Source organism: Hemicordylus capensis, chromosome 1 (genome assembly GCF_027244095.1).
Source record: "Hemicordylus capensis ecotype Gifberg chromosome 1, rHemCap1.1.pri, whole genome shotgun sequence".
NCBI classification, from domain to species: Eukaryota; Metazoa; Chordata; class Lepidosauria; order Squamata; family Cordylidae; genus Hemicordylus; species Hemicordylus capensis.
The window spans coordinates 458108760-458175717 of record NC_069657.1 but is presented as its reverse complement, the minus strand read 5'-3'; the positions used below and the strand labels follow the sequence as shown (position 1 = coordinate 458175717).

Genomic DNA, 66958 nt, shown 5'->3' with positions numbered 1-66958 from the left:
AGCTGCTTGCTGAGGCTCTGCACCTTCTCCTCCAGCTGCTGCACCTTCTCCGTGTCCCTCTGCCCTGCGAGAGGGGAGGAGAGGGGGACGGGAAGAGGCATCCGGCTGGCAACCTCGCTCCGGCTGCCTGTCCACTCGCTCCTCGCGGTGTGGCCTCAACCCCTTGGCCTTTCGCCCCCCCCCCCGAGCTGCGGGCTGGCTCGGTTCTAGGCACTGGCGGCTGGTCCTCAGGTGCCTGCCGGGAGCCCCAGGAGGTGTGGCTGCTTCTGCTTTCTGGCAGCAGCCCAGAGAAGTGGCTCCTCTCTCTCTCCCGCCCTTGCCGTGCTGCCTGCAGGCTGGCCATTCATCAGGTAGAGCTGCATGGCTTCCTGCTCTACCTGACAAGTGGGCAGCTTACAGGCAGCATGGCTCCTGGGCAGGGCGGGAGAGAGCGAGCTGCCTCCTTCGTAAACCCCCCCCCGCTCATTAGGCCAAGCTGCTATTGTCAGAAGCAGAGGGGAGGACAATGGCAGGGGAGCCCCCTTTTGTCACTGCGAAAGAGACAAGAGCCCCCCTCCATCACAACCACTGGCAGAAGGAGGCCAGCAGTGGCCCTGTGTCCAGCTGCCATGGCAGCCCCCCTCCCCCCACCCCTGCATCTGATGTCAGACGTGGGTGGTTAGCCACGTCTGATGTCTGACCCGGGGGCGTGGTCTAGCTCCTGAATGGGGCCACGCAGCCCCATTTGGGAGCTAGATCAGGGCCGGCCAGAAGCGGCTCTCCCTGCATTTTAATGCAGGAAGAGTCGCTCCTGGCTGCACTGTGAACTCAGCGCTGGTCATTAAACTCCCACGCGGGGAGTTAACTCCCCATTAAACTCCTCTGCAGCCCCGTCCGGGAGCTAATCCACGCCCCCCCGCCGGTGTCTGATGTCAGATGCGAGGGGTGTGTCAGGACCCTGAGGTGCGGCCCCTGAGGGGTGGTGGCCCAGGTTCTTTGAACCCGGTCGCCCAACGCTGGCTACGCCCCTGATCGCAGCCCCCTTCCTCCTTGGCATCTGCTTGCCTTGCCCAGGCTTGTTAGAGGCAGGAGGTAGGCAAGCTGGCCCAGCAGGGGAGAAGGCCACACCTGGGAGGGGTGAGGGGCTGAGAGTGGCCGGGAGGTGTGTGGCCAAAGGACAAAGGGGCTGGGGACGGTGGAGGTGGAGATCCAAGAAGGTGGCGCCTCAGAGACTGTCGCCCCATGGACCCCGGGCAGCTGTCCATCTCCAAGGAGGCAGGGCCTTCCTTACCCTTCTCTGCCCCACGGCCCCTCTTCCTGCCTCAGCCCACGCCCTGCAGGGGATCCCAGGGGCCACAACAGGCACACCAGTGTCTGTCAAGTGGGCACCCTTTCTAGACTCCGTTCACCAGCCCTCCCCTTGTGGCAGGAGAGGGAAGGCAAGAGGGTGGGGCTGAAGCAGAAGGGGTGGGGCTCTGCGTGCTGCAGAGCGGCTGGGGAGGGGCCATATGCACGTCTCCCTGCACACGCTTTCTGGGGTACCTTCTCCACCAAGGCCATTCAGGGTGTTGCTGAAGCCAGACAGGTTGGGTCGGCCAGGCTGCGGCCGCGGCCGGCTGGTGGTGAGCGGCACGCCCCCTTCGGCACAGTCGTCCCCTGCATAGCCCGGGCAGCAGCGCCACTCCAAGTCCGACACCGTCTTGTAGGCGACTTTGTAGCGGGGACGCAGGAAGCTCCGATACCTGCTGGGGGGGGGAGGAGGAGGAGGAGGAGGAGCTGCTGGACGGCCAGGGAGGGGCAGAGCCCTTGGAGAGGAATTTGGCCGGCAGGAGGTGGGCGGCATTCCTCACAGGCTCGGATGGGCTCCAGGCAGACATCTGGAGTTCACCCACAGCTGAGCCAGCAGCATGAAGCGATTCAGCAGCCCTCTGAGCCTCCCTCTTGGGGGGGCTGCTCTCTCCCCGCAGCACCCCCAGCCCTGGGTTTCCGGTGCAGGATCCCCACTCAGCCCTGGAGAGCAGAGGAGGGGTTGGGTGGACCCTCTGGAGGGCGTCGGGAAGCCAGTGTTGGGGTGGGGGCCTAGTCCTCCCTCCCACAACCCCAACCTGCAGCCAGGCCAACCAGGTCAGGATGGAAGCCCCCTGAGCCCCGCATAAGCACCTGCCAGGGCCCTCTGCTCGCCATCTCGGGCCCTGCTGCTCATGGCCCCGCCACTCACAGAGATCCAGCTGGTGGCGGGGACTAGAGACAGGGCAAGTCACCTGCAGAGAAGGGGAGCATTTGCAGGCCGCAGGCGGGGGGGGGGCGCATCGTAGGGGCCAGGCTGGAGCAACCTTAAAAGGTGAAGTCAGGGCCACAGTGTGGAGGTACTGGGGAGGGGGATTCCACCCTCTCTGCTGCCCAAACTCTGCCCAACCCCTCAAATGCCATGGCAGGAAATGGCACTTCCAAGGCTACACAGTCGCTTTGGGGACCCCACGTCTGGGCAGTTTTTGGTAATTCCATGACACGGAATACCACCCAGCCAGGCCCCGGCAAGCTCAGAAGGAAGGGGCTGCCTGGAGCTCGGGAAAGGCGGGTCCTGCATCGCCTCTCGTGTGACTTCAGCTTCGCGCGCTGCGTGCCCCCTGCAGTCCCAGCGACCCCCACCAGGAGGCAGGCAGCCCCTTCCCAGGCTCCGGCAGTGCCCCGGCCAGGGGACTTCCCCCTCATGGGCTGGGCGCGTGCCAGGCAGGAGCCACAGGCATCCAGCCTCCCCTCCTGCCCAGGGAGGAGGCTGTGCCCCTGTGCCCTGGCCAGCCGGCCAGCCAGCGGCATGCCCCCTCCCAGCCCCTGCCTGGCTGGCGCTCACCCTCCACTGCTCCCTGGGGCCCCCCGGGCTCTGGATCCGGGCCCTCCGCTCTGCTTGCACTGCAGTTCTCAGGGTGCCCCCCCTCCCCGTTGCCCCACTGCTGCTGCTGCCAGCCCCCAGCCCCACACTCACGTGACGCGGGGGCACTGGAGCTGCCCCCAGACACACAGCTGGTAATCCGGCTTCACGTAGGTGTCCACGCCGTCCTCCACCACGCAGCTCACGCTGCGCGACACCACGTAGGCACACCAGTTCCTGCGGGGGGGGGGGCGGGGAGAGCGTGTGACCAGGAGGTGGCTGGCTGCCCTCAGCATAGCCCCCTGCCCGGGCCTTGCACTCAGAGGCGAGCTGAGCCCACTCCCCATATCCCAGGCTGGGGGGGTGGGGGTGGAAGGGAGCCTGTAGGTTCACTCAGTCCCAAGGCTCAGCCCTCTGAGAGTTTCTCTGAGCATGTGGAGAGTGCACTCTGCTGACACACCTCCCATACCTGCCAGCTGTCCATAGTGGGGGGGGGCAGCAAAGGAAGCCCAGCCGCCTCTGCTGCCCAGAACGCCAGTTGCTCCTCTCTCTCTCTCTCTCTCTCTCCCTGCAGGCTGGCCATTCCTCAGGTTAACCACATATCTCGGCCTGACAAATGGCCAGCCGTGCAGCTCTTGAGCAGGGTGGGATGGGACAGAGAGAGGAGCAAATGGAGGACCCCTTCCAGGGGGCAGGCGGGGGCTCCCTTCTTCAGAAAGGTAGCTGGTCCGGCAGCTCAGGCCAGGCCTGGGCACCGGTGGCAGGCAGCCCCTCTCAGCAAAAGAGGCTCCGGTTGTCATTGGCAGCCCCTCTGCCAGGAGGAAGGATGTGTCCCTTGGGCTGCTGCGGCTGCTGCTGAGTCTGGGCTCTGAGAGCATCCTGCAGGTCTCCCCCACCCGCCTTCCTTCCTGCCTTCCCTTCCCTTCCCAGATTATTGTCTGATTTTCTCAGCCCCAAAGCCCGGCTTTGCATCTCAATGGCCACTTGGAGGACCCATTCATCCCCTGCTCTGGAGCTGGGGGGCTGGGTCTTGCACAGAGGGGACCAGGCGGATTCCTGAGGGTGGGAGGGGGCCCAGGAGGAGCCCCCCGTTCCTATCTCCTAGTGCCTTCTGGGGGGCCTCCGTGGGTCTTGTCCCCAAAGCATCCTGCTGGGCAGGGAGGCGTGGCAGGTTCTCCCACGGTCTCCAGAAGCCAGCAGAACCTGTTTGCCAAGAGGTGGGGCAAAGGAGGGGGGCAGATGCCTGGGTTGGCAGCGGGAAGAGCCTCTCTGCACCCCCCTCCCCACAAGGCACTGCTTGGTCTCTGGGCGGCCGCTTTGGGCTCTCTTGCTCCCTCCCCTGAGAACACGAGAAGAGCCCCGCGGGATCAGGCCCAGGGCCCCTCCCATTTCCCACAGAGGCCCACCGACAGGCAAGACGGGCAGGCATTGCCCTCTCTCCTCCTCCTGCTGCTGCTGCCCCCCCCAAGCTGGGATCCGGAGGCTTCGCCTCGCCTCGCCTCGGAGGGCATCTCGTCTCTCTTCCTCCTCACCCCCTCAATGCGACTCACGGGCTGAACGAGGAAGGGAGCTGAGCGAACGAGAGCAGCGGAGAAGCTGCGAGTCTGGGTAGTAGGCAACACTGCCGGAGCAGCGAGGTGGAGCCCTCCCCATGGCCTCAGCGGGGCTGCACAGAGGAGGGGAGCGCCCACCCGCCTGCCTGGGAAGCCCCCTCCTCTCCCTCCCCGCCCCAGAGGCCACAGCTGGCTGCTGGCAGCCCCGGGGCTGAGGCGTCAGGGCCACCTCCCTCCCTGCCCGGCAGGGCCCTTGGCTGGGGGGTGTGTGTGTGAGTGACCTGGTCTGAGAGGCTGGGCCGGGAGCAGCTCGGCTCAAAGGTCGGCCGGTCCTCCTGTGGGGTCAATCATTGCTGGGTCCAGCCGCCAGGGAAATGCCCCTTCCAGGGCGGCAGCAGCAGCTCTCGCTCAGGGCAGGCCGGGTTGCCTGAGGAGCAGCAGCACCCCGTAGCCTCCTGAGCATGCCCAAAGTGCCTTCGGCCTGCACCACCCGACAAGCCAAGCAGCTCTCCTCCTACACTGAGCTGCAACTCAAGGGGGGGGGCACTTCGGGGGTGGGGGGTGGGGGGGCTTCTGCCCAGCCTGTGCCTCTGATTGGGGGCTGGGAGGCAGAGCCCTGCTCCGTGGGGCATTTCCATGGGGGCAGGCTGGAAGCCGCTGCTCCCAAGACGCTTCTGGTCTCCTTTCTGCCCAGCTGCTCCTGCCCAGCTTTCCGTGTGGGGGCCGATTCTTTGCCTTGGGGAGGGGGTGGGGGCTGCCGGATGGTTTCGGGGGGGGGGGCGCTCAGATCTCAGCAGCCACCGAGAAATCGGACCCTGCAGCCCAGGGGAGTCCCTCCCTGAGGAGGCGCCTGCCAGAGCGTTGCTGTGCGGAAACTCCCAGAGTGGGGCGGGGGGGGGAGAGCAAGAGTGGCCACGTGGGCAGCCTGGCCTGCTTGGGGCTGGGGGGCTCCTCTCCGGCCCCCCTTCTCACGGCACCCGGAGCCCCCTGCCCACCCAAGCGATGCTGCTCTGGTCAACCCCCTCCCCCCCCCCCCCATGGTGCAGCTCAGAGATGGGCTTGCATGGCACCCCCACCCCACCCCAGCCCGCCTCCCCTTCCCCAGGCCGGGTGGCCCTACAAACCCTTTGCTTCCACCTCCCCCACCTCCCTCCGATGGGCTCAGCAGTGGGTCAGCAGCCTCCACTCGGAGCACCAAACAGCACCCCCCCCCCGCTCCGGCTCAGAGAATCTACATCCTGCCCCCCATCTGTTGCTAGCCCCATAATGCACCAAGTGCCACAGCCCCACCCACCTCTGCATGATGCGGACCCCACCAGCGCTCCCCCAGCCCCGCCTTGGTTCCCGAGGAGGCCCTGCAGCCCCTTCCCCTGACAAAGAGGCGCACAGAGCCCCGGAGGAAGAGGGCGCCCCTGTCCTGCCACCCCAGAGCCCCCAAGGGTGGTGCTGGGCACAGGCTCAGGGGCAGCCCAGGCAGGGGCCCCTTCCAGCACAAGGGGGACCTGTTGCCATGACCCAGCATGGGGGCAGGGCCGGGCCAGGGCCCCGATCCCACATCCCAGGCTGGTCTCCTCTGCGCTGGCCGCCTCCCTCCTCCGCCTCTCTAGGTCCCGCTTCGGTGCCCAGCAGAGAGCCATGGCCGGCCCTACCCGCTGCCCGTCCCCCCCCAGCCTTGGGCTCCTGCACCCTCTTCCCCGCCTCCCCAGCTTCTGGGCTTCCTGGCCTGACCCCTCACTTATGGGGCTCCCTGACATGGAAACCCCCCCCCACGCCCTGCCCCTTTGGTGGCCCCCCCTCCTGGCACTGCTGCTGGCTGGCTTACCTGTGGCGGCTGGCCACCCGGGCGCCACCGTGGGGAGCCTGCGCGGTGCTGAGCTGGGCGAAGGGCAGGCCGGCCGCCGTGTACAGGCTGAACCTGGGCGGGTAGTTCATGCTGCCGGCCGGCCTGGCCAAGAGGCCCCACCAGACGCAGAGCCAGAGCGTGGCCCCAGGGCCGGCCATCCCAGGTGCTGCTTGCTCTGCCGCCCCGGAGGCCCCGGTCAGTCCCGCATGGCGGGGGCCAGAGGTGCTGGGAAGCCGGGCCCCGTCGTCACTGGCCGCCCTCCTCCTCCTCCTCCTCCTCCTCCTCGGGCCGAGAGGGCTCTGCTGCGCGGCTGCCTCACGCCCCGCACACTGACAGCCGCCTGCCTGGCTCGTCCCCCCCGACTTCCTGCCTGGCAGCCCTGGGCCCCCACCCCCGCCGGCTCCCCCCGCCGGCTCCCCCCATCCTGGGCTTCCCCTGCTCCCTGTCCTGCCACTGGCTGGCCCCGGCCCCGAGCAGAGCAGCCCGTCCCTCGCCTGCGCCTGCCTGCCTGCCTCCGTCTCTCGCCGGCCACTCCAGCTCCGGCCTGGCTGCCCCCTCCCCCAGCCGCACATCTGCTTCTCGTTACAGCTGGGACGGGAACTGTGGCGGGCGGGCGGGCGGGGAGCACAGAGGGATGGGCGGGCGAGGGGGCCGCCCACGGGAGGCTGCTGCTACCGAGCAAGGGCCCCGAGGCCAGGGGGCAGCCGGCCACACGGGGCAGGGGGCCATGGGCAAGCCCTGCCCCCGCCTCCAGGGGCAGCAGCGTCCCTGCAGCAGGCCTGGAGACCCAGCCGCTCCCAGGCTCGGCTCTGGGCAGGCCTGGTGGCCCTGGCGGGCTGCAGCTCCCCCCTCCCTGCTGCTGGCCACAGGCAGGCAGCCCTCCCGGTCACCGGCCACCGGCCAGGAGGCTTCCAGCAAGCGGCCAGACAGGCTGCTCGGCTCCCCGGGGGGGAGACACAGCTGAGACTGGAGGGGCCGGGGCCTGAGCGGCTGCTGGGCTGGGCTGGGCTGCTCCCTGTTCCCACGGCGGGGGCGGTGGGGGGCCATCTCTCTTCCCCAGCCAGCCTCAGCGGCTTCCTGGCCCGGCTATGGGCTCAGGCCTGCCAGGCCGCTCGCCCTCCCTAAGGAACCCAGAAGAGCCGCCCGGACAGACGGGCCTCCGTGCAGCAGACAAGCTGCTGGCCAGGAGGCCGTGCGGTGCTGGGGGGGGGGGACGACCCACAGGGGCCCTTGGGGGGAGGGAGGGGCTGAGGCAGGGCGGAGGGGATGCCTCACCCCGGATGCCGGCCTGGGTCCTCCCCTCCGCCTCACACACCATCATTCGAGGCTGTCCTTAGTAGTCGGGCCTTTTCCCGGCATTGCCCCCTCGCCTGGTGCGCCCTCCCTGCTGGGCTGGCTGGGCTCCCCCCGTGCCAGCTGCCCGGCTCCCCTGCCGTCCTCTCCCTGTCCAGAGAGCCCCACCTCCTCTCCCTCCGCTTGTGGGCTCAGACTGCCCTGAGGGCCACAGGGCCTCTTCCCAGTGCGCCCCACCCGCCCCACCCCACCCCACCCCTGCACCTCAACTCCCACCCTGAAGCACCCCTCTTGCTCAGAGCCCGGCCCCCTCCCCACAGACACCCCACCCCCCTCTCAGGGTCCCCAGTCCGGCCCAGTTCGTAGGGCCAGGCAAGCAGGGCCACTTCCCTGGGCCCCGCTCTCCCAATCCCCATTGAAAGTCCCTGGAAGCCTCCCCCCCCACTGCCCCCACCCTGGCGGAGTGTCCTCAGGCCCCACGCCCTGACAGCCCCCGCCACACACCCACAGAGGCCATGGGTTGCCAAGGGGCTGAAGCCCATGGCCCTCTGGCCTGGAAGCCCTCCCTCCCCGATCCCAAATGTGTCTGCTTGGCCAGGGGGAAGGGCCCTCGGCACATGCTCAGAGGAAGGCTTATCTGCTGCCACTTCACACGTACCAGGGCTGGAAGTTGCTTCTGGGCTCACGTTCAGTCCTGAAAAGGGGGTCTCCCGGGGGCCCCCTCCCTCGGCACAGCCTGGCACGCTGCCTTCATCCTGACACCTTCGAAGCAGAAATGGAGAAAAGCAGACCCGCTTGGGTCTGCACTTTGCTTGGGACGGGCTGCCAGCATGGCCCGGGGGGGGGCGAGGCCCTTCCGCCCTCCTCCGTCCTCTTTCAGCGGCTGCTTTCGGTGACCAGGCAGCTTCTGCACTGGGCTGCTCCACACCCTGCAGCCCCCCCCAAATGCCCCCCCCCCGACTGGGAGGGCGCCCTCCCACCTGCCCTGCCCTGCCAAGTACCAGCATGTTTGAGTCGGCAGCTGGAGCCCCTGGGCTGGGGGGACTGACGGGGGGGGGCTGGGGGGCATTTCACTTGGAAACCAGAGCGGGGGGGGGGGCTTGATGTGGGTGTGGACAGGGGCTGCCAGCTGAGCAGGCTCATGGCGTAGGAGCGCCAGCCCGGGCAGCCCTTGTGGGGCTGAGCCGGAGGATGTGCCTCCATCCGGCAGAGCAGCGGCAGCAGGGCTCACTGAGCTGCCTGCAGGCTGGCCATGCGTCAGGTAGAGCTTCATCATGCAACGGGGGGGGGGCAGGAGGGCGAGAAAGGCCCCTGGGTGGGCCTGTGGCCCCCAGCCAAACCTCCTTGGAGACAGGAGGAGGCTTGCGGGTGAGGGGCCTCGGCTCTGCTGGAGGGGAGGGAGGGAGCTTGCCGTTTGCGCCCGGGAAGGCTCCCGGCCTCCCTGAAGCCCCTGCCCCGCGTGGAGCTCCCAGCAGAAACCCCGGCAGTGCTGGCCGAAGGGGACTGCTGCCTGTTGGGTGGGGAGACCAGCCTGTTGTGTGCCACGCTGCTGGGAGGGCGGGGGGGGGCCCTTGGAAGGCATGCCTAGGCTCCCTCCCCCTCCCCGGCACTTCCGGCCGCAGCCCCCTGGTATGAACTGGTCCCGCAGCCTCTCCGACAGACTGAGGCAGGGTGGGGGGGTCCCCAGCCCCCCGGGGGCCCCCCTTGTCTGCTCATCCCCGTCCTGTGCCCCCAACGCCTGGCGCTCGCTGGCCTGTCTCTGCAAAAGCCATCAGTCAGTGCAGGCAGAGCAAGCAAAGGCCAGATACAGAGTGGGGGGGGAGCAGCGCCCCCCCTTCCTGGGGGTGGGGAGCAGAATAAAAGGCTGGCCAGAGACATCACCCTGGCTCTGCGCCACCCGCCGGCTGGGAACGGCTGACTGAGGGTGCCAGCCTCTCTTTCATCACGCAAGGCCAGAGATCCGACCAGAAGAGGTTTCTCTACTTGGGGGGGGGGGCGGGCGGGGGGGCGCTAAGCTGTGATTGATTTCCAGAAGAGGAGGTTGGGGTGGGCTCTGCCTCCTTGGAGGCCCCACTGCCCAGCCTAAGGGAGCCTGTTTCTCTCCACCACAGCAAGCCAGGCAGAAATTCAAGGGGTGTCGCCGGTTTCCCAATCAAGGCATCTCCTTGCTGAGGAAACAGCACCCTTTGAACGTCTGCCTGTCATGTAGCTACTAAGGAGACTTGCAGTGCTCTGCAAGGTAGTATGATTCCTGCCAGCGCCCCCTTCCCCAGAAGGAGGAGCCCGCAAGCAGCAGCAGAACCCCCCAGCCAAGAGGCAAGGAGGGCAGAGCCCAGGCTGGTTGCCCGCGGCCACTGCTTCCGGGCGGCTCTCCTGCTGGGCCTGCAGCCAGGAGAGCGAGGAGGCCGGGGTCCTGGGTCCTGCTCCGCAGCGCCCCCCTTGCGGCCTCCCTGCCCTCCTCCGGCTCTGTGTCTCTCCGGGGCCTCTCTGGTCTCTGGTCCGTCCTGCTCCCTTCGGGGCCGGGGGAGGGGACCCTGTGCCCCACACCTCCTCAACGGGGACACATCCCGAGGCCTCCTGCCCCCTGGCCTCAGGTGTGTGAGCGGGGAGGGGAGGGAGGGAATGTGCTCTTTACATGCTCAGAGGTTCAGCACTGTGAGCTGCAGCAGCCCGCGCCAGTGTGGACCCAGGGCTCAAGGGAGCAGGCCGGCCAGACACAGTGGTGGAGGAGAGGGGCTGGCCGGCCCCAGCATGCAAGAAGCCCGCCCACGGCTGCAGCCAGGAGAGGAGCTCTGTGGAGCCCTAAGGCCTGTGCAGGACCCCCATGCCTCACACACACACACACACACACCCCTGCTGCACGATGCCTCCCTCCGCCCACAGGATGTGCCCCCCCTCTCCCTCACTAGCCCTCCCGGCCACACATTCATCCTGTGTTGCTGGTGGGGGTGGAGTTCAGGGTCTTCTGGGTGGGAAAGGCAGGCTGTGGGAAGGGACATGCAGGTCTGGGGAGGGCAGAGCAGCCGCCCCCTTGCTTTGCACAAGCAACCACCGCCCCGGATCACCCCCCCCCCCATGGAGAAGGCAGCTCACAAGCCCAGCATGTTGTGGGACAATTTCTCCCCTCACCCCACCACACAACCCACCTACAAAACCGGAGGGCCCAGCACTCTCTCTGTGGTCTGCCCGGCAGATGGAGTCAGCAGTAGAATGCCAGCCCCCCCCCACCCCGCGGCCCCACAGCTGCCCTACATACGGCGTGCAAACCCTAGATGCAACGCTGGCCCCAAGCCCAGACTGCCTTGTGCCCCACAGTCTTTGGGGTGTCTCCCCCCCCATCAGCTCTTTGCACTGCCTCAAAGAGCTGATGTGGGGAGGGAGGAGGCGGGGGGGGGGGGCCTGGATGGGGGCACGAGTGAGATTTCTTAAATTATGCCCAGGGTGGAGAAAGCAGAAAGAGGGAAGCTGCTCTTCCTCTCTCAGGAGGCCCCAACCCGGATGGCCCCCGGAGGTTCCCCACACCTGGCTCTAGGCCTGGGGTCTCGGAAGAGCGGGTCGGCTTCGCCGCAGGAGATTGGAGGCATTTTAACTCCAGGGATGAGGGGCCCCATTGGCAGAGACATCACCACCTCCATCAGCAACACCTCCGGAGAAAGCAGAAGCCCCGGAGTGGGTTTTTCAAAAGCTGCTGGAAAGAGAGGACCCCCCCCCCGCACACACACACCCCTGGGAGAAAAACAAAGCCCTGTCTGTCCTGGTCCCTGAGAGCCCACAGGGAGGTCGGGTTAAATCCAGCCAATATGTGGACTGGCACACTCCCGTCAGGAGTGGATTCAGCGGGGAAGCCCTTTCTGTAAGACCTCCAGGATTTAGGGCGGAGGAAAGGACTTCCTCCAGTAGAGCACATTTAGTCAGTGGAATTCCCTGCCACAAGACACTGTGATGGCCATTCGCATAAAAGGGGCCTAGATACATCTGTGGAGAAGTCGGTCAACGGCTGCTTCAGTGTCTATAGGCCGCCTCTCAAGACCAGCTGAAGGGGAGCCATGGGGGCAGGAGAGGGGGCATGCTCTCCCCTCTCGCCTGTGGGCTCCCCAGAGGCACCCGGTGGGCCGCTGTGGGAGAAAGGGTGCTGGGCTGGCCTGGGTGGGCCTCCTTGGGCCTGACCCAGCAGCCAGACTCTTCTTCTGGCCTTAAGCTCCTGGGGGGCTTCTGCCCCAGGGCCAGCAGTGCAGCCGCCGGCCAGGGTCTGCCCTTGAGACATGGCCACGTTTTCTGTGGGCTGCCAAGATCTGTGCGCTCCAGGGAGTCAGTGAAACTGCAGGAGGCGGCGGGGGGGGGGGCAGGCTGTGTGGGCCAGGTGTGGCCACCTGGGGAAGCAGAATGCTGCTGGTCCAGCCGGGCCCACAACCCTGGCCAAGTCCTGACAAAGGGCCGTGAACGATGGCAAGGAGGGTGCCTGCCATTGTGTCCCCCCCCCGGCAAGATTTGCCCCCCTTGGCCAGGGCAGTGGGACTGGTGTGGGCCATAGCTCAGTGGCAGAGCCCCGGCTTGGCATGTAGGCAGTCCCAGGTTGGCAGCATCTCCGTCTAAGCCTGGGAAAGACTCCCGACTGGAAGTTGCTGCCGGTCAGTGTGCAGCCCGGCTCTGCTCCAGATCCCAACAGGAAGTTGATCCCCACCAGTGGGCGGCGTCTGTCTGGTTGGGGGTAGCCGCAGGAAGACCCCCCAGGAGCAGTGGCACCGGGTGATGGCATGGCCACCAGTGAGGCGGCTTCCTGCGAGTAAAGGCATGGCAGGCATGGCAGCAGCAAAGCAGGCGGTGTGAGCAAGCCCTGCTGGCCACCGTGGACCCCGCCTGCCTGTGCTGGGGCCCCTCCCGCCACCCCTCCCCCCCCCCGGCTCTGGCTGCTGCTGCCAGGTCTGCACCGGGGTCTGCATTTCGTCTGGTGTCTTTTGACAGAGGCAGGCCTTGCAAGGGGGGAGGGAGGGAGGGGTGGGGGTCCCAGCAATGTGTGCAGCGGCCACAGCCCTGCGCGCGGGGGGGGGGGGGCGGCCTGCTCCGGGGGGAGCTCAGAGCAGGGGGGCAAGGCAGGGTCTTACCGCTGCGGGCCGAGGGGGCAGCAAGGGGCCCCCCACCCCAGCCAAAGACAACATCCCCTTGGAGGAGCCTCAGTGGCAGAGCAGCTCATGTGGCCATTCGGGAGGGGCCGGCTGCCTTTCCCCGCCCCCCCCAGGCAAAGAGGAGCTTGATGCAGAACTGCCGCTTGCGGGTCCCAACCCCGGGCCGCCCCACACCGCTGCTCCAGTCTGGGAGGGGGAACAGGGCCAGGGAGCCCAGCCCACAGACTGAAAGGGAGCCCCCCCCCCGCCCGGCACGCCACGTTCTATTTTTAGCCGCCTCCAAATAGCTTGTTTTTCAGCCCAGGGCTGGGCGTGGGGCGCTGCCAAGTCCACTGGCTGAGGCTGCTGCTGTGGGGGGCTGGCGCGTGGGGGGGGGACAGTGAGGGGAGCAGCCCCTTCAACCAGCACTAGAGTTGGGGGGGGGGTGTTGCAGCTCATCCTAAACAGCCGGGGGGGGGGGGTGGAGGGGGCTGCCCAACTAGGCGCAGCGGCCTCTGCTTCCCGGCAGCAGCTATTGGAGGGTGGCTCCTCTCTCCCTGCCCCTCCCAAGAGCCTCGCTGCCTGCAGGCCAGCTATCCATCAGGTAGAGCTGCTGCACCATTCAGGTTAAGACAAAACCAGTGGCCAGCCAGCAGCAGGGCCAGAGGGAGAGAGAGGAGCAAGCTGAGCGGCTGCCTTGGGCGGCACCACAGCCCCCCCCCACCCCCCGCCGCTCGGGTTGGGGAGAGCCGGCCGCTTGCCAGTCTGGGCAAGCCAACGGGGGCCCCAGCAGCAGCAGCCCCTGCTCTGGGTCCTGCTGCTCAGCCACCTTGGAGGCCTGGAGACAAGAGGCAGCGGGAGGGCCGGGGGGGGGGCTGCTTGCCCCCTCCTGCGGAAGCCCTCAGCCGCCCCCTCCCTTGCCCACACACAGGGCCACACCGAGCCCCACGGTCCTGTGAAATCGGGGACATGGCCAGGGAAGAAGAACTTGCTGCGGGGGTGTGTGTGTGTGCGGGGGGCAGAGGCTCCAGGATCTGCCGGAATGTGGGGCCAGGAATGCACCCACCTTGTTCCAGCACTGTGGGGGGAGGTCCCCGAAAGGAAAGGGGGGCTCCGTGGTTGGATGTGTTCCCCAGTGAACCCCAGGGCAGCAGGTCTTGGCCCCCCTCTCCTGCCCCAGGCAAGCACAAGGGACTGGGGGGGGGGCAAGGTGGGGCTGTCTGCCAGCCCTCCTCCCTCTCAAAGATTGCCATTTGCTCACTGCGGGGGTGGGTGTGTGGTGCCCCCCCACTCCTTGCAAAACAGAGGTTTCTGTTTCGCACCCCCTCCCAGCCACCCCACACGCCTGACTGGCTCCCAATAGCTCTGGCGGCTCCTTCCCAGTCCAGGCACTTTCCCTTTTATGGCAAAAGCATCTGGAAGGCGGTTTGTGGGGGGAGAGGGGTGGGGGGCAGCCCCTCCCTACCACAAGTCAGCCCAGAGGCACTTTCCTGGCAAGGCCCCTGAGAGGGGCCTGACCCGTCTCTCCTGGGCCTGAGTGGCTGGAGGTTGTGGGGTGGGCGGGGCGGGGCGCTCTCTCCTCCAGCGGGGAGAAACCACAGCTGCTGCAGGCTCAGAGACCATCCTGTCCACTGCCCAGAGCTCAGCTCCCAGCCCCAGAGAGAGATTCAGGACTGAGAGAGACTCCTGCCTGCAACCTTGGAGAAGCCGCTGCCAGTCTGTGAAGACAATACTGAGCTCGATGGACCAAGGGCCTGACTCAGTTTGTGGCAGCTGCCTCTGTTCCCTCAGGATGCGGCAGAGCTGAAGCGGAAGGCCTCCGTGGAGCGCAGGGCCCCCTGCTGCAGCAGCCCCCCCCCCAGCAGCCCACCCCCCTCCTACACGTACACCTGCACAGGAGCAAATCAGGTCTGCCCCAAGAACTTCAGGAGGACATGCTTCTCTACAAAGAGTCTGGGGGGCCCTACACGGATGCCAAAGCCCGTGGAGAGAAAGGAGCCTGCCTGGCCCGTCTTTGGCTGTGGGGCCTGCCCTAGAGAAACTGGTCCCAGGGGTGGAGCTACAATGGGGCAGATGGGTTCAAAGAGCCCGCCCCCCCAGCTCCACCCCTCCCTATCTACTTCATTATCTCTCTCACTCCCAGGGGAGAGGGACCAATGCGGGGCCCCCTCTCCCCTAGCTACAGCGCCCCCCCCCCACTGTCCTCTGCATCTCAGTGGGGCAGGGATTCTCTGGAAGGGCAGGAGGTGGGTCTGGAGAGGAGTGGGAGATGCTGCTCCATCCCCGAGCTCCCTGGGATCTAGGGGTGGGGGTCATAAGAGCAGCCCTGTTGGACCAGGCCCTGTTTCCCACAGGGGCCCACCAGATGCCGCTGGGAGCCCACAGACGGGAGCTGAGAGCATGCCCTCTCTCGCAGCAGGGCAAGCAGGGAGACCGCCCCGGGCCCCGCTCTTTTAACCTCATTAGAATTAACTGGGAGGGGGCCCCGTACCGGCTGGTTTGCCCCTGGGCCCCGCCCCCTTGCCAGGGCTCTCGAAGGACAGCCTTGCCCTCTCTCCTGCTGTGGCTCTCCTGCATCTGGCACTGAGAGGCCGCATCCTGCCTCTGAGGCTGGAGGTGGCCCACGGCCACCCGACTAGTAGCCACTGCTAGACCTGTCCTCCTCCAAGTAGTTGTCTCAGCCCCATCACCACATCCCGTGGCAGAGAATTCCCTTGATTAATGACCTGCTGCGCGAAAGGGTCCCTTCTTTGTCTGAAATATCCAGGACACCCGTTTCCTGGGATGCTGACCCCCCCCCCCGGTCCCAGCAGCCATGTTCTTGGGGCAACAGCGAGGGGCCAAAACCTGCCTCTTCTTCATGCATGGGCTTGGTATGTGGCAGTGGCGAAGAGTTCCGTAGGCTCAGGGGCAGCCTGGGGAATGCCTTGGCCCAGTGCAGTCCTGATGGCACCCTCAAGGGGCCTGGCTTGACTGTATGTGTGTGTGTGGGGGGGGGGTTGTGCTGCCCCGCTCTCCTTTCAGGCCGGGCTCTCTGGAGAAACCAGGGCTTGCGAGGCGTCACCCTCCTGTCCAGCCCGCAAAAGACCTCTGTGCTTCTGGCCGCTCTGGCAGTCCATGCGGCAAAGAGAGCTGCTCTCCCGGCTGCTGCGGCTCCCCTCCCCCCCCCCGCCCAGGGAAGGAAACGGAGGGCAAAGGGCAGCGGCCAGGAGGGAGGGGGCAGCCCCAGCCTTCCTCCCAGCACACCCCACACCCCTGGGGGGGGGGCGGTGGCTCCCAGGTGCTTCCTCCCCTGTGGCTGAACTGCCGGTGCTGCTGGGCGGGGGGGGGGGTGCCTGGAAGAGCAAGCCACCCGCCCAGCAGCACAGCAGGGGCTGGCCAGGCCCAGGAGCAGAACGGGGGGTGGGGGAGAGCAGCAGCCTGGCTGGCAGTCGCTGCTGGTCCTCATGAGCGGGGGAGGGGCAGCCAAGGGGGCAGCTTGCCTGTGGCAACCACACCGTGGTACCTGAGGAATGGCCGCCAGCCTGCAGGCAGCACAGCTCTCAGGCGGGGTGGGGAAGGGAGGAGCCAGCAGGGAGCAGGGGCAGCGGAGCCTCCTGAGGGCTCCTGAGGAGCTCCCTCTGCCTGCCCGGGTGCCAGCCATCGAGGGCCAGGGCAACTGGGCGGGGAGCAGGACTCCATTGCCCACGGGCAGCCTGATCCGAAGGCCGTGCGGCCTTGGGCACCACGGGAGAAGGGGGGAGCCTCGCCTGGGGAAGCCAGTCCGTGGCCCCAGAACCCCCCTGGGTCAGATCTGGGGAGGGGGAGGCTCTGGACACCAGCTGCTGCCTCTGGGAAGCCTCCAAAGAGCAGCCCTGCTGCAGGATCAGGCCTCTCTAGTCCAGCTTCCTGCTTCCCACAGTGGCCCACCAGATGCCGCAAGAAGGCCACAGGCGAGGGGGGAGCGCAAGGGCCCCCCCTCCCGCTGTCAGGCCCCTGCAACTGAGGCTGGCCTAGAAACCTCTGTTAGAGGTTGTTGATTTTTACCCACAATAGGTAAAACAGCAGAGCACTAAGGAATGAGCACACACTCCAGTGACAGAGTAGGTAGCAGAGGATGGTTTGGATATTGCAGCTATTTAGAGAAAAGACATGGAGATCCTTGTGTGACTAAACACTAAACATTTATTGGTTAAATGCATTTAGACAGGAAAGACCTATCTCTAATCTAAAGGACTACATAGTGGATAGGTAAGGAGAGAGAGAGAGATGTTTCCATCTGCTCTCCAGGAGGAAAGGAAGGATTGTGGCTCAGCACAGGAAGTGCTGCAGAGCCAGTTCAGGGGTCATAGAGTGGGGACAGATAGGGAGACCCTGCCTCACTGTCTCTACTCCCAAGGCCCCTCGTGGTCATTAGGACAGTGGGTGCAAAAGGTCGATGCACTGGAAGTTCATCTCCAACACCCCTCTCATCGCCTGTCGCACCTGGTCACGACTCCCATCTTCTCACGAAGCATCTGGAATCTGTCTCTGGATAATGGCTTAGTTAATCCATCTGCCAGCATCTCTTCTGTGGGGCAGTGCCTCAGCTGGATCACCCCTTTTTCTTGCAAGTCCCGAACATAGTGGTACTTTATGGGAATATGCTTAGTTCGAGATTTCATCTTCTCCATTTGGGAGATCTGGATACAACTTTGGTTGTCCTCAAACATCACTGTGGGTTTGGTTCCTCGATGCCAAAGTCCGATAGTAGATCCATACTGCTTCCCTACACGCTTCACTTGCTGAAACGTACTCCGCTTCTGTGGATGATTGCGCAACAAGTGACTGCTTGCAGCTACTCCAAGTTATGGCTCCACCTCCATACAGGAACAGGTGTCCACTTGTGGACTTGCGGTCCATTCTGTCCTCGCCCCAGTCTGCATCCACATATCCCATGAGTTTGGGACTGTTGTTTGCTGGAATCTCCAGTACATAATGTGCAGTGCCTTTCAGGTACCTTCCCAGTCTTTTGACCTCTATCCAGTCCTTGTTCGTTGGCACTCTCACTTTTCTGCTCAGGATTCCCACTGCTGAGGCAGTGTCTGGCCTTGTCACTGTGGCTATGTACAAGAGTTTTCCAATTGCCTTTCTGTACTGGTTGTTGGCTGGTAAAGGCTGGCTGTCCTCATCTTGCTTCCAGAAATCAGCATCCATTGGCGTGCTGACTTCATTGGCATCTGTCAGTCCCAGGCATTCTAGAAGATCTTTTATCTTCTGTTTTTGGTTGAGAAGGAATGTTCCGTTCTCTTCTCTTTCTATTTGGATGCCAAGGTAATATGAGATGCTTCCGAGTTCCTTCACCTCTGTTTCCTTGTTCAGATGTTGTACAATCTCATGACTGTCTTGCCTTTCCTCGTGTGCAAGAATCAAATCATCAACCTAAGTCAGAATGTAAGTCCATCTATTGTCTCTGAGTCTGGAATATAGGCAGGGCTCAGCTTTTCCTTGCGTGAACCCCTCCTTAAGTAGTAATTGATTCAGTTTCTCATGCCATGCTATGGCTGCCCGCTTTAAGCCATAGATGCTCTTTTGCAGTTTGCACACTAGCCCCTTCTTTCCAGGTCCCTCAAAGCCTGGTGGTTGTTGCATGTAGATGTATTCCTCGATTTCCCCGTGTAGGAAGCCAGTCTTTATATCCAAGTGTTCAACTTGCATCCCTTTGGCTGCTGCCATGCTGAGCAATGTTCTAATTGACGTGTGTTTCACAACTGGTGCAAAAGTCTCATCATAGTCCTGACCATAGACTTGGGAGTATCCTTTGGCTACTAGTCTGGCTTTGTAGCGCTGTACATCCCCTTCTGCATCCTGCTTGACTTTGAAGACCCATTTGCATCCCACAGTCTATCTTCCAGCGGGTAGTTCCACAAGTCTCCAAGTCTTATTTTTATGCAAGGAGTCAATTTCTTCCATTGCTGCTTTTCTCCACTTCTCAGCTTCATCAGCTGGCAACCTTCCTATATCTTGCCACTTAGTGGGTTCTTGCATCTCTCCTCCTTTAGCCATGAGTGAGAGTCTGTTAGGAGGAACCCCTTTGTTATGCCTCTGTGAGCGCCTCAGTTCTGGTTCTGGTTGTGCAGCCCCTTCTGAATCTGGCACTGATTCCTCGGGATCGCTGCTTGACTCCAGATCCATTTGAGTCCAATCATATGGCTATTTATTCATCTGGATTTCTGGGGAAATGTTTGATGCTTCACCTTTATTTGGTCTTTGTCTTTCATCGAAATACACTGCATTGCAGACTTTGACCTTTCCACTTTTTGGATCAAGGATTCTGTATCCTCTAGATTCATAGCCAGCAAAAATTCCCAGTTCACATCTGCAATTGAGTTTGGTCCTCTTTGCTTTGGGAATATATGCATAGGCCATTGAGCCAAACACTTTGATGTGTCTTAGGGAAGGTTTTCTGTCGTGCCAAAGTTCAAATGGTGTCTTATTTGTTGCCTTGGTTGGCAATCTGTTTTGCAGGTAGTTAGCAGTCATCACTGCTTCACCTCAGAACCTGTCTGCTAGATTGGCATCATGCAGTAGACATTTGGTCATTTCCACTAGAGATCTGTTCTTTCTCTCAGCTACCCCGTTGAGCTGTCCAGTAAATGGAGGGGTAGTCCGGTGAGAGATACCATTTGATTTCATAAATTCTTTCATCTGGTTTGACATATATTCCCCTCCATTGTCTGACCTCAAACACTGGGGCTTCCTTCCAAATTTGTTGTTCACCAGTGCAATATACTCTTTAAATTTCTCAAACACCTGGCTTCTCTCTCTTAGAACATACACATAGCAAAATCGGTAGTAATCATCAATGAAAGTCATGAGATACCTATTTCCACCTGAACTGACCGATAACGGCCCACAAACATCTGAGTGCAACAGTTCCAAAATGCTCCCGGACTGTACACTTCCCCTTGCCAGAAAGGTTGGCTTGACTCCCTTGTTAAGAATGCAACACTGACATCTGCTGGCCATTTCTGGACATGCCCTTATATTAAATCCCTCGGTTAGTTTCCTCATTTGGGAGTCAGTTTTAAAGTCTAGGCTTCGGTGGTCCAATTTTCTGTGCCATAAGAAATCACAATTTTTGTGTTGGCAACTACTTGCCACGTTTGCTTGTGCAGTAGCACAGTCCACTTCAAAAAGTCCATCATCCCGCATGTGGGCAGTCATGATTAACTCATCACCTTTAGAGATGTAGTATGCTTCATTTTCAAAAATTGCCTTGCACCCCTTCTTGAGTCCATGTCCAATTGAAATCAAGTTGACTTGCATCTCTGGCACGAAAAGTGCATCATTTATCTTAACCTCATAATTTTCAGTAGCAGAGCCACAAAGTATCTTTGCTGTCCCCTTGCCTGCCACACTTATCTTCCTTGAATCTGCTAATGTGACATCTGATTTGTAGCATGTGTCGAGTTCAATGAACAAATTGCGATCACAGATTATATTCTGGGATGCACCTGAGTCCAGGATGAAAGTGTGACCCTGGGTTCGCTCTCCTAAGGTAATGCTGTAGCTCTTGGCATTACTACTGGCCCTTTCAGATAAGCCACCTTGTCTGTGCTTCTCCTCCCTTCTTTGCTTGTCGCCATGACTCATCCCTGTGTTTACTTCATTGCCATGGTGACCAGGTCTGTGCCCTCTGAGTTTCCCGCTCTTTGGATATGCTGATGAGTCACTGAGGCTACTTCGCTTGCTTATGCTGGAATTACTTTGCCTGCTGAAATGTGCCAGAGTGCCATCGCTTTCAAATTTCTCCTGCTGCAACTTTATATTAAAATTTCTCAGACTGGACACAACATAATCAACCTTCAGTTCACAGTGAGACAGTTCAAGAGCGACAATTAGAGGTTCAAAACTTTTAGGCAGGGATTGTAGGATTGCCCCAATTAGCATAGTTTCATTCAATTCACATTGGTTACTCTTCAAAAGCCTGTTAATTTCTAAGATATTTGCTAAGTGGGCTTCAAAGTCTCCCCCTTCCTGCAGTTTGCTTTCACATAGCCTTTTATACAGGAGAAGAGCTGTGTTTGCAGAGACTTGGCCACATTGCTTTTTCAGTCTATCCCACACTTCTGAGGCTAAATCAGTATCCCGCACATAGATCAATAAATCATCGCTTATACTCAAAATTAAAAGGCCATACCCGTGTTGGTTTTTCTTGTCCCACGAGGCTTGAACAGCTTCATCTTGGGCTGGCTGTTTCTCCGTGAGCACTTCAAAGATTCCTTTTGTCATGAAGATCGCTTTCATCCTGAGGGCCCAGGTTTTGTAGTTATTGCCATCCAGTTTGGGAAAAGAAGGAGCCATTCCTGAGTAGGCTGTAGTCACAGGATCCACACTGCAGTTTCTAACTAACTCAGCTGCACTTTCAAAAATGAAAAATGAAAAATAAAATAAACTCTGCTTGTGCCTAGAAGCCTGTTGCTCCTGCTGGGCCCATAACCCTGTTAGAGGTTGTTGATTTTTACCCACAATAGGTAAAACAGCAGAGCACTAAGGAATGAGCACACACTCCAGTTACAGAGTAGGTAGCAGAGGATGGTTTGGATATTGCAGCTATTTAGAGAAAACACATGGAGATCCTTGTGTGACTAAACACTAAACATTTATTGGTTAAATGCATTTAGACAGGAAAGACCTATCTCTAATCTAAAGGACTACATAGTGGATAGGTAAGGAGAGAGAGAGATGTTTCCATCTGCTCTCTAGGAGGAAAGGAAGGATTGTGAGTCAGCACAGGAAGTGCTGCAGAGTCAGTTCAGGGGTCATAGAGTAGGGACAGATAGGGAGACCCTGACTCACTGTCTCTACTCCCAATGCCCCTAGTGGTCATTAGGACAGTGGGTGCAAAAGGTCGATACACTGGAAGTTCATCTCCAACAATGCCGCGAGAAGGCCACAGGCGAGAGGGGAGTGCTAGGCCCCCCCTCCTGCTGTCAGGCCCCTGCAACTTGTCTGCCTCTGAGGCTGGCCTAGAAACCTCAGCCTTGGAGCCACCATGGATGGGCCTCTCCTCCATGGAGTTATCCCACATTCTCCACACCATGCATGATTTATAGACCTCTATCATGGCTCCGCTCAGAGATGTAGCTAGGGGAGAGGGGGCCCATGTTCAACGCTCTCCCCAGCGCCCCCCCTTCCACAAATGAGGGAGATAATGAAGAAAAGAGGGAGGGGTGGACCGCTCAATTATAGCTACACCCCTGCCTTCAGTCACCTCTTTTCTAAACTAAAAAGCCCCAGGTGTTGTAGCCTTGCCTCCTAAGGAAGGTGCTCCAGGCCTCTGATCATCTTGGTTGCCCTCTTCTGCAACTTCTCCAGTTCTACAATGTCCTTTTTAAGATGTGGTGACCAGAATTGTATGCAGTACTCCAAGTGTGGTCGCACCATAGTTTTGTATAAGGGCATTCTAATATGAGCCGTTTTATTTGCCATCCCCTTCCTAATGATCCCTAGCATGGAATTGGCCTCTTTCACAGCTGCCGCACATTGAGTCAACACTTTCAACGAGCTGTCCACCATGACCCCAAGATCCCTCTGCTGGTCAGTCACCAACAGCTCAGATCCCATCAGCGTATACTTGAAGTTTGGGTTCTTTGTCCCAATGTGCATCACTTGACACTTGCCAACACTGAACTGCATTTGCCATTTTGACACTCACTCACTCGGTTTAGAGAGATCCTTTTGGAGCTCCTTGCAATCTCTTTTGGATTTCACTACCCTAAATAGTTTGGTGTCATCAGCAAATCTGGCCGCCTTGCTGCTTACCCAACGTCTAGATGAACAAGTTAAAGAGCACTGGTCCCAGTAGCGATCCTTAGGGGACCCATTTAGAGAACTGTCCATTTATTCCTATCCTGTTTCCTGTGCTTCAACCAGTTGCCAACCCACACATGAACCGGTCCCCTGATCCCATGACTGCTACGTCTTCTCCAGAATCTTTGATGAGGAACTTTGTCAAAAGCTTTTTGAAAGTTCAGGTATACTATGTCAACTGGGTTCACTTTTATCCACACACTTGTTGACACTCTTAAATAGCTCCTACAGGCTAATGAGGCAAGATTTACCTTAGGAGCATAGGAATCTGCCATATATGGAGTCAGACCCTTGGTCCATCTAGCTCAATATTGTCTACTACACAGACTGGCAGTGGCATCTCCAAGGCTGCAGGCAGGAATCTCTCTCAGCCCTATCTTGGAGATGCCAGGGAGGAAACTTGGAAATGTCTGCATGCAAGCTATCCCCCATTTGCAAAGGTCTCTTCCAGTACTGACACATGTAGTCTCCCATTCAAATACAAACAGGGCGAACCCTCTTAGCAAAGGAGACAATTCATGCTTCCTACCTCAAGACCATATGAGAGTACCACCTTAAGTGGCTCAGCAGGGAAATGCTTGACTAACAAGCAGAAGCTTGCCGGTTTGAATCCCTGCTGGTATGTTTCCCAGACTATGGGAAACACCTATATTGGGCAGCAGCGACATAGGAAGATGCTGAAAGGCATCATCTCATACTGCGCGGGAGGAGGCAATGGTAAACCCCTCCTCTATTCTACCAAAGACAACCACAGGGCTCTGTGGGCGCCAGGAGTTGAAATCGACGGCTTACTTTACTTTACCACAAGACCAGCACTCCTCCTTTGAAGAAGCCATGCTGGTTCTCCCTCAGTAGAGCATGTTCTTCTATATGCTTAACAATTGTTATCCTTAAGAATGCTTTCCATCAATTTGCTGGGACAGACATTAAGCTAACTGGCCTGTAATTTCCCAGATCCCACCGGACCCCTTTAAAAAAATCAGTGTTACATTAGCTATTTTCCAGTCCTCCGGTACAGAGCCTGATTGTAGTCATAAGTTATATATTTTTGCAACAAGGCTGGCAATTTCACATTTGAATTCTTTAAGGACTCTTTAGTGGATGCCATCTGGCTCTGGCAATTTTTTGCCCATTTTTCCAGGCAGTTTAGAACATCAACTCTTGTCACTTCTCTCTGACTCAGTTCTTTAGCCTCTGTCCCTGAAAAGCCTGGTTCAGGAACAGGTATATGCTCAGTATCCTATGGCGTGGAGACAGATGCAAAGAACTCATTCAGCTTCTCTGCAACCTCCATATCCTCCTTAATAATCCCTTTCACTCCCCCATTGTCTAATGGTCCAACCACCTCCCTGGCAGGTTTCCTGCTTCTGATGCATTTGAAGAAGTTTTTGTTATTTCCCTTGATGCTTCTAAATGCCCCCCAAACTCTCTTTTTGCCTCCCTTATTGTCACCTTGCATTTTTTCTGCCAGAGTTTGTGTTTCTTTCTGTTCTCTTCATGTAGGCAGGCCTTCCAATTTCAGAAGGAAGTCTTCTTCCCCTTTATAGATCCCTTTACTTTACTTGTTAGCCATGCTGGCATCCTCCCCGACTTAATGGTACCTTTCCTCCATTTTGGTATACATTCTAACTGGGCTCCTATTATTGTGGTTTTAAATAAACTCCAGGCATTCTGGAGCAAAGTGACTCTCGATTTTCCCTTCCAGTTTCCTTTTCACCATACTCCTCTCCTGGAATTCAAAGTGACTCCCTTGGTGATTCTCTCCCCTCATGTATGCTGAATTTGATCACACAATGGTGACTGTTCCATATGGGATCCATGACACTGCATCTCACACCAGGTCCTGGGCGCCACTCAGGAGCCCCACCCCCACCCCCCGCAGCTCCATGTGTGTCCTCTGGCATCTAGGCCCCCTGCAGCTGCAGCTGCTCCGGCATGGGACCCCTGGCATGCAGGTCTCCTGCTGTGCCAGCCTGTCTCCCTGATGACAACCCACCCTCCCTCCCAAGCTGATGCAGCCCCCCAGGTTTGGTCTGCCCCAGACAGGCCTCTGCCCCTTCCTATCACCTCCCAGCACTCCAGTGGTGGGCTGTGGACCCTCCCTGCTCCCCAGGCTCTTTGCAAGAGATGTGCAGAGAGGGAAACTGAGCCCATCCTCCACCAAGAGTGCTTTTCAGTTGCAAAGAGACTGTCCTCTTGTTTTTTATAGCAGCCCCCCAAAGCATATCAAGGTGACCCCCATTGTTCAGATGGAGATGAAGGCAGAGAGAGAAAGGCCGCCCAGTGACAGGGGAGCAGACTTGAACCCAGGTTGTCTCCAACAGCAAAAGCAGGGTGTCATTGCGGGCACAGTGGGGATCGGGGCCTGACCCAGCTAGACCTCCTCCCCAGTCCTTGGGCAAACCCTCCCTTCTCCACCTTCCCCCGCCATCACTTCCCCCTCTTTTGTGAAAGACACGGGGTGGGGGGGCTGGGGAGACGGGGGGGGACGACTTGGCCCTCCCTTCCACAGACAAGGCACTTCAGGCTTGTTTGGCCCTCCAAGTCAGCAGCTCCCTCCCAGGGGGCTCCTCAGCCCCCACCACACCCCACTCCAGGCAGCTGTGGGGCTGATTCCCTGCTGGGCCCCCTTTGCCCCTCTGGGGGAGTCCATGTCTAGCTCCTGAGAGGACAGGGGAGGCATTTTGGCCCTGGAGACTCACCGCCCCCTAAGACTGCCCAAGAGCCCCGCCTGGGGGCAGGAGGGGGCCCAAGCTCAGCCCATGGCTCCAGCTTTTCTGTGCCTCAAGACCACACATGCTCCCACCCCGTGACTGACTGACCTGGTGCTCAGGGAATTGGGGCACCCTCGGCTAACGCCCGCCCCTCGCGCCAGCCCAGTTTGGGTGGTGATGGGGGGACTCTTTCTTGGGTGGCTGTGCAGCTCAACCTGACAAATGGCCAGCCTGCCGATCGTGTGGCTCTCAGGCGGGGCGGGAGGAGCAACCTGAGATGCCTCCTTTGCCCCCCCCAACTCATGAGGACCAGCTGCTTTTGGCACATGCCCTGTGGGGCGATTCACATCTGGACCTGTTTGGACCCCGAGCAGCAACATCCAGGAGAGGCCGCAGCAGACAAGAAGTGCCCCCCCATCACTTTGTCTCACTTTGCGGAAGGTGTTGGTGACCCCCCCCCGTGAGGGTTGCGCTCCCAGCTCCTCTGGGCCGTTGCAAGGGATCCTGAGGCAAGAGGCAGGAGTTCCTGGCCGGCCCGCTGCAGCAGAGAGGCCAGCTCTGTTCTGGGCCCGCAGCAGCAGCAGCATCCGGCCTCTCCCAGTAGCCGGCCCAAGCAGCACAGCCATTGCCCACCCCCGCTCTGGGCTCCTCCGGCTGCTTCCCGGAGGAGATTCGAATCCAGAGTCTCTCATCAAGGCAGCCCTTCCAAAGCGGCTCCCCCAGATGGCGCAAAGGCCTCTGCGTGGGCAGCAGCAGCAGCAGGGCACAAATCCACAGGCGGACGCCGCGTGACTCCACTCCCAGGCAGCCCGGCAGCCTCCAAGCGGCCTCCTCCTGCGCTCCCACCTCAGAGTGGCCTTCCGGCAACCAGGCGCTCCTCCGAGAACTTCTCGGGAACAGCCCCCACCCCCCACCGCCCCCTGGGCTTGCTGCTGGCCGAAGAGAATCCCAAGGACATCATCACAGCCCCATCGTTGCTTCCTGTTCAGCACAGCTGGGGGCGGGGCGGGGGAGGGGCTGCGCATGCCCCCCCCCAAATGGCCCCTCCTCCGCCAGCAGTTCCTGCTCCCGCTGCCTGCGTGCCACTGCTCAGGGCCAGACAAAGATGGAAGGGAAACAGTAGTTAAGGATGCCCCCCCCACCCCTGGGAAACAAGAGCCAAGTCATGAGGGGGCAGGGAAGCCCCCTAATTCCACACTAGCCCCCCAGCTGCCCCGGACAAGGGCAAGGTCGGAAGCAGGCAGTTTGCAGCCTGGGTTGCAAAAGGTGTTTGCTGAACAGGGCTGACTTCTGAGGCAGCACTGCAGGAGGGTGGGCTGTGAGGACAGGGGATGTCGGACCACCCAGGGCCATATGATGTGCTGGGTGGACCCTCCCTCTCCAGTCCACGTCCCACTGACTGTGGCCAAGCGGTGCCTTAGCCAGTAGCAGCTTGTCCCAAGGAGCCAGGGGGGCAACAAATGAGGAGCACCTGCCTCTGCTTCCCGGCATCTCTCCTGCCCCGCCTGGGAACCGTGTTGCCTGCAGGCTGACCATTCATCAGGTAGAGCTGCATGGGACCACTCTACATGCTCTACCTGACAAATGGCCAGCCTGCAGGCAATGTGAGCCTTGAGCAAGGCAGGAGAGAGAGGAGCCACCCCAGCTGCCTCTTTGGCCCCCCCACCCCGGCTTGTTAGGACAAGGTGCGACTGGTCCCAGCAGCGCTAAGGAGACGAGACCACCTCGTGCAGAAGCAACCTCGGAGTCAAATCGAGACTCTGCCAGCAATGCCGCGACCTGGGCATCATCGCTTCAGCCACCCAGCGGCTGTGGCTCTGCTTTCTCTAGGGTCCCCCTTTCCACTGCCCACTCCTGAGCTCAGCAGCCCCACCTCGCCCTCTCCTTTCCCAGAGGCCTGTTCCACCCACGGCCCTGCCCACTGTGTCTTGGCTTCCCTCTCTCCTGGGGGATCTCCCTACTAGAGGTGTGCATTTTGGAATTTTCTTGTTTCGATTTGTATCCGAATCGAAACATCCCCGTTTTGTTTTGTACCCAGATTTTCTGAATCCGAATCAGCCCTGTTTTGTTTTGTAGCCAAATTTTCCAAATCTGAATCGATTTGGATTTTTAAAAAGGGTCCCAGGACAAAAAGAGTTGGTGGTGGTGGTAGTGTCCAATGAGTGGAAGCTACCACCCAAATTTCAAAGGAATTAGGCAAAGGGCTGATTTTTTGTGTGAATTTTTTTTAAGTTTACACATCTTTAAGAATTTTCCCATAGGGAATAATGGGGATTCCAGCAAATGTATCGCTTCAAATCAAGGGGAAAGGGATGGCCCAGAGCAGAGTGTGGTGGCTGGTAGTGCCCAATGGGGGCAGGGAAACTTCCAGAATTATTTCAAAGGAATTTGGCAAAGGGCTGATCTTTTGTGATTTGTTGAAGTTTACGTGTCTTTAAGATTTCTCCCATAGGGAATAATGGAGGTTTCAGCAGCCCCATAATTCCACTTGGGGGGCGCTGGGGTTGCCCAGAGCGAGGGGTTGTGTAGTGCACATAGGGTGCCAACCACCCCCATACCCACAAGCCTGTGGGGTACTGGGTTTTGTTGTTTCTGAGGTGTTCATTGTAGATTCTCTGGTAGCATCTGAGATTTTCATGAAAAACAAGAATCCACTCTCATATGCTCAGAACACCACAGAAACAGCAGAACCCAGCACCCCATGGGTTAGCAATCCTTCCCCTGGCCAATGTGGGGTCAGTAAAGAGTGGGAAGAAGCAAAAGAGCCAATGCAGAACAAGGAGGGAATTGTCAGCAGGTCAGCCCATGATTTAGGTCACCGATCAGAAGGCTGGAAGGGTGGGAAATTCAAAGGGACGTCAAACACAAAATGGAGACTGACTCAGAGATCACCACAAAATGGAGGTCCGAAACAACAAAGCGTTTCGCACATCCCTACTCCCTACCCAGTTCTCTGTCTCTCCCTCCCTTTCTCCATGCTCCGGCTCTGGGTTCCCCCAGCCAAATGGACCGGCCACTTCCCTCACAAAAGCAGAACTCTTTGCAAACATTCTCTCTCTGTTGGTCAGCTTCAATCCCTGGCCAGAGAAAATGCTGGCAAACTTTCTATGATCTCACAGCCGGTCAGCCAGTTCGTGCTAGTGGCTTAACCAGCACCACCAAATCTCATCGTTACTGTGCTCTCGCCCCAGAGCCTGAGTGCTAACAACAGGCCTTCTTAGACCCACTTTGCAGCTGGAGAACTGAGGCGAAGAGAAAGGGAGCCGCAGACCGAGGCAGTGGCCTTGTAGACCTCCAGGTCCAAGGACAGAAGGCCACCAGGCAATCCGGCGATTACAGAGAAGGACGGTGATCCCCTGCCAGCAGGTTAGACATGGGCTAGCATGCCCACAGGACAAGTGCAGGCAGGATGGGGCCAGAAAAGGATCCAGCTGCCTCCGGCCTCCACATCTGAGTGGCATCACTTCTTCCTCATGAGGAGAGTTCTGGGGAGCTGCCAGGTCTGCCCTGATGAGGAGGACACGGCAAGAGCCCCATGATCTGCACCCCAATAATGACTCTGCCAGTGACCTCAGGCCAGCAGTCTCCTGGGGTCTCCAGGCCTCTCCAAGCCCCCCTGTGCCCCCCCCAAGACACAGACTCTGGGGCAACTGGGGGTGTCCAGGGTGCAGGACTCACCTCAGCAGGGGATCCTGGGATAAGAGCGCCTCCTCTGCTGGGACTACCAGCAGCTGCATCGGCTTGCCCTGCCTGCCTCTTCCAAGACTGAGCTCTAAGTGGCAACTCTCACCACTATCACTCACAGCCCAGCTGTAAGTGGCAACCCAGGACTGTCTCCCGGGGAAGTCAAGGCGGGGCCTTTCTGGCACAATGCTGCCATCTACTGGGCAATGGTGGCCAGACAGTCTGGAAGCCATCCCCAGGACTAGGCAGCTGCTGCGGGTCAGGATTAGAGCCCGGCTACTGAAAGCGACCAGAAGCCCACTGGGGGGCAATGAATCATATTGCAGGGAAAGATCACGGGACGCCGGCTTCTGAGCCATGCAGACGAACCAGGATCCAAGATGGCATTGGATGACTTCAGCATGATGCAGTCACATTCCTGAAGAAGCCACACTGCTCTATCCATCCTGGGCAGTCAACGGTACTGTGGCAAAACAGCCCAGAATGCCACCTTCTTCTTCTTCTTCTTCTTTGTGGTATCTGTGCAAATACAATACCCACAATATTGCTTGACTGATTGCTTGACTGATCGCTTGATTACACGTATATATTGCTTTTCCGCCTTGCCTAAGGCACCCAAGGAGGTTTACAATATTGAAACAAGCAAACAAGTTACAGCAGATTTAAGAATCAATGTTCTCTCCAGGCATTATTTTCTAAACCCAAGGACAAAGGGTCCCTGGCCTCTGCTTCTCCTTTCTTGCCTTTCCTTCAAGGCACATGGGTCTTCCAGTGACTGACCTGCTATTACGTTCGTATTAGGGTCTCTAGTAGGTTTTGATTGTGGCCAGTTGTAGAGAGGTGTTTAGGTCTGTCTGAAGGTAAGGAGACAGGGGGCACACGGGGGCATAAAGCTAGGCAAAACCCTAACATAAGACCAGCCTTGCTGGGTCATGCCCAAGGAAGCCCATCTAGTCCAACATCCTGTCTCACAGAGCGGTCCACCAGAAATCTAAAGGCAAGAGGTATATGTAGGCCCTCTCTACTGCTGTTGCTCGCCTGCAACGGGTATTGAGAGGCATCGTGCCTCTGAGGCTGGAGGTGGCCCACAGCCATCAGACTAGTAACCATTTATAGACCTGTCCTCCATGAATTTATCTAAACCCCAATTAAAGCCGTCCAGGCTGCTGGCAGTCACTACATCCTGTGGCAGAGAATACAATGATTATGCTTTGTGTGCAAAAGTACTTCCTTGTGTTGGTCCTCAATTTCCTGGCAATCAATTTCATGGGATGATCCTTCGTTCTAGTGTTATGTGAGAGGGAGAAGAATTTCTCCCTATCCACTTTCTCCACACCATGCATGATTTTATAGACCTTTATCATGTCTCCCCGCAGTCGTCTTTTCTCTAAACTAAAAAGCCCCAGGTGTTGTAGCCTTGCCTCATAAGAAAGGTGCTCCAGGCCTCTGATTATCTTGGTTGCCCTCTTCTGCACCTTTCCCAGTTCTACAATGTCCTTTCTGGGTGCCACTCAGGATCAAGTCCAAGGTTGCCTTCTCTCTGGTTGGTTCCAAGACCAACAGTTCTAGGGCACAGTCATGCAACGTATCTAGAAATCTGACCTCTTTGTCATGACCTGACTGTGAATTTACCCAGTCTTATGTGTGGGTAATTGAAGTCACCCATGATTACAGCCCAGCTTCTCCTTGACTCCTCCCTGATTTCCTGCTGCAACTCCCAGTCACTGTCAGTGTTTTGATCCAGAGGGCGATAGCACGTCCCCAGTAGCACGTTCCTTTTCAGGCCTTGTATAGTCAACCACAGGGTTTCTGTGGAGGACTCGGGTCTTTGTTGGTTTTCTAGCTTGTTAGATTCTATCCCTTCTCTAACATACAGTGCTACTCCACCTCCAAGGCGCCCCTCCCTGTCCTTTCTGTAGAGTTTATACCCAGGGATAACAGTGTCCCACTGGTTCTCACTGTTCCACCAGGTTTCTGTTATGCCCACTATATCTATTTCTGCGTTAGCCACCAAGCACTCCAGCTGGCCTATCTTCTGACATTGGCATATAAGCACCCAGATGCTGAGTCTCTTACCTGGTGTATGCTGTCTTTCTTTTGGCCATTTGATCTTTTTGACCACTAGCACATCCTTCTGTCCACTTTTCATCTGGTTTCACTCTGTCATGGTGGACAGCTCGTTGAAAGTGGCGACTCAGTGTGTGGCAGCTATGAAAAAGGCCAATTGCATGCTAGGGATAATTAGGAATGGGATGAAAAATAAAAATGCTAATATTATAATTCCAGGAGCAGAGTTCATAGTGGCCATAACAACTATGGGCCTATCCCAAGTAGTCTCAGGACTAATGCATGCTGGTCACACACTTGATTTGGCTTATTACTCTGATCAGAGAGGTATTCTGTGGGTGGGGGCTCCTATGAGTAGTAGTAGCAGCAGCAGCAGTAAGATTTCACCATTGTTGTGGATGGACCACCAATCTGGTTAAGGTTTGACTCTCAGCAACAATCCCCCTCTGCAGGGCTGATGGACCTATTAGGATGGTGTCACCAAGAAGGTTACCAGATCCATCTAACAGGATTCCAAGAAGCCTGGGAAGGTTTTGGTCTGCTGGTGATTCTGTTGAGACCTGGAATAGGGAGCTCAATAGGGCAGTAGACATGGTCACTCCTGAGCACCCTCTCCATTGACCTACTTGAAAACTAGCCCTGAGGTTTACAGAAGGTCTGTGGGAGCTGAAGTGGCAAAGTAGATGACTGGAGCACAAATGGAGAAGGACTTGACTCGAATCCAACAAGACCCCCATGGAGCCCACTTGCTGTGGCAAGACAATCAGCGCAGAAGCTGTTCTTTTCTGCATGATGGGTCCACAAGCTCACATCCAGCAGAATTGTTTAGGGTTGTGAAAGGGCTAACCCAGGTCCCTCCTCCCCCAAGTCTAAGTTTGGAACCATTGGTTGCCTGCTGTGATGCCTTGAATGAGTTTTTACGGGTAAAATCTCTTGCATCTGAGCCAACCTCCCACAATTGTCACAGAGTCTCTTATGGAGGTGGCCACTAATCACTAAACCTTCCAATATGTTGATATTGGATCAGTTTCTGTCTGCAGCTCCTGAGGATACAGAAAATCAAGGTGTCCTACTCCTGCCCCTTGCCCCTCATGGCTTGCTTTATCTGGCAGGGAGGTTATTAGAAAAGGTCTTGTAAACATTATAAATGTGTGTCTGAGTGGGGGAGGTAGGCACCCCCTTGTCTTAAGGAGGTAATTATTAGACTGCTTCTTAAGAAGCCTGGATCCCTCAGCATCAAGCAATTATAGACAAAGGATGGTTGGGCAAGGTGATCGAGAGGGTGGTGGCCTCTCAGCTCCAGACAGTCTCGGAGAAAACAGATGAACTGGACCATTTCAAGCTAGATTGCAGCAGGATAGGGAGTGGAGATGGCTTTGGTGGGTGATCTCCAACTAGGAATCAACAGAGAGTGTGTGACTCTGTTGGTCCTTTTGGTTCTCTCAGCAGCTCTTGATGGTATCCTTTAGGATAATCTGAGGAAGTTGGGAGTGGGAGGCACTGCTTTGCAGTGGTTCTGCTCCCACCCTTGGGCTGATTCCAGATGGTGATGCTTGGAGACTGTTGCAGTTCCCACCAAGCTCTGTACTGTCTCCAATGCTTTTTAACATCTACATGAACTGCTGGGAGAGATCATCAGGAGCCTTGATGCAGGGTATTATCAGTATGCTGAGGACACTCAAATCTATTTCTCCTAGTCAGCTTCATCTGAAAATGGCTTAACTTCCCTAAATGCCTGCTTGCAGGTGGTAATGGGCTGGATGAGGGATATAAACAAAGACAGAGGTACTTATTGTGTGAGGTTGGAACTCAGGAAACAATTTAGATCTGCCTGTTCTGGACAGCTTATGCTCCCCCAAAAGGAACAGGTAGACAGTCTGGGAGTACTTCTGGTCCCAAATCTCTCTCCAGTATCTCAGATTGAGACAGCAGCTAGGACTGGTTTTTATCAGTTTCAATTGATATGCCAGTTGCATCTTTTTCTTTAGATGAACAACCCTAAAACAATTGTCCATGTGCATATGTTGGTATGCTCCAGGCTTGACTACTGCTGTGCACTCTATATAGGGATGCCTTGTTCACAGTCTGGAAATGAGAGTTGGCACAAAACGTGGCAGCCTGGCTGGTCTCCAGAATAACCTGAAGAGACCACATTCCTCCTGTTTTGAAAGAACTGCATGGGCTGCCAATATGTTTCTGGACAAAATGCAAAGTGCTGGTTATTACCTATAGAGCCCTAAATGACTTGGGCCCAGGGTATTTAAGATACTGCCTTCTCCTTCGTGCGTCCCACTGCTTATTAAAATAAGCTGGGAAGGCACCTGCAGTTGCCACCAGCTTGTCGGCCACCTGCTTGTCCACTGGCAACTTAGGGTCAGGCCTTCTCTATAAGCCACCCTGAGGCTTTGGAATGCACCCGCTGTCAGGATAAGGACTTCAACATCTCTGACTGCTTTAAACGTGTTTTTTTTTAAGCACATCTATTTCATGAGACATGTGGGTAATGATAAGTGGTTTTTAAAAGTTTGTTTTAATTGCTTTGACTTTTAATTTTTGGGATTTGAATTTTCATGCAAACCCCGAGACATATATATTGTGTAATACAAATATAATAAATAAATACTGCGCTACTTGGAGTGAAGTTCACCTTGTGACGTTGCATTTGTGCAGTAGCGCTAGAGTGCAATTTGCACAATTGCAACCCCAACCAGTAGCGTTGTGCGATGATACGGCCACTGAAAATAACGGTGGTATTGTTGCATAATTCCACTTAGGCAGTTTTTGCAGTTGTTAAACTTGGAAGGCTGGTGGATCCCTGGAAGATTCTTACCTGCCCCATAGAAGGGTGTGAATCTGGTTGCTTTGACAGGTCTGAAGTTGGTTTTCTGCAAGGTTTTCCCACAGTACAGCTTATTTCCCAGAATGTGTTGGAAAATGTGGATTTTTCAGAACTTTTGTGGATCACTAGATCATGTTCAAGTCACCAACATTACATGTTATCTTGGTTGGTCTGCCTAGTTGGCATTCTTCTGTAATACACTGCTTGACCCAGAATAGCTAATGGAACGTAGACTCTCTGAAAGTTTAATAGCTTGTTACATCCTTCTCTGTAGTCCCAGGTGACTTGTGAATTTGGTTGTCTCAGAAATAGGCATTCCAGGCTTTGAAGTTCTGGTGTGCTCCTTCCAGGCAATAAACTGTATTCCGGGGGGAAATGGCCTGGAATGCCTATTTCTGAGCCAACCGAATTCACAAGTCAGATTGGACTAGAGAGAAGGCTGTAGCAAGCCATGGAATTCCAGCCCTCCCAGGCTAGCCCAGTGAAATGTGTAATGCTGCTTGTTGGGGTAACTTGGAAGTTGGGTTCAGGTCATTTTTCAGAATACTGTATATTGCCTGAAACAGGAAATCGAATGCGGAGTTTGTGGGAGCTTTGTTGCTCAACACAAAGTAAAGCAATAAAATAACAATTGGATAAAACATACCGCTAAAAGTATGTTAAAACAAAAGAAAGCTACGTTAATTTTGTTTTAAACATTTCTAAAATGCTTCCTGCATCCTTCCTGTTGAGTCCAGCCACAGGACTGGTAAATTAGGTTGGTCCACAAAGCTCAGCAGCAGGTCCCCAGGAGGGCCCTGTTTCCAGAACACCATTGACCACCGATCCAGACCTGGTCCTGGAGGAAGGTGGGTTCTGTGGCAGTCCTGTGGCTTGCTCCACCTAGGGCCCAATTCTCCATGACAAGGCCTCCCCACACTCCACCCAGGCCCTGTTTGTCATCCCACCTGCCTGCTGCCCCCCCTCCCGTGCACATTCTCCCTCGCTGGTTGGCTCCAGGCTTCACCCTCTTTTGTACCAGTTGCAGGGAAGCAACAGCAGGAGGGAGGGGGGCATGTCCCTTTCAGCTCCTGCCTGTAGGCTTCCAGCGGCATCTGGTGGGCCACTGTGTGAAACAGGAGGCAGGACTAGATGGGCTTCCTTCCTTGGGCCTGATCCAGTAGGTCTCTTCTTAGGTTCTTATGTTCTTCTGCCCAGGGGGCGTAGCCACCGTTGGGCGACCGGGTACAAAGAACCCGGGTCGCTGCTCCTCAGATGTAGGTTGCGTGGCCAACCCCCACATCTGACGTCAGACGTGGGGGGCCAGGTGAGCGGGGCCGCTGCTGTCCTGGCTCTGCTACTGCTTCTGCCTCCCATGCCCATGGGAGCAGCCTCTCCTCCTGCCCTGCTTGCACCAGCCTCACCTTCAGGGCAGACCCGTGCCACTGTCTGGAGGCCCCAGCGGCTCCTATTGCTGCTGCTGCTGCAGCACCAGCAGCGTCTGCTGTCCCTCCTGCTGTCTCCAGCAGCACCCAACTGGTGTTGAAGAGAGACTGTTTGAGCGCAAGAGGCCAGTGGAAGCTGCTGGAGAGCAGCAGCCTCTCCCGATGGGGGCAGGCGCCCACTTGGAAAGTGAGCCTGGCGCAGGGGGAGAGAAGTGGCATCAAGGCCGGTGTGGCGGGGTGCGGGAGCGTTGGTGCTGCTGCCTCCTCCAGTCCAGGTGGCGGGGGTGGGGTGGGGGCTCACAGTGGGCGCCTGTCAAAGGAGGCGGGGGGGGGCAGCCCAAGAGCCTCCTTGCGACTGCAGCAAACACGCAGCTCTATCTTGGGAGGGCCAGCCTGCAGGCAGTGCGGAAGCTTTCAGCCAAGTTGGGAGAGAGTGAGGAGCCGCCCCCCCCACCAGCTGCCAACTTTGCCCCCCACTCATGGCACGTTGGCACATTAGGATGAGCTGCTACTGGGGGGGGGGCGCTGCCTGGGCACGAGGCATGCTGCCTTTGCCTCAAACAAACAGCAGAAGGCCACGGGCTGCCTCTGACTGCTTGCATCATTCCCAGCTAGTCCTTTGTGTATGAATTTGGCTGGTGCAAATGTGAAGCCATTGGCTTGAAAGGCAGGGCAAACCTCTTTTTAACCAATAACCAAACTTGGGTAGGCTTTGGGTGTGAAGGTAGGTTCCCCAAAGACTATGCTCATCACCTGTCTCTAACCTGTGTTTTAAGCACAGTAATTATTAACATGGACAGCTAGGAAAACAAGGCTAAAACAAATAAATCTAGGCAAAAAAATGACCAGGCTCAAATTATCATACTTCAGACACATTATGTGAAGACCCAGCTCCCTTGAGAAGCGGAGTGAAGTGGAGGAAAGCTGGTCTGGTGGTAGCCCCCTTAGCTAAGCAGGGTCCACCCTGGTTGCATATGGATGGGAGACTAGAAGTGTGAGCACTGTGAGATACTCCCCTCAGGGGATGAAGCTGCTCTGGGAAGAACAGAAGAAGGTTCTAAGTTCTCTCCCTGGCAGCTTCTCCAAGATAGGACAAGATTTTCTTATTTCTTAACAAACTACCAAAGCATACAGTACGTTGCCAAAGCACAATTATATACAAAGTGGTTGTTTGTACATGATATATCTACAAAGATTTACACACAAGGATTTGGAAACCCACAAGGTTATGAAGTATATGCAGGTAGTACTGTAACTCGGGGGTGGGGGATTTGGGCTGAGAGAGATTCCTGCCTGCAACCTGGGAGAAGCCGCTGCCAGTCTGTGAAGACAAGACTGAGCTAGATAGACCAATGCTTTGACTCCGTACATGGCAGTTTCCTATGGCCTAATCTTGGTTGCCCTCTTCTGCACCTTCCCAGTTCTATAAAATCCTACGGCAGCTTCGTATGTTCCTAAGTCCATAATGCTGGGAAAAGTTGGAGGAAAGAAAAGAAGAGGACGACCAGCGCAAGGTGGACGGACTCGATGATGACAGCAATGAAGGCACCACTGAGAGACCTTCAAGGCCAAGCTGAAGACAGATCATCCTGGAGAGAATTTATCGATGTGGTCGCTAAGAGTCGGTTCTGGCTGGTTCTGCTCCAGATGGGGCCTTGCTGGGGCTCATAAAAGAGGTTCAGGTCTGAACTGTAGTTCTCACGTGTCTAAGATACTGCCCCTTTTTTTGGCATCCGTTTTATTTAAAACGGGTCCGTTTACACGTCTTTGCACCTTACGCTGGTACACACAACTAACAATATAACGTGCGAATGTGAGAAACGTGTAGTGTACACGCAAGTGGCTCTGGCTCCCGGCTCCCGGTCACGCGACGCCCCTTCTCTGTACGATCATCCAAACAAACGGGTTCGTTGTTCGTCCGGACGGAGGGCGTGCAGGGCCAAGGAGGGTTCCTCCCTGCGCCGCCAGAAGGCGACCCAAGCCCAGGTTCTCCCACCCCGCGGTTCCACGGCCTTCCAGCAGAGGGCGCCGCCACTTCAGCTGCCCCCAAGACCCGAGCCTTCACCCCATTTCCGGCCGCCTCAACGCCACCGCGGCGGGGTTTCCGGCCTCGCTTCCGGCGCAAAGGGACGAACGCGCCCACCATAGAGAAGCCGTGTGAAAGAGCGGCAGCCCCGCGGCCAGGCTTGGCGGCGCTCTCGCCGCCCGCCTCCTCGGCGGCTCCACTCCTCCCACAAGGCACCGCGGCGGAAGCCGGAAAGGAGGACGTGGTGGCGCGCGGCAGGCTGGGAGCCGGAGGGCGTCGTGGTCGTCTGCTGCTCCTCCTCCTCCTCCTCCCCGCGAAGCAGCAGCAGCCGCAGCAGCGCCAGGTCCGGAGCGGCGGGGCCGCCGGGAGGTGGGTGGGTGGCTTGTCCCTCTCGCTGCCTGCAGGCTGGCGCTTCGTCTGGTAGAGTTGCGCGGTTAACCATGCAGCTGTACCTGACGAAGGGCCAGCCTCCAGGCAGCGCGGCCCTCGGGGGGCGGGAGGAGAGCAGCCACCCGAGCTGCCGCCCCCCCTTGGCCAAGCGGGACCCCCGAAGAGGCAGGAGGCCAAGGCCCGGCCCTCCACCCCCTGCCGCCGCGTGCATTCAGGGACAGGCAGCTGCTGAGCGTGGAAGCTCCACTGATCGCCGCGGAGGCCTCCTCTTCCCCCTCCCTGTTGAAAGCCCCCTAAGCTCGTGGGCACCCCCCCCCCATTTTGTGGCCTCGCGTTTTAGTGCTGTAGAAAGGAGGACAACCAAAGGCCGCCATTGCGCCTCTTGGCCACACACAGCACAGACCCCCCGGAGCCTCTCCCGCCCCCTAAACAGCCTCGGATGTTGAGAGGGGGGTGTCCTTTCAGCTGCCCCCTCTGCCACTGAGCCAGGACACTCCCCCGAGGGAAAGAAGGTGGGGCTTCCTGGCTGGGCACAGACACACCGGGGTGCCGCCCCCCCCCCGATCTGTGCTCAGTGCAAGCCAAGCTTCTCCTCTGTTGAGTGGTCTTGCATCGCAGTCCTCCTGGCAGGGACTAGCCTAATTCTCGTGCAGTGCTTTGCAATGACTAATGACCCAGCTGGCAGCCGCAAAGCGAGGCACGGGCCCCTCTCCCAGTTCTGCTCTCTTTCCAGGATGGTGACAGACGTGCAACTGGCCATCTTTGCCAACATGTTGGGCGTGTCGCTCTTCCTGCTTGTCGTCCTCTATCACTACGTGGCTGTCAACAACCCTAAGAAGCAAGAATGATGCTGGCTGGGCTGGAGGGGGCCCCCCTCTGCCCCCCAAAGGTAACATGCCCAGCCACCCCTCCTCCTCCTCCCAGGCAGCGGGTGGGTTTGTGCTGGCATCGGATGCAGAGGGAGAGGCTTCGAAGCAGCTCCTCCCCGCCTGGTCACCCCTCTCTCCTCTTCATTGACAGCAGCACCTGCCAGCACCGCCGAGTGTGGAGTTCCTGGACCCTGCGGTCTCTTCCTCCTCCTGGCCTCATGGAGACCCCCTTGGACAAGAATAAATGGCTCAGGAGCCCCCAGCTGCACGCCAGCCCCTTCTTGTGTGTATGTCGTGCCAGGGGCACCCCCATGCCCGGCAGGGAGTGGTCAAGGGACGACGCTTGAGGGCAGCGCTCTCGCTCTCTTTTTTTGCCAAACAAAATTTATTAATAGAAACATTACAAGACCACCTCATTTCAAAAAATAGCTTCCAACCCAGGAACCGACTATGTACAGCTGCAGAAGGGGCCCCATGGGTGCCCCTGCCTGTGGGACTGGGCGGGGGCCAGGCTGGCTGGGAATCCGCCTTTCCAAGAGACTCCAGATGCCGCCTGTTGGTTGAGGCGGAGGTGGCGGGGAAGGGCTGGTCGCATGGCACTCGCCACACATGCACACACTCTTGATGAGGTTCTTCGGGTCTGCCTGTGTGCTACAGGGGTGTGTGGCGGACACGTCCTGGCGGAGGGCGGGGGACCACTGGAGCCACACAGCTGGAGCAGCCCTTTCCCGGCAGGCCTAAGGGGTCTTGTGCAGCGGGCTGCAAGCAGAGTGTGGGGTGGGGTCCCGGAATTGGGGGCGGCGGCCCAGAGCCAGCACCAGTGGCTGCTGTGGCCCAAAGAGCAGCTTTGGCTTGAAGGGGCAGGGGCAGGCGCGGGGGGAGAGGCGGGCTGGGAACTTGCCAGGAGCCAGCAGGAAAGGGGTCTCCAGAGGCCTCTCCCACCTGGCGTGGGGAGGGGGGGAGGCGTCTGAGGTGCTGGAACAGGCCTGCTGCTGCCGCAGGGCCCCCCCCGGGACGTCAGGCCTCAGTGCAGAAAGACAGGATCTTGTGGTAGGTGAGCTGGGGGGACTCGGCTCGCCCCGGGAGATGCTGCAACAGAGAGAGCGGCTTCAGAGGGCTGGGTGGCCCCACAGCCTCAAGGGGGAGGGGGGGCACTGCCCACGCCCCGCTGGCTGCGCTGCGGCGGCTTCTTCTGCCCCGGGGGCAGGGGCTCGAGGGGGGGGCAGTGCCTGCAGAGACGGGCTCTGGCGGCAGCAGCTAGCCTGGCAGGCCTCCCCCATACCTCGTCCAGCAAAACCTTGGGAGTGTTGCACAGAAAAAGCGGGTCTTCCCTCGCACCTGGCACCGTCAGCTCCGGCACTTCCAGAGGGAACTCTGCAGGAGACGGAGAGAGGGAGGGCTGGGTGGGGCAGGGCCTGCTGGCGCCCTCTGCCCCCGGGGATGCGAGGGCCAGAGCGGCTCCCACGCGCAGCCCCCCCCCCCCCCCCGAGCAGCCTACCTGGCAAGGAGCTCTGCACTGGCAGCTGCGAGGCGGAGTATTTCCACACCCTGAGGGAAGAGCCATCGCTGCCGCTGTGCAGCCGGAGCAGGTGCTGGGCGGCCGCTCTCCTGCGGATGGGGATCCGGCTGGGCCGAGGCACCAGCATGCCCAGGCTGCAGGGAGAGCAGGGCGAGAAGGCGCTACACCCCAGCCTCCTTGTGGGGCCAGGATGCTTCCCAGGGGGCAGAGGCTGCTGGGTGTGCTTGATCCTGCAGCAGGCTCTCCCCACCCCCCGCCAGCATCTGCCCTCCCCAGGCAGCTTTACCTGAGGGGCTCCGATAGCTTTTCTGTGGCCAGGTGCCTTGAGAGATTCTGCACCGAAGAAGAAGAAGAAATCAGGAGGGCCCCGGGCAGCCAAGGCCTGAGTGGGGAGACTCTGCCGGGGCTCCTGCGGCAGGCAGGCAGGCAGGCAAGGGTGCAGCAACTCTGCCAGCCTTCCGACCAGGGCCCCGAGCCAGCTCCTGGGCTTCCGCTCCCCAGCAAGCCCAATTCCCCTCACCCGCCCCCCCCTTTACCTGCAGCAGCGCCAGGCCACAAGGTGGAGGGGGCTGGAGCTCTTCTCGGGGGCGCTGTGCCTCCTGTCCACGGCAGGCAGCTGCTCCCGTGCCAGCCTTGGTAGCAGCAAGCAGCCTGCTGCAGCTTGGCCCTGCGTGAGCAAGGAGAGAGGCCAGTGGCCGTGGGGAGGAGGCGGCAGAGCCCTGCCTGCTGGGACTGGCCGGTGGCCCCCTGCCTTGCCCCACAGCAGCACAAAAGCAGCGCTGGCCAGCCTGGGGGGGGGACGCCTTGGCTCCCTCTGCCTGCCCTGCTGGCATCTGCCGGAAGTGTGACAAGCGGGCGGGGAGGCCCAGGTGGCGCCACAAGCGCTTCCCAGGAGCCCTCTGTGTCCCTGGAAGGCCAAGGCTGCAGCCACTCACTCCCGGGATCCAGAGGCAGCAGCAGCAGGAGGAGAAGTGCCAGCCAGGCCGGGCAAGGGGCGTCCGGATTCCCCATCTAGGACAGGCATCTGTATGGTTTGCCCTCCTACGGGGATGTCCACCCCCCAAGAGAAATGGATAGCTTGGTGGGGAAAAGGCTGTGCGCTGGGCGGGGGAGGGCAGGATGGAAGCTGCTGCTGCTGCTGCTGCCGCCTGTGACTGCATCTCCTCTGCATGATGGCCACCATATTCCAAGGCTCTTCGGAAAGAAGGAGCAAGCGTGAGCACCCCGGCCTCGACCCTGCTTGGCGCCCAGCGGCTTGTGCAGGAGGCCGCCCTGCAAAACTGGCAGGCAACCTCTTCAGCACGCGGGCCAGGACAAGGGCATCCTGCTGTGCTGGCTGGCCACGGTTTTAGAGCCAGGGTTGGGCCCCAGCCTCTGCTGCAGTGCCCGGAGGAAGGAAGGCCTCTCTCTCACCAGCACTGGGGAGCTTGCTGAGCCGCTGCATGGCCTCCACTCCCAACCAGGGTCACTCCAAAGGCACCCCACAAAGCCCAGCCCCAGAGGGAGGGAGGGGCTGGGGGGAGCTGCTGCCGCCGCCGCCACCAGCTTGGAGAGGCAGGACCTGCCTTCTGCCATCCAACACAAAGAGGGAAGTCAATGAGGACTAACCAGGTTACAGGTTCATGCTAAATATCATAGGGACAGAGGAAGCTGCCATAGACTGAGTCAGACCATTGGTCTACCTCGCTCAGTATTGTCTTCACAGACTGGCAGCGGCTTCTCCCACGTTGCAGGCAGGAATCTCTCTCAGCCCTATCTTGGAGAAGCCAGGGAGGGGACTTGGAACCTGTAGATGCTCTTCCCAGAGCGGCTTCATCCCCTGCTGAGGGGAATCTCTTGCAGTGCTCACACTTCTAGTCTCCCATTCAAGTGCAACCAGGGCAGACCCTGCTTAGCTAAGGGGACAAGTCATGCTTGCTACCACCAGACCAGCTCTCCTCCTGTCCTGGGAGGGTGCTCAGTCTCTTTGTGGACAGCAAATGGTCCATGAGCCAGCAGCGTGCGGCAACAGCAGAAGCAGCCAACACCATCTTGAGCAGCATCAGCAGAGGCTGCCATCCTGCACAGTGTTCCCAGGGTGTTTTGCGCTGCTGTGGCTTCCAATGCCAGTTGCACCAGGGCGCGGTGCAGACTGCTAAGAATACACAGCATGGCAATGTAATGCTTGCAGGAAATCTTGACGGCCAAGCTGAAGGTTGCCAGTTCGAATCCTGCTGCTACTATCTCGGGCAGCAGCGACAGCAATCTAGGAGGTGGCCATGGTCGACCCCTCCTGTAGTCTACCAGAGACACCCACAGGAGTCGACATCCACTAGTGCTGCTGGCCTGTAGGAGCTGCTGCAGCAGCCTGCAGTGCTGGAGCCAGTGGGGCCCCAGGAGGCAAAGGGAGACCAGGTGCTGGGAGGAGGGGGTCACAGCCAGCCTGAGGCGGGTGGGGGCAGCCCTGCCTTCCAGGGGCCAGAGAAGGGGGCCTGTTCTCTCTTGGGCCTGAGCACAGGGCTGGGAGCCAGTGGGGTCCCAGGAGGCAAAGGCAGCCGATTCAGGCTAGGTCTGGACTGCGCCGCGCCAGCCCTCAAGGTCTGCTTGGCTGGTGCCTCCCCCCATTCCCAGGAGCCAGGGATGATGGGAGTTGTAGTCCAGCTTCTGCAGGAGGGCCCAAGTTGTGCTCTCCAAAGCGGCCTCAGAGCAGCCCAGCTGGGTCAGGCCCAGAGCCTGTCGCATGCAGTGGGGAGCTCGCCCCAGTGAGGCTGGACAACCAATGGTCGAACTACAATGCCCATCATCCCCAGCTGCAGCAATACATTGTGGCTGGGGGTGATGGGAGGTGTAGTTCAGCCACAGCTGGTGAGCCAGGCTTGCCTTGCCGCAGGGAGTGAGGCGAAGCCACCTCCCAGCTCAGACATTCTAGGATTCCAGCAGTGGAAGAAGCAGCCGCAGCTTTCCCAGAGTTTTGCTTGGCCCTGGGGGGATTCTGAAGGCTTGACCGTGACCGTGACCAAGACAGCCCAACACACACGCCAGGTGGCCTCAGCTCCTTGATTTCTTTAAAAATGATCATCGCCTGACCTACTATTTCAGTCACCAAGGAAGTCTCTTGAGAGGACTCTGCAAACACCAGCACCTGCTTCTCTTAGCCGTGGGAGGCGCGAGACATGCTTTCTTGAATGGTGAGAGGGGACTTCTGCCTGTCAGTTGCCACAGACCTCTGCTGTGGCTACCTAACAGGCACTGAGGGCAACTCAGAACCAGAAGGGACAGCACTACCCCACCCACATAAGAAGAGCCCTGCTGGATCAGGCCCTCTAGACCAGCACCCTGTTTCACACACTGGCCCACCAGCTGCCCCCAAGAAGCCCACAGGCAAGAGCTGAGGGCAGACCCCTCCTGAATCTCCTGCAGTTGGTATTCAGAGACCTCCTGCCTGCCTGCCTGCCTGCCAGCTGGGAGGCTGCCTCCAGCCAGCAAACCAGAAGCCATTGACAGACAGACTTGTCCTCCATGAATCTGCTAAAGCCACCCAAGCTAGTTGGCCATCACCACATCCTGTGGCAGAGAATTCCACAGGTTAATTGTGTGCTGTGTGAAAAAGTACTTCCTTTTGTTGGTCCTAGATTTCCTGATCATCAGTTTCATGGGATGAGCCCTGGTTCTAGTGTTACGTGAGAGGGAGGAATGTTTCTCTCGATCTACTCTGCATATTATGCATAATTTTATAAATTGCTGGTGTCTCCCCTTAGTTGCTCTCCCCCCTAAACTTAAACTAAGAAGCCCCCAGTGGTTTAGCCTTACACTGTAAGGAAGGTGACCTGGGCCCCTGATCATTTTGGTTGCCCTCTTCTACACTTTCTCCAGTTTTGAAATATCCTTTTTGAAATACAGTGACCAGAACTGTACGATTACTTCAAGTGTGACTGCCCCATAGATTTGTATCAAGGCATTCTAACAGTAGCATTTTTATTTCCCATCCCCTTCCTAGTGATCCCAATGAGCCTGGAGCTGGCCATTTCCCCTGCTGCTGCTGCTGCTGCTGCACACCATTGCGGCCACCTCCAGGGAGCAGACCTCCCCAGCCCCAAGATCCCTCTCCTGGTCAGTCACTGACAACTCAAGCCCCATCACGGTGAAGCTGGGGGGAGGGGGGGTGGCCCCCAATGTGCATCACCTTACACAAAGCTCATTTTGCTGCCCCGTTTGGAGCTCCTCATCATGTCATATATTTTGGATTTCACTACCCCCGTTTAGTGTCCTCGGCAAATTCAGCCTCCTTGCTGCTTGCCCCAATTTCTAGGGCATTTTTGAATACACTGACAGGCACAGGTCGCAATACAGAGTCTCGGGGGGGGGGGGAGCACAACTGTGACTCCCCTCCATTGGGGAAACGGCCCATCTCTCCCTCCCCTCTGCTGCCTCCTGTCCTTCGGCCAGTTACCAGCCCCGGCCCAACCGGCCCCCTTGGCCCACGACTGCGAGCGGACCCTCCTTGCCCTGGGCTTGCTGCGATGGGGAGCAGGCGGGCATACCCACCTGTGCTGTTGAGGGTGGCTGGGAGGGAGCAGGGGCCCAGGCTGGCAGGCAGCTGGAGGTGAGTCGTGGTGGTCCGAGGAGTGGGGGGGAGCGGCGGGGGCCCCTGGAGGCTGCCCACTGCTGCTCGCAGCAAAGGCTGGTGCTGGTGGCGCCGCTTCTCCTGGACGGGAGGCTCTGCGCAGAAGGGAAGAGGGGCACAAGGGGCGCTGAGGAGGAGGAGGAGGAGGGGGCACTCACCCCTTCCCTGTCCTTGGCTGGGAGTCCCAGCTGCGCCTGTCGCCTGCCTGGAAGGAGCAGTAGGGAGGCATGCTGCCCCCTGGAGGCTTTTACTGGGAAGGAGCGCCAGTGGGGGGGGGGAGCGGCGGGAGGGGGGGTATCCCCCCCCGCCCTTAAGTGGCAACCTCTGAGCTGCCCCCAGTGTCCGGAGCTGTCTGAAGGCCCGTACAAGGTCTGTGCACCTCCACCCGAGGGTGGAAAGGGGCCTGCCGGCCATCAAGGCTCCCCCTCCCCTGGCCCAGAGCAGCCCAGCCAGGGCCCAGGAGAAGGGAAGGGGTGAGGAGAGAGAGAATTGCCTCCCCCTGCCCAGCTCGGTGGTCTCCAGGGAGGAGGAGGGAAGCCGGCGCCCGCGGTGCCCTCCTCTCCCAGCACAGGCCGGCGCCTGGAGCTCGAGCACAGCGGGGGGTCCTGCCACACACTGGAGCCGGGCTGGGACCCCCGGCTGCCTGGCTGAAATGCCCGGACCGTGCACTCGCCCATGGCAATCTGACCAGGACAGGCAGCAGCACTTGTGGGGATGGCGGGGCGTGTGTGGGGGGGTGACGAGACAGAGAACTGCCGCCCCCCTCGCCCCCTGCCCAGCAAGTTGCTGGGCTCGAAAGGCAAGGGTGGGACCCGTGACGTGGGGCCAAGCCAGCAGCCGGGCTGGGCTCAAGGGGGAGCATGTGCGAGAGGGCTCCCGTCTGCCCAGAGATGCCGAAGCGGCAGCGGCAGCGGGGCTCCATGCCTGACCCTTCCCGTCCAGCAATGCCCAGCCCGGGGCCTCCGCCTCTGGCCTGGGAAGGGCCTTCCACGGCCCCATCACGCCCCTCCTGCGCAGGAGGCACGGTGCCCGCAGCCCATCAACCGACTGAGAGCTCAGCAGCTGCCAGTCGGAGCAGCAGGCAGCCCCGGGCTGGGCGGACCAAGGCTCGGCCTTGGCCTTGAAGGCGGCTGCGAGGGACAGCAGAGGGGCCCCCTGGACTGTGAGGGGCACGGCCCCTCCAGCAGAGAGAGTGCCAGCTGAGGCACCGTGGAGGGGGTGGGCTCGGGGGGGCAGCATCTGCTTGGCAGGCAGGCAGGCAGGCGGGCCCAGGTTCAAGCCCTGGCGGCGGCGGCTGCATCTCCAGGGAGGACTGGGAAGGACTCCTGCCTGGAACCCTGGAGAGCTGCTGCCAGCCCGTGCAGACAGTCCTGAGCCAGATGGACCAACGCCCTGACTCAGCCGAATGCAGCTTCCCAGGTGCCTCAGGGGGTGAGCAGCTCTCTTGCAGCAGGGAGCGGAATGCCTTCTGGAAGCACCTCACTGCACCAAGGGTGTCTTTCATGGTGTGCTCTTTCTAAAGGCCACAAGGTGGAAAGCAGCTCCTACTATGAGATAAAGACAAGGAGCGAGTGGCTGCTGCTGAGCCCACCCCACCCCACAGGGCCCTTGTGGGGATCAAGTGGCCCAAGCCCACAGATGCTGCCTTGAGCTCCTGGGAGGGGGGCTAACTGGGAGTGGGAGCAGCCGTCCTTGTGGGGACACCAGAAGCCCTCCTCCCAGATGGATGCCTGGCTGCTGCCCTCCAAGGAGCCTCACAGACAGACAGGTGGGCCACCAGCCAGGTCCTCGGCAGCAAGGCCGCTGCTCACTGGGCAACGAGGCGCCTTTCAACGTGGTGATTCTCTTGACTGAGCAGGGGGAGAGCAACTGGCCCCTTCCACCCCCAGCACAGCATCCCTCCAGTGACTCTTGCTGGTGTTGATCTCGTGTCTGTGAGCCCCACTTTGGGGACAGGGAGCCATCTTATTTGTTTGTTATTTCTCTGTGTAAACCGCCCTCAGCCATTTTTGGAAGGGCGGTATAGAAATTGAATTATCATCATTATTATTATTATTCTCGCGAGGGTCAGAAAGCGAGGGGGCTGAGGCCAACAGAGGGGCGCCTTCCACCACGAGGAGGGGCTAGGGCTCTGTGGCAGAGCATTTTATTTCATGGGGGGCGGGGGGCGGGCATGTTCTTTCAAGGCTAAGGCTGCTGCTGCTGCTTCCGGCAGCAGATGCACTCCCAGGCCCAGCGGATCACTCCTGGCAGAGACGCGCCAGCCTCCTTACCTCGCATGAGTGCCAGCACTCGTGAGGCTCCTCTCTGAGGGCTCTGGCCCAGGCCCCCCGAGGCAGCAGCCGGATGGGAGCAGCTGATGGCAAAGCTGGGCGAGGTCTTGGCGTGGGGGGAGGAGGAGGCCTGCTGGCAGCTGCTGCTGCTGCTGCTCCCGTTGCTGAAGCTCCTGGCCCGGCAGAGGGAGTTCTCCGAGCTGGAGGCCGAGAGCCCGCTGAGGGAGGCGGGAGGGAGGAAGGAGAGCGTGTCAGCAGCTGGGCCGGCCACCCCCGAGCCTTCCGCTTCGGGCAGGAGGAGGTCTTCTTTGCAGGCCTTCTCGCTCACGCGGGGTGCCTGGGCTGGGAGGCCTCCCCTAACCCTACTCCACCCCACAAGAAGAGCCCTGCGGGATCAGGCCCAAGAAGGCCTACCTAGTCCAGCATCCCATTTCACACAGTGGCCCACCAGATGCCTCTGAGAAGCCCACCGGCTTCCCTGTGAAGCCTTTGGCACAATGCCTTGGTCCTCAGCACCTACAGGACACTGGACTGACATCATCAGATCTTCTTCCGTTCCCCCCCCTCCCCCCTCCCACCGCCTCCTCTGCCGTCTCCCCCATGTCTGCTTTCTAGATCATACACCCACGGCGGTAAGGGCCTGCCATCTTGGTAGGAACATAAGCATAGCCCTGCTGCTGGATCAGGCCCAAGAAGGCCCATCTAGTCCAGCATCCTGTATCCCAGAGTGGCCCACCAGATTCCTCCGGGGTGGGCAAGCCCCCTCTCCTGCGTCTGGTCGTGAGAGGCCTCGGGCCTCGGAGGTGGCCCGCAGCCATTGACAGACCTGTCCTCCATGAAGTTGTCCAAGCTCCTTTTAAAGCCATCCAAGCTGGTGGCCACCACCACACCCCATGGCAATAGCAGGGAATTCCATAGATTAACAATGTGTTGTGTGAAAGAGCACTTCCATTTGGCGGTCATAAATCTCCTGGCCCCCAATCTCATGGGATGACCCCTAATCCTAGTGTTGTGAGCGAGGCGGAAGAACTTCTCTCTCTGCCCACCCTCCCCACTCCATGCATAACTTTATACACCTCTGTCCTGTCTCCCCTCAGTTGCCTCTTTCCCAAACTAAAGAGCCCCAGGTGGTGCAGCCTTGCCTCACAAGGAAGGTGCTCCAGGCCCCTGGTCTCTTCTGCACCTTCTCCAGCCCTACACTGTCCTCCTTGACCAGAACTATAGGTAGTGGTGCTGCTGTCATGTGGCTTGGGCACTGAGGGCCCTCTGTCACCACCACCACCACCGCCTGTTAGCCCTGGTGACAGGGCTGAGATTCCCACTGGCGGCTTGTACAGCCTCCTACTGTCCGTGAGGGTCTGGGGGGCTACTCCAGGCCCCTCCGGCACTTTCCAGGGCACAAGCGCTAGACCAGAGCAGCGGCTCTCCCCGGGCTCCCACCTCCCAAAGCGGGTGGCCATGGGGAGGGCTGACCTTCCAGAGTCATCTTGCCCGGAACCACACGGGCCCCAGGAGGGCCTTGCCCCAGAGTCTGACAACAGCTTGCCCCGGGACCTGAGTGGGCTACACAAGCAAACAAATCTCTCGCAGCAAAACCAAGAGCCCCTCGGGGAGGGGGAGGCTGCGGAACAGGAAGAGAGAGGGAAGCAGCCAGCCACCCTGCTCTGCTCTTCCCGGCCATGCTAAGCAAGCTGACCCTTCCCACCAGCGCCCAGCCTCTTACTTGGCCCCTTTGGGGGGGAGTCTGGTGCCCTTCCTGCGGGAGCAGCCCCCCACGCCCCGCAGGCTGCGCACGTGCTTGAGCATCCAGGCCCGCAGGTTGCTAAGGCAGCTGTGTTCCGAGAGGACGATCCGAGGCCAAGGGTTGCATTCCGCCATGTCCAGCGCTGCGATGGCCAGGGCCCTGCCCACCTGTGCGTGGAAAGAGGGCACCGCCCCGTCACCGGCCTGAACACAGGCTCTGCAGGCAGGGCAGCGCTCTTGCGCTTGCGGGGGGGGGGGGGACAGGGAGGCCCTGGGCTGTGGCAGCTGCAAGGGGGACACAAGCGGGCCAGGCCATCCTGGAGGAGTTTGCCCTCAGCCAGCAGCTGCCACAATCAGCCGCCCTGGGGCAGGAACCCTGGACAGACCCAGAGCAGCAGAGCCTTCTCCAGGCTCCCCATGGAGACCCACCAGCTCCCCTCACCACCCCAGGGATGATCAAAGGGCCCAGCCCCACAGCCCCACTGTATGGATGCTTTCCTCTGGGGTGCTGAAGCAGGCGGGGCCGGGGCCAGGATGTGGGCACTCCACAATGGACAGCTCTGCTCAAAGCATTCCCCTCCACTGCGTCACCCAGAGGGCCTACCGGCACTCGCACACAGCCAGGCTACTAATGGGGGGGGGGGAGGAAGAGGAGAGAGGCAGCGCAATACCTGCTCAAACAGCTCCACCGTGTATTTGGAGGGGAACGCTGGGAGGGGCGGAGGGGTTGCCCGCCCATTATCATGACAGGCTGCCGGAACGGTGTTCACTGATCGCCCAGTATTGTAATTGCACTCCAGTGTGTAACTAGGAGACACAAAGGCCGAGGCGTTAGGGCAGCCCAGCTGCTGAAAGGAAGAGAGGGGCTTTCTCCAAGCGGCAGGAGCCAAAGGCCTATGCGGCCCAAGAGAAGCCGGAGGAGGAGGAGGAGGAGGAGGAGCTTTTGGCTGAAGAGCGGGAGCCCTCAGCGGCCACCCCAGAAATCAGCATGGGAGCACCCGCACGGATGCTTTGCCTCTGCTCCTGTGGGGGCTGCTGTCCAAACTGACTGGGCTGGCCACATTTCTGAGAAGTCAGGGAGGGAGGAGCAGGAGGGGTGGCCTTTGCCCCTTCCGAAGGCGCCTCCAGCAGAACGCCGCTCTCCTTCGGGGTCCCTTGCCCGGGCCTTCTCGGCGCAGAGGCAGCTCTGTCTTCAGGGCAGCCTTTGCCAGACGGCTTGTACGCTGCCTGGCCAGTGTGGGAGTGGGGCAGAAGGCACACACAGCTGAAGACCCGGCGGAGGAGGCGGGATCACGTCAGGACACATACCTGTGAATGATGCCTGAGGCTTTGTAGATGGCCACACGCCCACTGCCCTCCTTGGACTGTCCATCCCGCTTGTCTTTGGCATACATGTTCTTTTCCGAGAAGTTGCAGCCCATGAAATCAAAGTGAGCCGAGTTCAAGGAGATGAGCTTAGGGAAGAGCATGTTTTCAACCTGCATGGCCAAGCAGAGAGCGGGGGGGGGGGGGGGGGCTGCAGTGAGACAGTGTCTTTCTGCCTTGCAGAGGCAGTCTCTCTCTCTCTCTCCCTCTCTCTCTCTCCAGCCTCACAGGGCCAGCCCAGGACATTCAAGCCCCAAAGCTCTGCCGAAAAGGCCTGGAAGAAGAGCAAGCGCCCAGGCCAGGCAGCCACCGCCAGCACTACCAGGATGTCCGGCCACCAGCTCCAGCCCAACACCACCAGTTCCATGGCTGGCTGGCCAGCGCTGGGTGAAGATGGCCCTTTGTGTTCAGGCTTTGGGCCAATGAGCTGTGCCCCTGGTTCTTTGGAAAAATTAAGCTGCCTTTTTCCTGTCTTCATCCTCTTGTTATTAACCACCCTGGGGTCTTAGGACGAAGGGTGGCAACGAAACGAAACGAAAAATAAACGCCCCAACGTCTTTCTGGCAGCCCCACTGCCCAAGGAGGCTGCGCATGCACACAATGGAGCTTGCACAACACTGCATGGCCACATGGCTGCCAGGCCTGGGGCGCAGAGGGCCACTGGAAGCGAAGGGGGGCTGCTCGAGAGGGGCACCCCGCAGCAGAAAGCGCCTGGCCTGAGCTCGCCTGCCTTTCTCGAACGGCACCCCGCCTTTCCCAGCAGCCTCTGGACCGCTCCCCCGAGTGGGCCAGAAGGGGCACGTGCCTGAGCTGACGGTGGTACGAGACCGGGCTGCTGGGCTCCAGCGGGCCCCCTCACCTGGTAGTTCTCGTCAGAGATGTTGTTCCCATACATGAAGCACCCGCGCTTGGAAGCGTGGCCGTGCAGGTCCACGTAGTAGGCCAGGCCGCTCTGATGGGCAGGGATGGCTTCTGGGACGGGCGGGGGACTCTCCGCTTCGTGCTCGCAGTACTCGGAGGTCGGCTCTTCGGAGAGGATCCAGACATCCGGGTCCTTGCTGCCCAGCGCCTCCAAGGGCTCGGGGTCCTGAGATGGGGCGAGGCAGGGGTCTCCCGCACAGTTGCGGAGGTTGTTGGCTTTCTCCAGCTTAGACAGGGGGGCCTCCTCCTCCTCCCCCCCCACAGGTGGGGGATGGCTGTGTGATGCACGCCGATTGGTAGATTTGGTGCCGAGGGGAGAGACGTGGGGCCGCCAGTCGGGGGAGCCGGGCTGGACGCGGCTGTGGACGTGGTGGTAGAGCATGACGGCCTTGGCCCCATACACAGCCGGGTGCAGCTCCGCGTCGGGGCTCAAATACTGGCGGTTCAGATTGACGCCGCGGGCATCTGTCCTGTGGGAAGGAGGGCAGGGGAGCGGGGGTGAGCCAGGCTGGCCAAGGGGGCTGTGGGCTGCCTAGAGAGCAACCCCGTCTGGTCAACCCTCTGCTGTGGCCAGGCCTGCTGCTTGCTGCTTGCTGCTGACTGAGCAAGAGCAGCCCCCTCCCCGGTGGGGATTCCTGGGGAGGCACAAGGATCCCAGAACTCCTGGCGAGGAGGAGGAGGAGGAGGAGGGAGGGGCCCCGCCAGGAGTGGGTCTCTCTCCGTGCCACCAGCTCAGCCCCAGCTGCGCCAGCACCAAGCAGGAGGCCCCCGCCAGCCTGGGTCACTCCCCTCGCCTGCCAGGTGAGGCTGGGCCGATGCTGTCCGCAGGCAACACTCACCGGTAGTGGCCCCGTAACACCCCGTCTGGATTCAACATGGGGATGAGCTTAAAGACAAACATGCGCCTCAGCATCTGGGCCCGCGGGTCCTCCTCCCGCAGGATGAACTCCAGGAAGCCGTTGAAAACAAAGCTGGAGGGGGTCTCTCCGGGGTGCACCCTGCTGCTGAGAAAGAACACCTGGAGGGGAGGGGAGCAGAGAGAACACTCCTGGCAACCTTCTCTGGCTCCAGGCACATCGCGTGGCCCACCGAGCCGGGCCCCTGGTGATGGCGTGAGCCACGAGGGGGCCACATCTGCAGATGACCCCTGAGAAGGCGGGGTGGCAGAAAGTGTCCCGTGAAGAGTTCCAAAAGGATCTCTCCAAAGAGGGGAAGGGGCCCCAAAATGGCACCATGGGGAGCGGGAGGTCACAGGCGGGACTGCATTAACGCCCCTGTCCTAAGCTACAGATAACCCTGCCAGTCTATGCTCGGTATGGTTAACTGAAACACCAAGACAACCTTATGGGGAAAATAGCAAAGTGAGCTTCGGTCTAAGGAAGCGGGCCACAAAGTACATCCAGGCAAAACCATCACATATCCACCGATGGGTCCGAGTTGGTGGCGCCTCAACCCTGGGGGTGCCGTGGAGAGCCCAGCACAGAACAGGTGCTCTCCCAGTGAGCGCTGCCCGTCCTCACTCCCAGCTGCTGGCGGGGGGGGGGGGGGGCGCAACGTCCCCTTTGCGGACTCCCAGGAGCATCCGACTGGTCGCTGCAAGGAACAGAGAGCTGGCCTTGACGGGCCTTTGGTGAGCTCCAGCAGCCAGGCTCTTCTTGAGTCCTCAAAGACAGAGCTGGAGGACAAGAGGCCGATCAGGAGGAGGAAAGAGAAGACGGGGAAAGCTGCCAGAGGACATCAACACGTTGAGACAACCCACAGAAGGGTCAACTAGATACCCCACTGAGGAACCAGGAGACAGTGCAGAGCAGAAAGCAGCAGGGAAAGAGGAGCAAACCAAGGAGGCGGCAGAGTTCAGAACGGAAGAACAGGCAGCAAGGACAAGCCAGGAAGGAAGGCACTGCCATCCGTGGCGCAGAGATGTTGAGAGCGGCCCTGGGGCCCCTGCTTTCACAGCCAGCCTACCCCTGGCTGCCCACCAGCCAGCCGGCCTCCCTTTGCCAGGCCACAAGGTGCTCTCAGGACACCCCATGCTGGCGTGAGCACGCTGCCCCATCCCAGCGAGAAGAGGAGCAAGCATGGGGGCGTCATCAGACCTGGCAGAGGGAAGGAGGGAGGGAGGCAGGCCAGCGGTGGCGGGAGGGCGTGGCCGGCCTCATTAAGGACATCCAGAGAAGAGCCCGGCTGGATCAGGCCCAAGGAAGCCTCTCAGGTCCAGGCTCCTGTGCCATACAGTGGCCCACCAGATGCCCATACAAGATGCAAGGGGTGAGGGGCAGGCCCTCTCTCCTGCTGCTGTTGCTCCCCTGCATCTGGTAAGAGAGGCATCGTGCCTCTGAGGCTGGAGGTGGCCCTTTGCCACCAGACTAGTAGCCATTGATAAGACCGGTCCTCCATGCATTTGCCTGAGCCCCCTTTAAAGCCATTCAAGCTAGTGACCATCACCACATCCTGTAGCAGAGAATTCCATAGATTAACTGTGCACTGTGTTAAAAAGTACTTCCTCTTGTCAGTCCTAAATTTCTCAACCTTCCATTTCATGGGGTGATCCCTGGTTCTAGTGTTGCGAGAGAGGCAGAAACATTTCTCTCTGTTCACTCTCTCTACTCCATGCATAACTGTATAGACCTCAATCATGTCTCCCCATAGTCGCCACTTTTCAAAACTAAAAAGCCACATATGCTGTAGCCTTGCCTCATAAGGAAGGTGCTCCAGGCCCTTGATCATCAGGAGAGGAGAGCTGGTCTTGTGGTAGCAAGCATGACTTGTCCCCATAGCTAAGCAGGGTCTGCCCTGGTTGCATCTGAATGGGAGATGGGACACTTGATGTGTGAGCACTGCAAGATATTCCCCTCAGGGGATGGAGCCGCTCTGAGAAGAGCAGAAGGTTTCAAGTTCCCTCCCTGGCTTCTCCAAGATAGGGCTGAGAGAGATTCCTGCCTGCAACCTTGGAGAAGCCGCTGCCAGTCTGTGAAGACCATTCTGAGCTAGATAGACCCATGGTCTGACTCAGTATATGGCAGTTTCCTATGTCCTAATCTTGGTTGCCCTCTTCTGCACCTTCCCAGTTCTATAAAATCCTACTTAAGATACGGTGACCAGAATTGTACACAGTACTCCAAATGTGGCCACACCGTAGTTTTGTATAAGGGCATTGTAATATTAGCCGTTTTACTTTAAATCTCCTTCCTAATGATCCCTAGCGTGGAACTGGCCTTTTTTTCCACAGCTGCCACACATTGAGTCGACACTTTCAACGAGCTGTCCACCATGACCCCAAGATCCCTCTGCTGGTCAGTCACTAGCAGCTCAGATCCCATCAGTGTATACTTGAAGTTGGGGGTTTTCATCCCAATGTGCATCACTTGACACTTGCCAACACTGAACTGCATTTGCCACTTTGTTGCCCACTCCCCCAGTTTGGAGAGATCCTTTTGGAGCTCCTCACAGTCTCTTTTGGATTTCACTGCCCTACCCTAAATTGCTTTGTGTCATCTGCTAATCCGGCCACTTCACTGCTTCATTGTTCATGGCAGCGATACGCCTGGTTACAACCCCATCAACAGGATCAAAGCAGAGGACGATCTTGGTGCTCAAGACAAACATGGCTGCTCCCTGCTCCCACACGGTGCTTTGGATGACGCGAGGCAGAGAACGCCCTGCTTAGGGGATCCTGAGCGGCACACCTCCCTGAAAGCAGAACAAGGGCAGACGCCCTCCCGCCCCACCCATTCTTCCGGGGTGGGCCAGCAGCCTCCTGTGACAGGCAGGACCCCAACTCACTCTCTTTCCCACAAAGTGGTGTGGTCGGGGCGTGTTCTTGTCGGGGAAGAGCTTCTCCAGCCGGGCCTCCCGCTCTTCCTGCATGCCATGGAAGGATGTGATGGTCAGCAGATCCACACGGAGCCTGTCCAGGGAGTAGCACAGCAGCTCCCGGTGGTAGTAGACTGAATCCAGGGAGCTGGAGGCAGAGACAAGGGGCCGGCCCTCTCAGCACAGGCTTGCAGCTTCTCCCAGCGGCCTCCGTCACCTGCCCGCTCCTCTCCCAGCCAGCAACACCCCAGAGGACTCTCCCTGCGTCCCCAGCCAGCTTCTCCCTGGCCAGCTTCTTTCCCCACGGGAGTCCCTTCGGCTCCCATCTTCCACGCAAGCCTTCCAAGGAGGAGCCGTTTGGGCCAGAAGGTCCAGCCTGCCTTCCCTTACGGCCACAGAACTGCGAGCCTTACGAGGCAGAACGGCAGCGGAGCAACCTGCTGGGCCCAGGCTGCTGGAGCCTGGCTCTTCCTTCCGGGCCAGGTGGGGCAGCAGATCAGAAGCAGCCCCCCCCCCCCGAGTCACAGCAAACGGCCTTTGCAGTGGGAGCGGAGAGGGCTGGGCCCTCAAGACAGCACCGGGAGCCTCCCTTCAGCCCAGGGCGGGACCCCTGGGGCCTGGGAGGGGAGCAAAGCAGTCACTTACGGCATCTCCCTGGGCAGGGCCTCCTCCTTCCTCCCCTTGGCGCGTCCTCCTCGAGGGCACTTCCGGGGGCGGTGCGGGGCGGTGGGGCGCGGCTTCCCCTCAGCCTTTCTAGGGTCTGCGCCTGACCTCCGACTAACGGGGCTAGAAAGGGAGGCACGAGTTAGAGGGAAGCCCACGTGAGGTCAGAGCCTCCCTGAGGCAACTCAGACACCCCACCTTGCCACGGAGAAGCTCCCAGCGCCACCCAGCTTTGGGCTCAGCCGCCCAAGGCAGCTTCCTGACCGCCACAGAGCCACTCTTCTGGGCAGGAGCTGCTTCTAAGGAACGCAAGCAGGCTTCCCTCTCAGAAGGCGTCCCAGATGTGGTGGACTACACCTCCCAGAATCCCCATGCATAAGCCATGGCATCTGGGGGTCCTGGGAGTTGCAGTCCACCACATCTGGGAATCCCTCTGAGAGGGAACACGGCATGCAAGGTAGCTTGACCCTGCTTGCCTAGCGAGGCGGTCTGCCCTGCCTGCGGGAAGCAGCTGCCTTGGGCTCTCTCCGACCAATGGCGGGGCAGCGCGCCCTTGGGCCTGCGAGACCGCCCGCCCGCCCGCCCAGGGTGTTGCTGGGATGCACAAGCGAAGAGCTGGGCCGGAGGACGAATGCTCAGCCCGAGGGCTGAGAGTCAGGCTCACCTGCTCGGCAGGAGGTGCCGGCACTCCCCAAAGTGGGCGTCCAGGTGGGCCAGCATCTCCTGGCACTCGGAGTAGGAAAAGGGGTAGCAGAAGGCAAAGTAGGTGGTGGCCCCGCGGCAGTCCAGGAAGCGGTGCACGAAGGACAGCACAAACTGGGCCTCCGCCATCTGGGGGAGAGGGCGGGAGCACCGTGAGCCCCAGCCGGCCTGCACCTGAGGGAGGCCAGCAGGCCACAGACCCTTGGAGCCAGGGCTGCTCCCTGCCCCTGCCTGCTGCTGCTTTTGGAGGCAGCCCAGGGCAGGCAAGCCCACCCCTCGAGGCGCCAACCCAGCATCCACACGGATACCTCGAAGGCAGGCCGCTCGCGGACGCGCTCCCAGCGGGGTCTGGCAGGCACCGTTTTGACCAAGGGAGCCATCCCCTGAGCGTAGAGCTTGGTCTGCTTGTTCATGTTCACAATGTGGATCTTGATCAGCTTGCCTGGCACTGCCCCCCTCACGCTGAAGTAAAACCAGGATCTGGAGAGGCAGGAAGGAGGGAGAGGCGGCTTAGCCGGGATCTGGTCGCCCAGCGAGGCCAGGCAGAGGCTCCAGGCTCACCAAGTCTCCTTTGCGGGGCTTCCCCACCCCGCCACGGGGACTGCCCCAGCTCCAGCCAAGGGAGACACGGGGACAGCGAGCCAGAGGGCCCAGGCCAGCCACAAGAGGCCGGGAGTCAAGCCAGGCTCCCTTGACGTGGGGCTAGCCTCAGCCCTGGGAAGGGGTGAGCTCAGATGGCAGCCTTCTGTTGGACCCAAGCTGAACAGGGACAGCACCTGGAGGAGCGGTGAGTCAGCAGCAACTGACAGAGGATTGTGCCGCCAATCCTAACATATGTGCGAGGGAGACGGGGGGGGGGGGGGCAGCTCCCTCCCCAGCCACATCTCAAGCTGCTCCCCACAGGGCCTGACAGAGCACCGGTGCCTGCCTGCCTGCCTGCCTTCCTCAGCACCACTTCACCTGTTCCCGTTCTCATACTCCGTGTCTCCGCAGTCCGGCTTGGTCCACACGTTAAATTCATAGTCGGCCACAGGGAGGGAGCTGCCAAAGAGCACCGAAGTGCTGCCCCCGTTCCCAGGGCTGTCGCCATCACCCTCCTGGTGCTCCACCTTTTCCACGTGAGCCAAGTTCCCTGAGTCAAACTTGGAGCTGAATATGAGGCCACCGCAGCGGATCTCCATCATAACCGTGCCGACAACAGAGCACTTTCATTCTCCCCTCTGCAGCAGGCTGCTCCAGGGCTCTCCTGCAGAGCAAAAGGGAACAGTCACACCCTGGACCCACAATTCCTCACCAGCACCATGTGGGGTGGAAACCCAGCATCCCCACCTTGCGGAAGATCCATCTCTTCCTGCTCTCGTCTGCCCCCCCCTTCTTTGTAAGCTGTTCTTCGAGAGCATGCCAAGTGCTGCAAAAACAAGCCATCCCCTGAAGGCCCTCCAAAGCACAATCAGACCCACCCTGGGAAAAGGCAGACACTGCTGATTCCAAGGGCATGGACATGGGTGCCGGAGGGGCTGATGGGATCCCACCTTGCTTAGGATGTGCAGAAATGCACTGACCCCACCCTTGACCATTACCTGCTGGGTTGCCCCCGGCCTCCAAAAGCAACCCGCTGGGCCCCAGATCCTCCTTGTCTTGAAGGGCATCATTCAAAAGAACACAGTGGAGTGTTTCAACAAAGACACACAAACTCTTCCCACAGAAGGGAGGCTGCTCATAGATCCTCATTGTGTGACTTGAGGGCTGGGGCAGAACGAAGTGGGCAGGCCAAAGGGGAGGCCTCTTTGAAGAGGCACCTGCTCTCTAGGAGCCTCATCGCTGGCATCAGGTCCGCTGGCTACTCTTGCTCGGGACTTTGGCCAAGGCCAGGGCTGAAGGCGAGCACCACCAGGCTGGGCTCTGGAAGCAAGTGGGACCAGGGCAGCCACAGCTGCTGGCCAAGGAAGTCCAGAAACCCACCCAGAGCGCAGCTCGATTCACATTCCAGACGCACACAGTAAGTGCAGAGTGTTCCCAGAACAGATCTGTACAGAAGGGCAGTTATCCGCACATTCTCTGCAACACACATGGGAAGGGCCTGTCCCCAGGTGCCCTTTCAGAATGAAAGGAGACATTACAGTCATTCAGCCACAGACACCTGCCCCCCCCACCCCCGTCCTCCCTGTACAACACAATGTCTGCACTGAGCTCCAGTACTAGCACATGCGGCGGCTGCTGCTGCTGCTGCTACTACAGATATGATGTACATACACGCTGCGTTTCAACACAAGTTCTCCAAGCGGTTTTTACCCAGAAAAACAAGCCCCAACGAAGGGTGGCTCCCTGTCCCAACAGCGCTCCTACGCGAAGAGGATCTGGGCAGGCAGCACAAGGCTCATGGCGGCAGCTGAGGAAAGGGCGGCTTCCACGTGGGGAGGGGCTGGAAGTGGCCACCCCAGCGCAGCTGCACTGCCCGACACAGGCCGAGGACGGTGCCGCTGCTGCCCGGGGAAGACGACGGGGGCAGCTCCAGCAGCCCCATCGCAAGGGGGGACTCTGGTCCTGGGGCTGGGAAGGGCCAAGGAGGGGCCTGCCGCTTTCCTGCTTAGCAAAAGTAATGGCTGGGGGGATCTATTCATTTCTGCCCCAAGCGGAGACTGAAAGCCAAGCTCCCCTCCCTCCCAACTTGGTCAGCCAAACAACCTGACAGCAGCAGCCCCAGCGGGGTGAGGGAGGGCGAAGGGGGGGGGCAGGTCCACTCCCTGCCACAGCAGGCGGCCTCCCCCCCACTGGGCATCATCACCCCCTGCAGACAGCCTCCAAGGAAGCAGCTCAACAGGCTGCTCCTCTCTCCCCCACTGCCCCCCCCCCGCGCAGGCTGGGCATGGCAGAGTCAGGGCAGTCCTTTGCTGTGGTTAACTGCGCAGCTCTACCGGACGCGTGGCCAGCCTGCAGGCAGTGCGGCTGCCGAGCGGGGTGGGAGAGAGGAAAGGAGGAGGGAGCCTCTCTGAGTGAGCACCCCCCGGCTTGTGAGGACTTCAACCAAATATCCCGGAGCGATTCACACAGGGAAAGAAGCAACCCCTCAATGAGACGGCTCCCCGTCTGCCCCCGAGTCCACGCACAGACGACGGTGCTGCTGGCCGCGGGGCGGGGGCTGAGCGCCAGCGCCGGCCGGCCAGGAGCCAAATAGATCCTCCCTCTCCAGAGGCAGTCTACCTGGGGCGGGGCTGCCGGGAGGCGTTCCCTGCCGCCCGCCGTGTTTCCTCGCTCGCGGGAGTGGGCGGGGCCACCGGCTCGGGCCCTAATTTGCATACGGCCCTGGCGGCGCGCACGCGAACGACTTGGCGGGGGGTCGCCGCGCCCGACCCGCTCCGGCCTCCCCGCAGACCCACCTGCGCCTCCCGCCAGTGCCGCCGCCGCCGCGAGGGGCCCCGGGCCAGGCCAGCCCTACCCTCGCCCGGCTACCCGGGCAACAACATCGCGACCCCCGATTGGGCGAGGCCCACGCCCTGGAGCAATCCGGCTAGCTATTGGCCCGCTGGCCCTCTCTATAGCAACGCGACGCACCATTGGTTGGCTGCGTCTCTCCATGGCGACGCGACCGTTTGGTCGCCATGGGAACCGAGGAGGGCGGAGCCGACGCCCGCCTCGGCGGGCTTCACGGCTCGGGTTTGATTCCGCCGCCGCCCCCAGTTCCGCGACCATGCTGGGTGGAGGGCGGGGCGCCGGCGTTGTTGTTGGGGAGAGCGGTAGACTGCCCTCGTCCGCGGAGGCTCCATGGAGCGGCGGCGGCTGCTCGCATGTCCCCGGGGCGCGGTGCGATGCAGGCCCGCCCCCCGCTGCGGCCTGCCTGCCTGCTGCCGCCGGATCCTCCGGGCTGCCGCACGTTCTCCTCCTGCTTCCTTCCTCTGGGGCGGGGCGGCAGCAGCAGCAGTGCAGGGCATGGCTGGGGGACGGGCGAAGCCGCCCAGTGGTGCAGGCCCGCCTCCTCCGGGACAGGGCTGCCGCGCCGCCCGCACACCCTCCCGCAAGGGCCAGCGGCAGCTCCTGCTTCTTTGCAGGCCAGGCGGGGAGGAGTCCGCGGGGCTTTGGGATGGAAGAGCTGGCTGGGCGCTCGGAGTTTTTAAAAACTTACTACCTTTCTATCCCGCTCTTCCTGCAAGGAGCCCGGGCCGGTGTGCGTGGTCGCGTTTCTCCGCCCTGGCCGGGAGCATCTCCCCCCCCCCCCGCTGCGGGGCTCTGCCCCTTCGTGCAGCTCGTGTGGAGGCAGGAGCACATCCCTCTGGAAAGGCTCGACGAGCATTATTCAGATATACAGCCTTGTTGGGAGCCGGCGCAGGGCCTGGCTGCAGCCCGAAACTTGGCAGCACCAACAGGGCCCCTCCGTTCTTCCCTGTTCGTGCGGCTGGGCCATTGCCCCCCAGACTCCAAGAGGGCAGAGGCAGGGAGCCTGCTTCGTTTCCAGCAAGAGGGTGGCAACAGGAAGCGGGCTTGGGAAGGCCAGCTGGCCTGGGCACTGCCTCAAACCCCAGCACCCGCTTCCTGCCCATCACAGGTGCCTCTGCTCCGGGCACGCACACAACCGCCAAGTAAGAGCACAACCCAAGCGCCGCTTTTTAAACCCCCCCACCCCACCCCCCGCAGCAGAAAGCCCCTCTGTCAGATGCTGCGGGGCTCCGGCTCCTAATCGGAAATAGATGCTGCTGCTGCTCCTCTTCAGTACTGCACCTTTGTCCACTGCCTAGAGAGGATGCCAGAACAGCACCGCTCCTTCTTCTCCAGCCCCAGGAAATGCACTGCCCAGCTGCTGAGGTCCCCCACCCCTTGCCAGTCTGCCTACAGTGCAGACCTTGGTCGTCCTCGGATTCCCCTCTCGCCCTGACCCCCAGGGCACACCACCAGAAAGAAGGTCCAACTATAGGATGTGAGTGGGGAGGAAAGCTCACTGAGGGAAGAGGCCTTTCCCTGTGACACCCCAGCAGAAGGGGCTGCTGGCAAAGAGACACCACACAACAGCAGGGACGGTCAGCAAAGGTCTCTCTCTTTATTGCATGTGACAGGAGAGCCCCCCACCACCACCATGACCAAGTCCCCCCACCTTTGGAATCCAGCCAGGGGCCTTGCAGCTGGAGTACGCACTTGATGGGCAGTGGGGCCAGAGACAGCGTTCTGTGGGCATGACCCTGGGAGGTTCATGGTGGGCTGGGGAGAGAGCTCCAGTCCAGAGCGAGGCAGGCCCCCGCTGGAGAGAGACAACAAGAACACAGCCTCCCCCAGGAGGGCAGGCCAAGCCCCGGGTGGGGTGCACAAGTGGCCCTTGAGGGGAGGACGCAAGCTGAACACCAGGCCCGTAAACAGCAGCCGCCACTCACTCCCAACTCACCCCTTGAACGGGGAGGGGAGCTACTCCACTGGACGGGCAAGCCCTCCTCGGTTTATGCCCAGAACCGCTGTGCCCCACATACTCCCCAGCACCCACCCCACCACCGGCCTCAAAAGTCCTTCCTGGACTGCGGGGGGTGGGGTGGGGTGGGGGCCGGTGGCAGCAGCAACTCAAGCAGGCACCAGCCCTGGGAGAGGCAGAGCTGGCCGTGAGCATGAGCCAGGGGGCAGGAGCCAAGGATGGGGCTGAATGGAGAAGAGGAGAGCTTGTGCAGCGGCAGGCAAAGGAGCGACACGACTGTTGCCAGCGCTGCCGCTGCTGCTCCCTGAGCAATCAAGGCAACCGAGGGAGCCGGCCGGGGCTTTGAGAGGGTCCCCCTGTGCAGGGGCCTGGGGGCAGCTGGCAACCCAGCTCCTAGTGCCCAGAGATGATGGCCAAGGTCCAGTCCATGAAGGCAACCGTGGCCTCCTGCAGGTAGGTCCACGAGGAATGGGCAACACTCGCCAGCTGTCTTCTCAAGCAGTCCCAGGAGCCTTCGCCACTGGAAGAGGGAACAGAGCCCCGTGAGAGGCCGGCCCAGAGGCTGGTGCTGGCCTTGGGGCCTCTCGGTCCATGCCACTGGGGGCCCCGGGCCCTCCCCCATCAACCTGCCACCCCGGCCCTCCTGTCTTGCAACGCAGAGCGCCACCCACCCCCGAAGCCCGAGGGCAAGTGGAGAGGCCGCCACTCATGGCCCCGCAGGAAGGGGAGCAAGAGGCCCCCCTCTGGCGAGGAAGAGCCCGCAGTCCTCCGAGACTGCGGGCACTCTTCTTCTGGGCTGCTCCGGGCACTAGCAAAGGCCACAGCCTCGTGGTGAAAACCCACCGGCCGTGTGTCCTATGCAAAGAGAGCAGCCCGAGAAGTGGCTGGGCGGGGCTGAAGAGCTGGCTGGGGGGCAGGGGCAGGGGGCTGGAGCCCCTCTCGCCACCCACGCGGCCTCTGGGAAAGCCCATCCTGCCCCTAAGGCACTTCTGGGCTTGACAGGCCGGCAGAGCCTCTCAGGGTGCTGGACTCTCCCGGGGATGCCAGCGCCAGCAGCCTCCCCACGGCGACATCTCTCCAAGGGAGGCTGCCTAGCACACCCCTCCAGGCTCAGCCCCGCAGCAAGCCCTTCTCTGCCCGCCCTTCCTCTTCTCAGTGTCTGCATGGCGCACCTGCAGGAAGCCACCCAGAGTTCCCAGACCCCCTCCAGGGATGCAGCAACCGAGTCCACGGCTGGCAGCACATAGCTCCGTGCGAGGAAGAGCAGCAGCTCCTTGAGGTACTCGGCCAGGCGCAGCACAGAATCTGGAAGCTGAGTCTGGAGCTGGAGGGAACAGGCAGGAGGCAACGGCTGAGCAGGGCCACTTTCTGAGCCGGCTGACCGCCAGGGACGCCCCCACCCCAGGCAAGAGGCAGGCCTGGAAGCCCTCGTGGGTCAAGCACGGACCAGACCCCAGGCTCTCAGCAGGCAGCTGGCAGGCCATGCTCTCTTGATCTCTTCCCCAAGGGCTCAGGGCGTTGCCAGGCGGTGTGGGAGGACGCACGGGCCCACAAGCCGGGAAGAACTCACAGGGACGGAGAACAGGTCATAAGAGACGTAAGCTTTGGGCGGCATAACAATAGGTAAAATAAAAACCAACCAACCAACAAACCTGGTCCCAGAAAGAGAAGAGGGGAAAGGGGGTGCGGGGGGGGGGATTTGGAGACCACCAACAGCAACTCTGAGTCTTCTTGGGGGGTGGGGAGGAGACACCCCAGAAGGGGTAACGCCCTACTGCCTCAGGTGGTGTGGGTCTTCACCTGCCTCTGACTTCTGTGCCCGAGAGTGGCTTTTGGGGAGGCCCAGCTGCCACATGGGCCTCCGGGCCAGCGTTGGGACACGCTCCAGGGGTAGGCTGCCCTCCTCGATTCCCCACCACTTGACAGATCTCTCTGTAGGCATCGTTTGCATGTGGTCCAGAGGTGCTGCTGCTGCTGCTGCTCTTGCTTCATGTCATGGGGTGGGGGGGGGTGTCAATTAGGGTATTTTGCTGCTCTTACATCCCAGCTGCTTTGGGAGCCAGCTGCCTGGAGAGCAGCAACCCCATCAGGCCCGCCGCCCCTTTCCTGCCCCCCCCACCTCAAACACAACCCTTGCTGCTGAAGTCTGTCTTGCTGGCACGGCCCCCCGCCCCTCCAGCTAGCAAGCAGGTTGGGCAACCCCCTCACCCATTCGATGAGGCTGGGGAGGCGGTCTCGGAGCCAGGCTAGCTGAGTCGAGCACTTCCCCGAGACGAACGTGGCTGCTTCGCTGGCCTTTCCCCAGGCCAGCTCCAGGTTTGGGCCCAGCACGGTCACCAGGTGCAAGCAGTAGAGAGGCACGTTGGCTTCTAGCCAGCTGGAGGGAGGGAAGACGGGATCAGGCCCAGGCCCGTCCCCAGGGCTGCCCTCCCCCAGCTTTGCCGAGGACCAGCCTGGAGCTGCTCTTGAAGGGACGCGCCCCCCCCACCCCACCCCCCCGAGCCGGCTAGGCTGGAAGCCACTGACCTGTATCCTTTCATCGAGTAGTGGGAGGCTTTGTTCCAGGCTTGCTGAGAAGCAGAGAGGATGCCAGAAGAGCGGAGGACACGAGCAGAGGCCGACGCTGGGAAGGAGAAGGGCCAAGACGTGGCTGGACAGGCCAAGGGAGGCTCTTGCCGGAAAGACCTCCAGTCCGCCAGGGGTCCTGAGAAACGCCCCCCGGGCAGCAGCAGGGCCTCACCTTGGAAGGAGCCGTGCGTCCTGACGTCGTGCATCAGGAACCCCGCAGCAAACACCAGGAGAACCAGCAGCAGGCGAGCCCAGGGAAGCCCCCGGGCCTTCCTCTGGAGCAGCAGGTTCTAGAGCCGCAACGGGAGCAAGGGGGAGTCAGGGCTGTGCAGCCGGCAAGCAGGCCCCAGGATCCCCCGGCGGCACCTTCCCGGCGTGGAAGTTACCTGGCAGGCCGCTCTGCACGCAGCGACATCCGGGGCACTGCTGGGCCCTTTCCCGGCCAGCTCTTCGTGGCTGGCTTGGAACGCCTGAATCGTTTCCTGCAGAGATTTCCGCAGCTGGAAAAGAAAAGGACCACCAGCGAGGGGGTGACTCCGGAGTGAGGCACAGGGCAGCCACGGGCCGCAAGTTCCGTCTGGGAGAGGAAAGTGGGGGGAGCTGGCCTGCCTGCTGGAGGGCAGCAGGGCGCCCTGAGCCAGCGCCTCGAGCGGCTGCTGGGACTCCACACAGGCGCAGAGCGATGTGCTTGACCTCATGCAGAGGCACAGTACCAGGCCAGGAACTACAGCTGCAAGCCTATGCACACTTACCTGGGAGCAAGCCCCTCTGAAGTGGGGCTTACTTCTGAGTAAGCATGCAGATTGTGCTGAAGGGGAGGGGCAAGGTCCTGGCCAGCCAACAGTGAGGTCCTGCAGAAGCACTGCCTGCCCACAGCCCCGCCCTGATCACAGCACCATCCCAGCCACAGGCTTACGTTGGGTGATAGATGAGACATGCCAGCAGAAAGGTGGCCCAAGATCGACTAGCACGGGGGTCCCAAGAGGGGACGCAGGTCCCCTCGGGGGGTCCTCGGGGCCCTGCTGCCTCTCCACACGGAAGCGACACAACTGGTTCCCCACCTGCGAAGCGGGGGCTTGAAGGCAAGGCCTCCTCCGCAACGGGTCCACTGCAGACGGCCGTCCTTTCCCGATGGGCTGCCTGCAGGCTGAAGCTCAGGGTGCCTCCTGCCCTGCAGCCTGGCAGGCCTCAGAAAACTAGCACCGAGTCCTCCCACTGGAATTCGTGGGAGCCGCCTGTCTTGTGGCAATATTTGAAAGGGGCGGACGGGCACACCCCGAGAGAGACTCTCTCTCCTGTAGCGAGCTGAAGTTCTGCCACAGGAGAGGTGCCCTTGTCAAGAGAGACTGGGAGCTCCCCACACGCTGTGACAAGCGCCTGCCCCCCCGCCCCCAGCCAGTGGGGGGGTCATTGCCCTGATGCCGCCCAGCTTCCTCAAGCCCAGGCCCCCCCCAAGAGGCAGGCACCACAAACCTTTCGGGAGATGCTGTCCCAAGACTCTGCGAAGTGGTTCAGGAGCAGGCTGGGGGAGCAAAGCCAAGAAGGGGTCTCAGAAGGGCCTGCTCCGGGGCAGGCGCTCTGGCCACACGACGGCCCTCCACAGAACCGATCTCACGGCAGCCGCCACTGACGCCGAGACCTCCCCTCAGGCCCTCCTTGTGGCCGAGACATACTGAGGGGACTCGGCAGGAGGACCGTCAGGCGGGGGGGGACCCAACCAAGCCCCCGGGCCTGCTGGCTGGGCCTTCAGCAGAGCCCCTACGTTTCCAGAGAGCCCCACACCCCGGAGTGGCTTTTCAGCCGGGGACTCCGAAGCAGAGCCCTTGCTGGGAGGCACCAGGACGTTGCCAAGCGGCAGCGGCAGCGGCTCCCTCGGCCTCTGGGTCACTGGCAGCAGCCTTCAGATGCAGCCACCGATGCAGCCAGCAGGGTCCCGACCAGACTCGCTCGGCGCCACGCAGAAGAGCACAGGCAGCAGAGCCCCCCCCCCCGCCCCATCCCACCTGGACTGCAAGAGGTGCTTGGGGTACAGCTGCCTCCAGACACTGAAGCTGAGAGGATCCAAGCAGAGGCACTCCGTCAGGCAGGTCAGCAGCTACGCAGGGAGAGAGCAGAGGCCGCTCAGGCCGGACGGTCCAGCGCCGGGCCCAAGAGCTTCCTGGGGCCGTCTAGGCTGCTGCGGGTGGGTGCAGGGGGGCGGGGCCCAGGGCATTAGCCGAGCTGCTCTCCCCCCCCACCCAGGGCCTGGAAGACCAGATGCTGAGGGGCAAGCCCGTGTCCCCTCCGGGTAGTCTCTTGGGGAGCGATTACCTTTGGGATCTCACGGGCACAGAGGTCTGGAAGAGCCCCCCGCCCCGCAACAGTCCCTAGGCAGAACCACCACTAAGTGGGCTCTCTGGAACGGCACGGCGGCTGCAGGGCTCCTTGGGAGGCATTTGCTCTGCCGCTCACAGGCGTGGCCTTTTGACACACTCTGTCAGGAGCCGGCCTTGAACTGCCAGGCTCCAACTCAGGCGCCTTGACTCTGGCTGGCAGCAGACTAAACTCCTGCCAACTGAGTGGGTGAATTCTAAGCAAGCACATTTGCATATCCAGAAAACCAGCAGTTCTGGAGCACACACACGCTTGCCTTCGGAACATTAACAAGCTAAGACTCCCTTTAGAAGAACTGGGGCACACTTCAGCGTGGCACTACGACGAGAATTTCAAACACACACATTGCTTCACATCTGCAGAGCGAGCGAGCGAGCGCGCACACACGCAGCCCAACAAGCACAAGTGTGCCCACCTGCCTGCTGCTACCGGGCACCCTTCCCGGCTGGCACAAGATGCCTAGCAGGCCTCCCTTGCAAGCGGCTCTCTTGGGTGCCAAGCGAGGGGGAGGAGGAGGTGGTGGTGGTCAGGGTGCGAGAA

At 60.0% G+C, this 66958-nt stretch overlaps 4 protein-coding genes across 8 annotated transcripts in view; 1 reads left to right on the top strand and 3 right to left on the bottom strand.

Annotated features, from left to right (window-relative positions):
* EMILIN1 (elastin microfibril interfacer 1) overlaps positions 1 to 6597 on the bottom strand; it is a 13458-nt gene extending 6861 nt beyond the window's left edge. Inside the window, exons 1-4 of the mRNA XM_053250754.1 lie at positions 6224 to 6597; positions 2963 to 3085; positions 1522 to 1721; positions 1 to 64 (exon numbers count right to left, since the gene is read on the bottom strand). The exon at positions 1 to 64 is cut by the window's left edge and continues 1934 nt beyond it. Coding sequence (XP_053106729.1) covers positions 1 to 64; positions 1522 to 1721; positions 2963 to 3085; positions 6224 to 6402 — 566 coding nt within the window. The 5' untranslated portion in view covers positions 6403 to 6597. The remainder of the gene's footprint in view (positions 65 to 1521; positions 1722 to 2962; positions 3086 to 6223) is intronic.
* Positions 6598 to 37409: 30812 nt separating this feature from the next.
* On the top strand, positions 37410 to 38754 carry OST4 (oligosaccharyltransferase complex subunit 4, non-catalytic). 2 transcript variants are annotated; one of them, XM_053250849.1, is made up of 3 exons: positions 37410 to 37570; positions 38351 to 38506; positions 38641 to 38754. In XM_053250849.1, the coding sequence occupies exon 2, from the start codon at positions 38352 to 38354 to the stop codon at positions 38463 to 38465; it is 114 nt and encodes a 37-aa protein (XP_053106824.1). In that variant the 5' UTR covers positions 37410 to 37570; position 38351; the 3' UTR covers positions 38466 to 38506; positions 38641 to 38754. The 2 variants fall into 2 exon arrangements, with proteins under 2 accessions (XP_053106824.1, XP_053106814.1); XM_053250839.1 differs by having other exon boundaries at positions 37415 to 37570; positions 38638 to 38754.
* A 94-nt stretch (positions 38755 to 38848) lies between these two features.
* AGBL5 (AGBL carboxypeptidase 5) lies at positions 38849 to 60233 on the bottom strand. 4 transcript variants are annotated; one of them, XM_053250782.1, is made up of 18 exons: positions 60212 to 60233; positions 57049 to 57334; positions 56397 to 56568; positions 56051 to 56217; positions 55369 to 55509; positions 54694 to 54871; positions 51750 to 51928; positions 50849 to 51380; positions 49933 to 50102; positions 49296 to 49431; positions 48605 to 48792; positions 46882 to 47099; positions 44530 to 44703; positions 40542 to 40672; positions 40292 to 40338; positions 39985 to 40139; positions 39769 to 39860; positions 38849 to 39575 (listed from the first exon to the last, which is right to left on the bottom strand). In XM_053250782.1, exons 2-18 carry the CDS (start codon positions 57270 to 57272, stop codon positions 39504 to 39506), a joined length of 2976 nt encoding a protein of 991 aa, XP_053106757.1. In that variant the 5' UTR covers positions 57273 to 57334; positions 60212 to 60233; the 3' UTR covers positions 38849 to 39503. The 4 variants fall into 4 exon arrangements, with proteins under 4 accessions (XP_053106757.1, XP_053106736.1, XP_053106746.1 ...); XM_053250761.1 differs by lacking the exon at positions 60212 to 60233 and adding an exon at positions 59466 to 59592; XM_053250771.1 differs by lacking the exon at positions 60212 to 60233 and adding an exon at positions 59290 to 59545.
* A 1491-nt stretch (positions 60234 to 61724) lies between these two features.
* TMEM214 (transmembrane protein 214) overlaps positions 61725 to 66958 on the bottom strand; it is a 16795-nt gene continuing 11561 nt past the window's right edge. The window contains exons 10-17 of the mRNA XM_053250741.1: positions 66049 to 66140; positions 65519 to 65567; positions 64432 to 64545; positions 64218 to 64335; positions 64004 to 64100; positions 63686 to 63854; positions 62650 to 62801; positions 61725 to 61997 (exon numbers count right to left, since the gene is read on the bottom strand). Of these exons, the coding sequence (XP_053106716.1) occupies positions 61871 to 61997; positions 62650 to 62801; positions 63686 to 63854; positions 64004 to 64100; positions 64218 to 64335; positions 64432 to 64545; positions 65519 to 65567; positions 66049 to 66140 (918 nt within the window). The 3' untranslated portion in view covers positions 61725 to 61870. The remainder of the gene's footprint in view (positions 61998 to 62649; positions 62802 to 63685; positions 63855 to 64003; positions 64101 to 64217; positions 64336 to 64431; positions 64546 to 65518; positions 65568 to 66048; positions 66141 to 66958) is intronic.

Bases quoted from the DNA above. Each gene is read 5' to 3' on its own strand.
- OST4 (XM_053250849.1), top strand. From the start codon at position 38,352: ATGGTGACAGACGTGCAACTGGCCATCTTTGCCAACATGTTGGGCGTG.
- AGBL5 (XM_053250782.1), bottom strand. From the start codon at position 57,272: ATGATGGAGATCCGCTGCGGTGGCCTCATATTCAGCTCCAAGTTTGAC. The intron at 54,872-55,368 runs GTAAGTGACTGC...CTCTGCCTCCAG, and splicing joins GCCCTGCCCAGGGAGATGCC to CTCCCTGGATTCAGTCTACT. The intron at 49,432-49,932 runs GTATGTGTCCTG...TGTGTCTCCTAG, and splicing joins GCCTCAGGCATCATTCACAG to TTACACACTGGAGTGCAATT.